The sequence below is a fragment of the Lepidothrix coronata genome, unplaced genomic scaffold (assembly GCF_001604755.1).
Source record: "Lepidothrix coronata isolate B3197 unplaced genomic scaffold, Lepidothrix_coronata-1.0 Scaffold158, whole genome shotgun sequence".
NCBI classification, from domain to species: domain Eukaryota; kingdom Metazoa; phylum Chordata; class Aves; order Passeriformes; family Pipridae; genus Lepidothrix; species Lepidothrix coronata.
This window is the reverse complement of record NW_016690338.1, coordinates 557,659-628,720: the sequence shown is the minus strand read 5'-3', so window position 1 is coordinate 628,720 and position 71,062 is coordinate 557,659. Positions and strand designations below refer to the sequence as shown.

The 71,062-nt window shown below is 40.5% G+C and overlaps 2 protein-coding genes across 8 annotated transcripts in view; both read left to right on the top strand.

Moving 5' to 3' along the window:
* TRIO (trio Rho guanine nucleotide exchange factor) overlaps window positions 1–21,568 on the top strand; it is a 248,016-nt gene extending 226,448 nt beyond the window's left edge. Inside the window, exons 43-57 of one of the 2 annotated variants that reach the window (XR_001877064.1) lie at window positions 132–224; window positions 763–813; window positions 1,034–1,111; window positions 1,987–2,178; window positions 3,087–3,264; window positions 4,069–4,284; window positions 8,959–9,206; window positions 9,989–10,127; window positions 10,471–10,498; window positions 11,351–11,513; window positions 13,525–13,646; window positions 16,084–16,162; window positions 16,775–16,975; window positions 17,408–17,546; window positions 19,097–19,710. Coding sequence is in view for 1 of the 2 variants with exons in the window: in XM_017829066.1 (XP_017684555.1) it covers window positions 132–224; window positions 763–813; window positions 1,034–1,111; window positions 1,987–2,178; window positions 3,087–3,264; window positions 4,069–4,838; window positions 8,959–9,206; window positions 9,989–10,127; window positions 10,471–10,498; window positions 11,351–11,513; window positions 13,525–13,646; window positions 16,084–16,162; window positions 16,775–16,975; window positions 17,408–17,546; window positions 19,097–19,639 (3,024 nt within the window). In the remaining variant the exon portion in view is untranslated. Of the gene's footprint in view, window positions 1–131; window positions 225–762; window positions 814–1,033; window positions 1,112–1,986; window positions 2,179–3,086; window positions 3,265–4,068; window positions 4,839–8,958; window positions 9,207–9,988; window positions 10,128–10,470; window positions 10,499–11,350; window positions 11,514–13,524; window positions 13,647–16,083; window positions 16,163–16,774; window positions 16,976–17,407; window positions 17,547–19,096 lie in introns of both variants that reach the window. The other variant, XM_017829066.1, reaches the window with a different exon arrangement.
* A 6,412-nt stretch (window positions 21,569–27,980) lies between these two features.
* Window positions 27,981–64,194, top strand: FAM105A (family with sequence similarity 105 member A). 6 transcript variants are annotated; one of them, XM_017829145.1, is made up of 8 exons: window positions 27,981–29,155; window positions 54,665–54,824; window positions 54,933–54,964; window positions 55,068–55,159; window positions 57,318–57,467; window positions 58,266–58,394; window positions 60,155–60,427; window positions 61,592–64,194. In XM_017829145.1, exons 2-8 carry the CDS (start codon window positions 54,718–54,720, stop codon window positions 61,769–61,771), a joined length of 963 nt encoding a protein of 320 aa, XP_017684634.1. In that variant the 5' UTR covers window positions 27,981–29,155; window positions 54,665–54,717; the 3' UTR covers window positions 61,772–64,194. The 6 variants fall into 6 exon arrangements, with proteins under 6 accessions (XP_017684634.1, XP_017684631.1, XP_017684636.1 ...); XM_017829142.1 differs by lacking the exon at window positions 27,981–29,155 and adding an exon at window positions 38,371–38,467; XM_017829147.1 differs by lacking the exon at window positions 27,981–29,155 and adding an exon at window positions 39,985–40,003.
* The last annotated feature ends 6,868 nt before the right edge of the window (window positions 64,195–71,062 follow it).

Sequence of the window (71,062 nt, the reverse complement as noted above, 5' to 3'; positions counted from 1 at the left end):
CATTAATACTGATACATCCTTCTATATGTATATATGTCTCTCCATATACTGATATGAATACTGTGTTTTTAACTCAAAAACAAAGTTCTTTATTACTGAACAAACAAAAATGTTTGTTTTACAACTCTCAGGATCTAAAGCAACGCCTTGGCCACAGACTTCAGCTCACGGACTTGCTAATAAAACCTGTGCAGAGAATTATGAAATACCAGCTGTTACTAAAGGTAAAGTGATGTAGAGATGAATGTGTTAACAGATATGTTATAGATGTATTAATAGCTATGTTTTCTTTTTTAATTATTGCTGATATTTTTCCACCCTTCTCCCAAGCAGAACCCAGATTTGTAAGCAATACCAAATGATTATTTTCTGAGAATGTTTAGTTATAAAAATTGCAGTAAATGGCTTGGGCAGAAATTTGCTGCTTCTTTTAAGAGACCAAATGTTTAGATATGGAAATATTTAGAATTTTTACCAGTGTCATATGAATGGGAGAAAGAACTGTCAACTGTTTTCAGATGTAAAAGTGATATGAGTTGTTGGGACTGATCCCAGCGTCTCCATCTACACCTGCAACCATTTTAATGTCACATAAGTGTTTACTGAAGAGCAGCTCTGTGTAACACAGTTCTTGTATGAGCTAAGTCCAAATGGTGAATAAATCTTAAACAAAAACATTAAAAATAAAATTTTTCTGTGTGTTTTCTGCAGTTTGTCATATTCTGACAGAGGATAGTAAATTCAGATTTTTTTCTTTTTCAGGACTTCCTCAAATATTCTAAAAAAGCTAATCTTGACACAACAGAACTAGAGGTACTTGAAACATTTTCTCTTAGTGACATGAATTCTCTTAACTCTGAACTTCTCTTGTTTTGGCAGAGTTACTTTCCTTTTCTGATCTTCCTGAGAATGTGATTTCAAGTGTTTACTTACTGCATTTCTGTTCTAAAGCAACCATATCAAATTAAACAAAATGTTATGCTGCTAACTCATTTGGAAAATAAAGCTTTGACTTTTTATTTGTCTTGAACAGAAAGCTGTAGAGGTCATGTGTATAGTACCAAAACGGTGTAATGACATGATGAATGTTGGCCGCCTGCAAGGATTTGATGTAAGTTGGCTGGAGTTTTGCTTAGAGATTTCGTCAGGTTCTCTAGAAATTAACCATTAATGTTGTGGGGAGAAAATGAGGTAGAGTGCTACCTCGTTATCTGGTTAGCTGGTGCAAAAAGCAGTGAATGAAAAATCAAGTCTTAGCCCTGTCAAGGACTTTTTCCTGGGATACTTCACCTGCCATGTCAGTCACACTAGGTAAGTCCTGCAAAATCTAGAAAGTGCAGGTGTTATTGCAGTTCCCTTGTTGACTAAAAAAGGCTTGCAAAATAGTGAAGTAATCAGTTGTCAGCAGGTGAGCAGCCCTGATTTCAGTAGTGTAGACAAAGGAGGAGTCACTAAGTGACCTCAGTAATGTACATGAGGCAACCGTAATCTTTCTCCTTGTTTTGCTAAGTCTAGAAGAGCTGGAAATTGGCTGTTGAAGCAGTATGTATCATTTCAGACCACAGTCACAAGTTCTGCTTGCAAAGCCCTTTATATTCTGTGATGCAGGTATAAACTTGAATTCTTCCCCTATTCAGCACCCTGGAAGGCACTGGAAGAAAAGTAACTATTAGAGTTACTGAGAATAGAGAAATGAAAGCCTTAGTGTTCCAAGCCTAAAAATGGAGTATGAATTGAAAAGTGTGGGAGTCACTTTTGGGGGGTTTGTTTGGTTGGGTTTTTTTATCTTCATGATGTTTGCTTTTTTGAGAAAGGGCACAAGAATGTCTTGTGTATAGGAGGAGCAATGAATATATAATGGTCAGTGACAGTTGGAAGTTGGGAAATATAGAAGGCTATTTGGCATGAGCATCTGCTCAGAAAGATTGATTGGGGAAAGAAATGAAGAACTGCACTAAATGTGTTTCTGCTTCCCTCTGTATTTAGGGTAAAATTGTAGCCCAGGGTAAGCTCCTGCTCCAGGACACATTCTTGGTTACAGACCAGGATGCGGGACTTCTGCCACGCTGCAAGGAGAGACGGGTCTTCCTCTTCGAGCAGATTGTCATTTTCAGTGAGCTGCTAGATAAAAAGAAAGGTTTCTCCATGCCCGGATTCTTGTTTAAAAACAGTATCAAGGTAACTGTTGTGTGTGAGTCTTTGTGTCCCGTGCACAAACTCTGCTAAGGTAACAGTTTCTCATTCTGTGGGGAGTCCCTAGTGACATCTAGATGTGCAATCACAGAGCACAGTGAGGTGTCAGTTATTTCCTGAAATACCAAATCTATTCTCACTCTGACGATATATGGAAATCTTTGGATCTGATGCTGCCTACATGAAGCATATGAAAACAGGTGTTCTTGCACAAAGCTGGACAAGCGTTCACAAAGAATTTAGTTTTAAGCTCTGTGCTATGTGTACAACACATAGCAAAGTAATTGCAAATAGATTTAATAACTTTTTATATATTCTTTCTGATATTCAAATATGTAGATAATATTTGTAAGTAGTGCGACCTTCTTAGATGTGTCAGCTCTCCCTCAAACAAAAAGCGTTTTCCCTCACTTCAAGCTTGTCAAAAAAACTTGATAATATCAGAGCCCAGCAACTCTCCTCATGAAGTGTTTTGGGTGGACCCTGCTTCCCCTAATTCAGCTTGGTGCTTTGTCTGCTGGCTGAGCCTCCTGTTTATAGCGCTAGCTGAACAGCCTGGTCCAAGGAATTGCTGTATCTGCAGCTGAAGCCTTTGGTGTGGGCCAGTGGTAGAGCTCCCTGGCAGGCTTAGCTTTTTAACTAACATGAAAGGAAAGTGAGGGATGATGAAGAACATTGGGCCATGCTGACCAGCTGGAGATTGTTCAGGCAAGTGTGTCAGTAAACTGTACACGAATCCTCAGTTTACTGTAATCCTTCATTTCATGGTATTACTTTACCGAAGGAAAGAACAGTTATCATTTGAAGATCTGACTCTAAGCTCCTAAGTAAGAGATTTTTAGAGGTATGGTTCACATAAAATCCACAAATAAATTAGCTTTTTTTTCATGAAGGTGAGTTGCCTTTCCCTGGAGGAAAATGTGGACAGCGATCCATGTAAATTTGCACTAACATCAAGGACGGGCGATGTCACGGAAACCTTTATTTTGCATTCTGCCAGTCCAGGAGTCCGCCAGTTATGGATCCATGAAATTAACCAAATTTTGGAAAACCAGCGCAACTTTTTAAATGGTAAATTATTTCCTTTCACTGAAAGTTCATAATTGAATTACTTCATTCTTTCATGTGTTGTTTCTTGGACCAGTAAGTTTTCTTTTTCCTGAGCTAATACAGAACAGTTGGGGGATATGTGCCGCATTTCTGCTTCAGAACAGATGCTAGCATTTATAATAAGAGTGGTAGTCTGAATTTACATGGTGTTCTCTTGGTGAAATTTTCCAAATGTTTTGTAGGAGTGAATCAAGATTGTCACCATCCGTTGAGGTGGAGAGCTTGTGTACCCCTTTTAAGCAAAGCAAGCCTTTAAATGCTAAACCCAAGTGGAATTTTAAGCATCTATTCAGAATATGTTTTGCTTGTGTTATTTTGGTGGCCATTGTTGTCACATCTTATTGTGGCAACATACAGATTCTGCAGGAGAAAAGTAGAAGGTGGTAGTGTCTGTTGTGACACTAGAAGGTTCTTGCTGTGTTTTTATATCTATCAGTTGTTGCCCCAATATAGACTTTTTTTAAAGAGTTACAATAAAGAGAATTTGGAGTCACACTTGTTTTTTTCCCAGCTTGGCTGCTGACTAACAATGTGATCCTAGAGGAAAACATTTCTTCCTATTTTCAGATTCTTAATTGTTAATATAGGCTAATGTAGCAGGTCATGAAGGTGAGATATAGAAAAGTGACTTGACCAGCATTGTTATGGAAATTTATTTGAATAGCACTCCCCTTTTTGCCAGTAAACATGTCTGTTTTAAACTGCTCCTGTTCCCTCTCCTGCCCTCTCTCTCCCCGATCGCCTCCCCTCCCGCCCCCATTGCAGCCTTGACGTCCCCAATCGAGTACCAGAGGAACCACAGCAGTGGTGGAGGCGGCAGCGGGAGCAGCAGTGGTAACAGCAGCGGCCCCAGCAGCTGTAGTGGCATCCCCAGCTCCAGCCGTAGCCGGCCATCCCGGATCCCCCAGCCTGTCAGACACCATTCCCCAGTCCTGGTCTCCTCTGCAGCCTCGGCCCAAGCAGAGGCAGACAAGATGTCAGGTATGTCCATTCACAATCACTCCCTGCCACACTACAACACCTCCTTAGAAACTGGCCTGAGCCAGCCAGACAGGCACCCTCCCAATGCAGAGCCGGATGGTCCTCAGAGAGAAGCTGAACAGATTCCCAAGATGAAAGTTATTGAAAGTCCCAGGAAGACAGCAGGAAATATTTCTGGCTCAGCTGATGGAGCCCAGAAGGACTCACGTGGAAGCTCAGAGGACAGTCGAACAAGAAACAGCATAGGATCACTGACGCTTGGGAAGCCAAGGCCAGGGGCCATCTCACCAATGAACTCTCCTCTCTCCACGACTTTCCCTTCTCCCTTTGGCAAGGAAACTTTTCCACCCAGCAGCCCCCTGCAGAAGGGCTCCTTTTGGAGCTCCATCCCAGCATCCCCTGCCAGCCGCCCTGGCTCCTTCACTTTCCCTGGGGACAATGACTCCCTCCAGCGGCAGGTCCACCGCCACTCTTCACACAGCAAGGACACAGACCGCATGAGCACATGCTCCTCGACCAGCGAGCAGTCAGTTCACTCCACCCAGAGTAATGGGGTAAGAGCGGAGCACCTCTGTCCTGCGAGCTCTTCTAAAACCTTCCCATGCTCCCTTTCTGTGCGTTGCCATCATTCTTCGTACTAACTTCTGGCTCTCCAGTGCTGTACTGCTCTGAAATAATCAACTGTTCAAATATCTTCTGCACATTAAAAAGAACAAGAGTGTCTACCTCTCTGTGTATGTATACATACGAACATAGCTATGTATACAGACACAAAAGCCAACTGCTAACATTAGATGCAATTTCTGCCTCTGCTGAAAACATAAGTCGCTAAGCTGATAACTACTAACTCGCTGTCCTTGCTTTTTTCGTCTCTAATTTGAAGGCACATAATTAACATGCTGAAGCGTGGCAGCCAGAGCACCTTGGGGTATGCATTGCGCCAGCACTTAAACCTGACTTCAAGAGTTTGGCAGATTGCCTTGGGGCTTTTTTCCCTTTCACGCACAAATTCGCCACCATTGTCGTGGAGACATCTACGGTCCCTGGGCTACTTGATTTTTGGTTTTTTATTAATTTATTTTCCCCTCTCTCCTTTCAGCCTTAGTTGTTGTACAAAATTCTCTTTTTAAATCCTGTGTTTGATCAAGGAAGCTTTCTGCAATCCACTCAAAATAGGCCAACAAAACCTAGCTAAAATAATCTTCCTTCTACTACAGTCAAAACAAATACCCGCTCCACTTGCCTTTTTTCCTTTGTTAAGAAGAACTGGTTTAGCGTATCTGGAGATTCAGCCTCTTAGTATGCACTTGGTGTGTTTGTGTGGAAATCTGGGGTATCAACAGAATCTACGTTACCTGTAATAACGTCTAACATCCACCAGGAATGCAACACAGCAATTACAGGGGCATGTGCAAATATAAAGCAAAAATGTGGAGGCTCTTGCCATGGATGTGGTAGGCAGGTTATGGTGCCTTTCTTTTTAAAATCGCATTTGATTTTTCTCTCACTAAGCATTGTGTTCATGAATGTTTGTCTTTCCACTCTCTCACAAATAGTATGCAATACCAATTTTACAAATGACCTAATTTGCTGGACCTTTTTTAAATGCATGCTTATCTTTATAGAACTGTTTAACATACAATGCTTTCTTGACTTCCTAGTTCTTATACTTACTTTTATAATAGCTTCAGAAGAAAAAAATTATGCTTTGCATGTTTTGTATTTTTATCCCAATCTTCCTTCAGCTTTTTTTTTGGTTTAGCTCTGTCTTGTGTTTATTTTCTGTCTAGCAAAATGTGATGTGATGTGATGTAATGTAATATAATATCTGGGGTAATTTGAGTAAGTATTTCTCACTTACTGCATAGTATATGAATCAAGATGGTGGTACTTTTTATATGCAGAGAAGACTTGCCTAATATTAATTCAGGTTGTTCCATTAAAAAAAAGAGAGAGGGAAAGATGGGATAGGACTGAGTTTGCAAAACATTTGGATTTTGGTACTATCTCAGCAAAGACAACATTGGTTGTTTTTATCTCACTGTGAGAGGTAATCATGGAATGCATCCCTTCTGCTTCACAACTGCGTCTTTTAGTTTGGTAATTGAGATGGACCATCAGTCCTCATTTATAACCTCATTTATAGACCAATCAGCAAGATTTCACACCACAGGTTTATTTTGATTTAACCGCTTGTGTGTGTATATTTACATGTGCATATGGTTATGGTTGATTACTTTTGGAAACTTACTTCTACGAAGAAGAAAAAAGAATAGGTTTTGCTAATTGAGGAATATGGGAGGAATTTTTTATATTTTATTTGTAGCTCCTTCTCTAATCCCATAGTTGAGGTCAGTGATGACAAGCAGAAGTTGAAGCAGAAAAACATTAACTGTGCAAGAATAATTATTTCCTTGCAAGGCAGAAGAGAAGGCTACCTTTCTCTGGTGAGAATGAATGCTTGGTATAAACACATTCTCGAGAACATTTGCCACTTAGTAGTTACCAGACACTTGTTTGTTTAACAGATTTAACTGTCCCTGTTGAAAATAAGAAATATTCAGAGTTTAATATGATCCTTCAAGACTTAAATGTTAAAAAGGAATACTACGTTACAGAAAGGCCAGTCTTTCAGTTACACAAATTCTGCTGCATGCTTAGAAGAAGTATGTTCAAGAATAGTGTGTGGGGCAAGGTTTGGTGCTTAGGTTGAGATTGCTTCTTCCCTTCATCTCTCCCTGTAAGCGTAACAAGAGGAGTTAACAAAACCAGCTTTTTTCTGAATAGATTTTTTCTTTCATCTAGGTAAAAGAATGTAGCAAGCTGTAATCTTAATTTAAATGATGACTGAAAATTAAATTACTTTGTTCAGTTTGGCTATGCCCAGTTTGCCTGAATCGTGGAAAGGGCGTGTAAATACGAAAAGGCATGCAGGCAGTCCTCTAAACTAGGAAAAACAAATTCTCCTGCTGGAAATACAGCATCTGAAATTAATGTAAATATCCTTTAGTAGAGGTACAATCCACGATAAGATCTTTCTCTCTGAAGTAGCATTTGCTTCATCATCCTAATAAGGCAAAAAAAAAAAGACTTGGATCACCCAGTTGATTGTAACAGTCCAGCTAGAATAAAATGTACAGTCACTGGAAACCCAAGCCTCAGTGTGCTGAATGTGCTATGAATGAGTAATCTGAAACTGTTCCTTTCCAAATCTCTTGGTTTCTCAGCCAGAGTACTCATAGAGAAGCACAGGCACAGAGAGGTGGAGTGACTTGTTCAAGGCCATTAGCAGATTAGAAGAGAATGCAGTTTTCAGGGCTTCCAGTGTACCACACTGTCCACTGACACCTGCTGCATCTTCTCAACACTGAGGGGAGAAATATTTCACAGTTTTGAGAAAAAAGATTACACTCTTTTAATCCTGCGTGCCAAGCTTTCTACTAGCGCATACACGGTGCTAACATATGGTTATGCTATATAGGCAACAGGAGTCTCCAGCTACACCTGTGTACTAATTTCCTTCTTCAGCTCAGCTACTAATGAGCAATAGTGAGCCCTCACTGGTAGTGAGTGACCTGAAACAATTTGAAATAAAAACAGAGACAAAAGACAGGCGCGCGCACACATACACACTTAATGTCACATCATTAGTAGGCCATCCAGTTTGTTTTTAGTTTGTTTCAAGAAGGAAATAACTTATCGAGGGAGAAGGTTATGTAATCTTGTAACAGATTTCAAACTTCCATTTATTAAACCTCATATACTGAATACATGCAAATGGGCAAAATAAGTCTTAGTTTTAAAAAATAATAATTTCTAGTGAATTTATGGCCAGGGCAAGGATTTTTTTTTTGAAAGTACTATGATTACAACTGATCCACCATAATTAGCTTTCTGCAAATGCTTAGTGAGCATCACGAACAGTAGTTGAAAGTGTATGAGAAACAGCCAACACCACTCAGCTATCAGTCACTAATCAATTAGAAGTGATTCTGATAGTATAGTGGGCCTGTTTTGACCAAGAAATTAATCACTTCTTATTTCAGTAATTTACCTCATCCTCTGCATTTTAAGGAATAAACCTGATCATAGAGATTCAACCAGATATAAGCCTTATGTTTTTGAGACAAACTGTCAAAAGCCTGTTTTGTTCTTTTGTACCTTGTCATGTTTTGTGTGCAGAAGGCTGGTGTCTGAGATCTGACAAATAGTTAGGAAAGACTGTATGTATTTTTTGTTGTCGGAATTTTCAGTGTTTATGAGGTAATGATTATGATTTTTGAAACTGCACTTTTAAGACCATACATACTTGTACTATAGTTTTGTTGCCTGATGAAGATGCGAGGTTCAACGTCTGGGCTTGAAAAGAAGATGAGTTGAGATCTATGTATACACTGATTCTTAGTTAATGGAAATAATCTTGAGTAAAAGTAATGGGAATCAATTTATGCAGCAGTGGTATGTGAAGACATTCAAATATCAAACTAATGCACAAAAAAAATAGACACAGGCAGCTTTAAAAGAGAAGTTGTTGTTCTTTTCTTTGACTACAGTTTAAACTGTGTGGATTATGCAGGTAATGTAGCAGGCCAAGAACAGCTAGTCTTCTTCATGAACTTTAAACTTGATTCTCTTTTTTTCCCCCTTCTCTCTGCTTCTGATTGAAACTTGCAGAGTGAAAGTAGCAGCAGTAGCAATATCTCCACCATGCTGGTGACACACGATTACACGGCAGTGAAGGAGGATGAGATAAATGTCTACCAAGGAGAGGTCGTGCAGATTCTAGCCAGCAACCAACAGAACATGTTTTTGGTGTTCAGAGCCGCCACTGATCAGTGCCCCGCAGCCGAGGGCTGGATTCCCGGCTATGTCTTGGGGCATACCAGTGCAGTCATCATTGACAACCCTGATGGAACCATCAAGTGAGTGCCTGGGTGTGTGTAGAAGGGGAGGAGAAAGAAAAACTTCCAATTTAGGCAAGGCTTTGAACCTTTTAAACCAAAAGTTGATGTGATCGTTGAGAAATAAATGAACAAGAAGCAGAATGAGTACTTAAGAGGTCGCTTAGCAAACTTCAAAATACAAGCTAGTAAGAAAGATCCCCGAAGCACATATTCTTTATTAAAAAGTTTAATAGCCCAGTCGTCTGGGAAAAGAATGCCTGATCTAAGAGCAGCAATGGTTTATTTAATAGAATGAGTTACCAGTCTAGACATCATTGTCTAGGAAAACAGGGAGGGGATGTTTGTTCAAGTGAAACAAGATTTCAGAGTTCCTAGATCTCCACTTTGAGCCACAAAGAAAATGAAAATAACTGGTTGTGCTCAGAAGACCTCTCTCAAATCTGCAATGGAAGAAATTATATCAAAGTTCTTAGCACTGAAATTTTATATAAAGCTCCTGTAGGCTGTATTTGGTATGGATTTCATACTGACCATTGCTCAGTTTGATTGACAGTTTGTATTTTCATATAGAAAGTTTGCTATTTGAGCAATGATTTCAAGAAATACTGAAATACAGACTACATTACTAGCTTGCTGACAGTTTTAGGCAAGGATGGCATCTCTTATGTAATACTTAATTTCATTTCACTATACTGTAATACATAGAAATAACATTTTGACATACTTTTCCAATGACCTTTGAAAATAGTATAGCACATAACATGAAAAAAATTGATAGAAGTTTCACATTCTGTGTCCAGGAAGTCAACGTCTTGGCACACAGCACTCCGATTAAGGAAGAAATCTGAGAAAAAAGATAAAGACGGCAAAAGGGAAGGCAAGCTAGAAAACGGTTACCGCAAATCCCGAGAAGGACTTGCCAACAAGGTTTCTGTAAAGGTAAGTGTTACACAGATGTAGTAGTTTCCGAAAGTTGTTGGGTTTGGATTTCTTTAAAGTAACCTCTGTCAGAATTTCACAGGAAGAAATCAAAGACAACAGTGGTTTTAATGGACCTTTCTGAAAACAGGAAGGTATAATCTTTGAACCTGCAGGCATGATACAACAAAAGGATACTGCAGAAAAAAAAAAGAGTAATGCAGAAATTATTGACTAATGTTTAGATGTTTCATGGATTTGTGGGTACAACTAACTTTGACCTATCACTGTACTTGGTTTTCTACCATTCTTTAAGTTATTATAAGGTTATCAGGACATTAATTCTGTAATTTCTTCTTTTCAGCTTCTCAACCCCAATTACATTTATGATGGTGAGTTGCTTTTATTTTTTAGAAGTTGCAGTCAATATAATTTGATTAAAACGTCATTTGCTTGATACAAGTTATGTTGGGAACTGAGGGCATTGTATCAAAATGTACACAGGCTCTTTTTGGATAAGGTAGAATGAAATAATGTCATATTTCCTTTTAAGATGTAAGGAACTTTTTTTTTTTTTTTTTTTTTTCCACAAATCCAAAACAACATAAAACACAAGGACCGTATGATGTGTTCTGTATGGAGACTGTATGGAAGTTGGGCCTTGCTGAATTTGCAAAGTAAAAAGGCCTGGAGTTGGAACTGCCTTGTTTTTAGGGAATGTTCAGGACCTCTCCAGTACAGAGGCTAATCGGGACAAAGACAGTGGCCCTTTGGGGTCAGAGCCAAACTGGATTTTTGGCATAATACACCGAACCAAACTTTCTGAGTTTCACCCATGGAAAAGGGAAACCACTACAGCACTTCGGTGGATGAAGTGTTCTGTGTTCCCTTTTGCAAACTTAGCTGGATATACAGATAGCCTAGCTGGGCATCCTTAAATATTACCCAGTAGAGTTTCCTCAGCTTGCCATAAACAGGGTGTTTAGTTCACCATGGTAGGCTTCACAGTTATCTGTGGCATAGCAGCAGTTGTGTCTAAGTTCATGTAGAGGAAAATTCACTAGCTCTGCAGAACCTCAGCAAGTGGCCTAACCATGGATCTGCTCCAACGGTAGAGGGATGGATACATCTTGGAAATGTAAAGTACCCTACCATTTTGTCTAATAGAAAAGAAAGAGCACAAGGAATAGAAATTAAATGTATTTACTTCAGTTGACCTAATGCCATTAATTTTCTTTTTCCAGTTCCCCCAGAGTTTATAATTCCATTGAGTGAGGTAACATGTGAGACAGGAGAGACCATCGTGCTTAGGTGTAAAGTCTGTGGTCGCCCCAAGGCTTCAGTTACTTGGAAAGGTCCTGATCATAACACACTGAGCAATGACGGTCATCACAGCATTTCATACAGGTACAGTAATTTGTGCAATGTTCAACAGGAAATGCTGAAACAGTTGTATTTTCTATCTGTCCTGGTGCAGGGCAGCTTTTGGCTATGAGGCATGAAGACAGGATTGCCCTCAGACAGAGAGGGAGATTTCACAGCTGAGATTTTCCTGAAATGTTGTGTAACTTCTGTGTATGGCTGGGGTGTCAAAATGTCATATTTATTTGATTTTTAAAAACAAAATTAATGCGTTATTTCTGATTAACTATTGCAGCAGCTGTTCTTCTGTCATGCTGACCTGGTGCTTGAAGCAGAACAGTATGTTGTGACATGCCGGATGTTGTGACAGTGACAGATCCTGCCAGTCCCTCATTTCCTTTAGTAGCTTTCAGATCACACTACAGTAATTTGCAAAGAAAAGCCTCTGGTTCCTACTGAGGTGGCAATGTCACTCTTTATTTTTGAAACATGGATATTAATATTTTTACCTGGTTTTAGCTTTGCTATGATAGAACTTTACAGAATAACTGGTAACTCAAACACCTGATTAGTAAGAGAAACTGTTATTTTGGAATGGGAAACTGCATGGTAAAAAATATTTTTTCTGAAAAAGCATTCTTTCATTCTTTTAAATACAGAAAATTTCGTTTATTGAGTAACTTCAATGTGAAGAAGTATGTTATGTATGCTCTTAATTCAGAATGAAGAGCTCTTTTATGAAAACTTGATGGCATATTATACTGTTTTCCTGTACTTCCTGCTGCTCCTGCTTTTTGTTTGGTTTTTTGTTTGTTTGTTTTAATGGAGTGACAGAGGCAGTGTGGCAGCTTTGCTACTGCATCCAGAGCTGTTGTGAGATGAGTAAGAGTTAGATTAGCTAGGTTTAATTCACTGTTACTCATTACTCTTACAGAACTATATCCAGTAAATCATGTTGTCAGTGGCTGACAGATTTTTAGAAATAGTTGTGACATATTCTTTGAGCTGGGGAAGGTGGTCATCTTCCTATGTTCCTTAAACTTACCTTCTTTTTTTCTCCTGAAACTGTGTGGTGAAGATCATGGCAAATAGTTTTTAGTTCAGTCGGTAAAATGACTTGTAGTAACTAAGATGAATCCAAAGGAAAGCAATAAGAATGATAGAAAATCTTGAAAATATGCATTATTGTGGAAAAAAATAACACAATGTTAGGGTTGTTTTGAGCCTAGAGGTGTAAAGTGTAGGGAGAACTTGCCAAGTATTCACATTTGTAAGAGACTGTTGCAAATTAAATTACCTGCTGTTCATGTCCATGGCAGATAGTCAAAAGAGTACTAGAAATTAATTGCACAGAGAGAGATCTAAGTAGACATTTAAAGACAAACCATCAAATAAAACGTCTGGTTGAATAGTGAGAAAGATTAAGGAAGAGTCTGCAGAATCTTTCTGCTGTGGTCTTACATAGCTTATTGCTGTTGCTGCCCTGAAGCACAGGGAAAACTTAAGTCCTTTTTAGGTTCCTCGCATCTTCATTCTCCCAGATTCTGAGGTCTCCAAAGTTGTGAAATGTGCCTCTTGTGTTGAAGAGGAAGCTCCCTCTTACAAGGAGTAAATGCTCTGAAAGTACAAATGATAGATCAGCTGATATTTGCTGGGAGTTAGGGATGGAAACAAACCTTTCAGAAAGAACCATGATGGACGTTTGTGTTGATACAGCTTCTCATAACTTGAAGAAGGTAAAGGAAGCTGGAAGAAATAGGGAAAGCTCTTTAATTTTCAAACACAATGGAGCCTGGGGCATGCTGAGACAGAGTGTCAGTGAGGATGTTTTTCTAATAATCTGTAGGACATTCCAAGGTACTTGATGAACACAAAGTGCTCACATCTGGAAGAGACTTCTGATATGGCAAGGACAAGGTTAGTAATGTTCGTCCAGAGGGAGATAAGGGCTGGAGAATAAGAAGTATAAACGGTATCAATCTAACTTTGTCTAGTTTTCATATCCTAAGGTGTGCAAAATTAATGTAAAGTTAACAGATGCCCTTGTGTTTTCCAGTGACTTAGGAGAGGCTTCGCTGAAAATCATTGGCGTCACTGCAGAAGACGATGGTATCTACACGTGTATAGCTGCAAACGATATGGGTTCGGTTTCATCTTCCGCCAGTCTACGAGTTTTAGGTAGGCCTGTCTCTTTGTTTTTTTAAAAAATCTATTTACATTCAAAGTGTCTAGTACCCATAGAACAGTAAAAAGAAAAGCTCAGCCGTTGGGCATCCCTTTGTTAAAGCAATATCATAACAAGCCTTTTTACCTGTGATGTATTGCTTGATTTAGCAGGAATAGATACAGTTTTAGAATGTAACTGATTAGAGGTTCATACATAAATTATGTACTGACACAGTACTGTCAACATGCATTCACTTTGCCAGTATTAGTTCAAACGCATGGATAAAATCATATTTTATCATCAGCATTCTTAGTTTCATCTCAATGAACCTTATTATGCTAACTTGTAATTTCTGAAGTGTACAGATAAGAGTAGCATTACTCTGTATCTTAAATTCTCCTTTATTAGAACTGTACAGCCACAATGTTTAGGAGAACATATAATGAGTTCTTGTCTTTGCATCATTGATCTACAGTTAAGTTGCATGATTTCAGTACCTGAAGTGAGGCAACCTGATTGTGAGGGAACAAAAAAGAGACCTGCAAAGATGAAAAATGCCTTTGTTTTGGAGACAGACAGCAAAGGGGGAAAAAGATTTTTATTTTATGTGTTTGATGACATAATGATAAGTTTTGGTGCATGTTTGTACATTCAGTTATTCTTACGTGTTCAAGATTCTCCGTTTTTAGAAACAGGGAAAGCAAGAGAGACAGAAGGATAGCAGGCTTTCTTACATGCAGGTCATAATATTTGATGCTAACTAGGTCCTTTAGACCATGGAGAGGCCCATATATTTATCCACTGGTGATAATTTATTCATAGATTTTAGCTGCAATGGGTCTGTCTCAAATTGACTCATATAAAAGAAAACAAGATATGAAGTGCTGCTCTCTGTCTTTGTACATCTGTCCTAGCTAATATGGGGACTTTTACGGTTGTCCTGAACCTCTCCAAAATACATTCTTTATTCCCTTTTTTTTCAAAGAATTTTGACATTTTTTGGAATGTTAAACTAGACTGTGAAAACTAAGTCCCTTCCAAATCTCATCTGAAATTTTCGGGGGTTTATATCCAGTGCTGCCACTCCGAGCTCTGCCTATTGGCAGCCACAGTAAGTGCCTTACTGCCAAGACATTGAGGTGGTGATTATTTCCGGCACTTCCTGCCCACTGACCAAGACAGACAGTAGTTAAGCCCTAGGATGAGTGTGCTGCAATATATAAAGGAGTCAGAAAATGAAATTTTTATCTTTATACTAATGTTTCATGAAAAATAGAGTTACTTTTTAAGGTAGCTGTTACACTGCCTGGTCACTGGTTTTTTCCAGTGGCAGGTGTATTGTTGATTACGAGATATAATGTAAGATGCCTTTTCTTTTTACTGTTTCCCTCAAGGGTACTCATTCCTGTACATATAGTATCCACTGTACCTGAATTAATTCCACTATAGAATTTGTTCTGCTGCATTGGCCAGGCTGCTTTGGTGTGTAATCCAGTTTGTCTTGCTGCCACCCTGTGTCATATAGGGATTAACAGGGTGGGGTGATTCTCCTCATAGTATCTCAACCAAGGAAACTTTCTAGTTAGGAGAGTAAAAAGCTCCTGATGGATAAGAATCAGTGTGAAACTGTGCTTTAAGGACCTAGTGTAATGAGTGTCCTTCCAACACCAGTTCAGAAGCCTAAAACTGATTTGACCAGAATCAAGAGTCACGGAAGTCTTGTAGACTAAACTACTGTCTTTCAGACACAGTCTTCGGTCTTATTGACCTTGTCCAAAAGCAAGTGTTTACTTTTCCATCAAAACTAAGCTAGAATTTGGTATGTTGTGGTTACTCTGAAACTAGACTCCAAAGGACAGGCAGCTGTATTTTGCTAGTCCTACTCAGCTCTACCATTACTTTTACGGAGAAGTTCTGGCCCTAGTTTCCTGGGGCCATTCTACCCTTCATTTCCCCTGCCTATAAATGTAAAATTAAAACTCTAAGTCTGTAGCACAAAGTAAGGTTTCAACTTCAAGCTTTGAAAAAAGTATTTTTTAGTCTTTCAGACTTGAACTGACTTGCCATTTGATTGTATTCAGCCCTTGTGCAAAGAGTAAAGAATACTCCTTATCTTCTGTTGCTGTAGCAGTCATTAAAAACTATCAATGAAGTAGTTGATTACAGAAATAATTTTCTTTCTGAGCTGCAAGAGGATGGACAATATGAGGCCTTGAGTTGTTTTTCAGTATGGACACAGCTTCAAAAGAAAGATGATAGGGCCCAGTCTGACTGAGGCAAATTCTTCCTGAAATGTATTCCTTAACAGGATAAGAAATCAAAATTTCTCCTTCTGCAAACATTTGAAACAACATATTGATTACAATGACAACAATTTAGTTTAAGATTTGAGTATAATGAATCTTGGACATACTGTCCCGCTCTTTTCTTTTTTTTTTTTTTCCCTAGGTCCTGGAAGTGATGGGATCATGGTAATCTGGAAAGACAACTTTGATTCCCACTACAGTGAAGTGGCTGAGCTTGGCAGGTGCATTCTGTGTGTCTATGTCAAAATACTGTCTTCTCTTTCAAAAATCAAATTCTCCTTGAAAAATACTTGTTGTATGAGCCTAAAAGGCCAGAATTGCATTGGATTAAATAGAAATGAGGAAGCAAAAGTTTTACCAGCACTAGATGGCACTGCATAAACAGAATGTAGTTAGGCTGAAGTGGTGTCATAGATTCAGGGATTTTTTTTTTTTTAAGTGTGCCTTACAGTGACTGACACTGCTTCTGCAGTGAAGCTCTCCTAAACTTTTTTTATTTAGGTTATGAAAATTACAGACTGAAAAAAGTCTGAAAATGGGCAAAATAAGTCACGTAGAAAATACAGTTGTCCAATTTAGTGGTAACCTTTGAAACTGGATATTACTCTGACTCGAGTTCTCTGCAGTTGTGATAAAACAGATCTTTGTCCGGTTTATACAGACACAATTTGTAGTAGGTGAATGCACTGAAAACTATTATGTCCAGAAATTGCTCTGTAAGGGTAGCTTATTAGAGATCTAAGGTTAGATTCTCTTGCAGTATATCTTTCAAGTAAAAGTATGCCCTTATTGCATCTCTTGGTTAATTCTTTCCTTTCGATGTTGTGTTCCAGGGGCAGATTTTCTGTCGTTAAGAAGTGTGACCAGAAGGGAACCAAGCGAGCAGTAGCCACTAAGTTTGTGAATAAGAAGCTGATGAAGCGAGACCAGGTTACCCATGAACTTGGAGTCATGCAGAATCTCCAGCATCCCCAGCTCATTGGCCTTATCGATACCTTTGAGACCTCCACCAACTACATACTAGTATTAGAAATGTGTGTGAACTCTTAATATTATCTGTAAAATCTTCAGAGTTTCTGGGGCATTTATAGGGGTTTATGAATAAGGAGCTCTAAGATTTCATGGAAGTTTGAAAGCACATAAGTAAAATATTGCAGTTGTCTAATGCTGTTACTAAAATGTTTAGTTTATTACTCAGAAGGAAACAAATTGAGATATTAAATTGATATGTGGATGATTATCTTAGTCTGAAGGTCCAGCAGTTATTTTGTATCAAGTGGCTGCACAAGTAAATTAGGAATGTTGTGATCTGGTAGCTTGATATGAAATCTCCTCTTCATACCATAGTCCTCTGTCTTCTAGGTGCTGCAGGCTACAGTTGTTCCTGTAGTCTATAACCTGTTAGGTTTTTCTTTCGGTTCTGATACATGGATTTATCCAGAATATAACCCTTGTAATTCTAACAGGGCTGACCAGGGTCGCCTTCTAGACTACATCGTGCGATGGGGAAACCTCACAGAAGGGAAGATTAGACTCTACCTGGGAGAGATTCTGGAAGCTGTGCAGTATCTTCATAACTGCAGAATAGCACATTTGGACCTAAAGGTGAGGTGTGAATGGGATTCCTGGCAGTGTGCATCATTCCAGGCATAAAAATCTCCCTCCTCTTGGAAACTCACAGCTGGGAACATAGAACTGCGAATTGCTTTGAGACTGTATGAACGGTATGGCTGGGGCTCCATCTCCAAATTTTTTAGATTACTCTTAGCCAGCAAAGCAGAAACTTTCAGTTCCCTGTGCTCTCTCCTTATAGCTTCCTGGCCCTGTGTGGTACTTTGTGCTGGAAATAATTGCTGACAGGAACAGTTTTGTTTGATTTTTTATTTATTTATTCATTTATTTATTTACTTTCTGATAACTTTGCAGCAGAAATCTGTTTCTTTCTCAAGAAGCATGGAGTTTGTTGTGAAAGAGACTACTTTTCCTCTCTTGCTGCAAATATGTTTCTCATCTTCGCACTTTGAGGGCTGTGATACCTATGTGAATGGTACCTGTTTGGACCTTTGTTCTACCCTTTGAACTTTACTTGAGCCACAAGGATTTGATGCATTTTAGTAGGAAAAGCTATATGACAAGGTCTTAATGTGAATATTAATTAAAAACTTACTCTTTACACTTTTCTTCACCTGTATATGAATAATAAGGGATTTTAGCATTGACAAGTCATCTTTGTAGGCAGAGTCTCTTTAGACAAATGGGGTCATGGTAAGAAAAAGCAAGAAGAGCCTGAATCTTCCCTCCATGTGCTTCTGTTTTCCAAGCAGAACCAGTTTTGGGTCATTATACCATGGAGACCCAAAATTTAAATTTTTTTCTAGTGATACACAGAGTTCACCAGTACTTTTTCTGGTCTCACGGTACATACAGATGAACCAATTGAAAACTAGTCGTTTGTAAGTCACTCTTACTTTGCAGAGATTACAGCTATAGCTGCAGTAGCTTCAGAAATAAAACTGTAGAAATAATTCCTCTTTCAGCTCACCAGTAGTGGGGCAGTTCTCTTGGTCGTGTACATCCAACAGGGTGTGCTGCTGCCATAGTCTCCTAACAGTGCTTGTCTTCCATCTGTACAGCGGCATTCCATTAAAGAATCACCAAGTAAAACTGAATTCTGTTGAAAGCATCATGCAAATTCCAACAAGGTTTTCCAATCTTGAAATGCAAGGGTTTTGTTGTCTCTGTCATAAAACAAATAGATCAGTTGCTTTATTCACCCTTTGTAGTTGCTGTTCTTAAAGCTTAAGTTCCCAAACACAGCTTCCCGTGAAATTTTGCAAAGCTGCTGTCATGGACAGCTGCAGTATAATCTGGCAGACCTATACTTCCTGCAAAAATTATAGTGCCAGCAGCTAAAGCACGTGCATTGCATGCTGTAGTAGGCAAGAACCTGCCTGCTACTTGGTTTGGGGGAAGCCTTGGTAAGACTGCCTCAGAGCTTTGCAGAGCTGGCCTTCAGCAGTAATCCTTGTAGCGTGCAGTTCTTTGCTGTGTTGTAGAGCTGACCACACTGGTTGGGAAGCTGTTATGTTGGAGCATTTAATATATGTTAGACCGACTTGAAAAAAGACATTTTAACTTTTGCTTTTGTTTTCTAGCCTGAAAATATTTTGGTGGACCAGAGTTCCACTAAGCCAACAATAAAACTGGCTGATTTTGGAGACGCAGTCCAGCTCAATACCACGTATTATATCCACCAGTTACTTGGAAACCCAGAGTTTGCAGCTCCTGAAATTATTCTTGGAAATCCTGTTTCCCTCACTTCAGATGTTTGGAGCATTGGAGTGCTCACGTATGTCCTTCTTAGTGGCGTCTCTCCTTTCCTGGATGAAAGTGTAGAGGAAACTTGCCTGAATATTTGCCGCTTAGACTTTAGTTTCCCAGATGACTACTTCAAAGGAGTTAGCCAGAAGGCCAAAGATTTTGTATGCTTCCTACTTCAGGATGACCCAGCTAAGCGTCCTTCGGCTGCACTGGCCCTCCAGGAGCAATGGCTGCAGCTGGGGAATAGCAAAAGTGCTGACAGCATTGATATATCCAGACTGACTTCATTCATTGAGCGGCGAAAACACCAGAATGATGTTCGACCCATCCGTAGCATTAAAAACTTCTTACAGAGCAGGCTCTTGCCAAGAGTTTGACCTTGCTTGAAGTTCTCTCTCATTCTCTTTCACCTGCCAATCAGTCAGACCGGAGATGGACTCCTCCTGCCAATCAATCAGACTGGAGATAGACTCCTTCTGCCAATCAGCTGTTGACTTGAATTTTGAGGAAAGCAAACCCCAAGCCAACCAGCTGCTAGCGAATGTTCGTGTGCAAATGCATTCCACAGAGACCCGCGCAGGGCGGCGTGGGGGACTGGTGATGCAGACTTCACGGGGGTGGAGGACAATAGCACTGTACTCTGCAAAAAGCAGTCACAAGCGATACAGTAACAGTATTTTATTCAGGTTTCTGCAAAAAAAAAAAATAGTTTTTTTAATAAACAAGAGTTGAATTTTGCAAGTGAACTTAGCTACCGTTTTCAAGATTTATTCAAGGAAGAAATGCCTATGTTCAAAGCACTGGTGTTAAACAAAAAATCAAATCATGCCTGGAGAAGACTCACCAAAATGGCTGCCCATTGGTACGGCCTTCATTTATAACATCTGATTTTCACTTGGTCCTAGAGCTTTCCAGTTGCCTCGCCTGTATGTATCTCACGTAGCAGTGCACTGAGATCAGACTCTGCTTTTAAGTGCATCCAACCTCAAAGTTTTTGCATACAAATAGAAGGAAATGTTTTGCTCTGATAAAATGTAGGCCTTACTTGTATATAGACTGTTACCTGCCTTCGATCTGTAATTTTTTTTCCCCCTCCTCTTATCCATTTTTCCCCCTCCTTCCTAAATGGTGGTATACCACTGTGCGGGTCTTCAGTTTGGGTCAGTACTCACTGTCTCCCTAGAAAAGGACTTTGGGTTGGTGCCCAGCTTGCTGACCCAATTGTCAAGCAGTATACAGCAGGATGTAATACTGTAAATGCACTCATTTGGGATTTTGTTTTCTTTCATATCATGTGCAATGTTGTGGCTTTAACATTTTATGCAACTATTTATGAGGACCTCTGTTGTAACTGTAATAAATATATAGAAAAAGCACATACTTAGTACGGCGAGCTTTATGGTTTTGTTTGTGTGATTGGGGGTTCTGGGTGGGCAGGGGCGGGTGTGTTGTACCACACTGTCATTATTAGTTTAAGATGAGGGTTAGCATAGGATTTAGTCAAGACTAGTCAGTTTTAAGTATTGTTTAAAAAAAAAAAAAAAAACAGGAGAGAGAGATTTGTATCCCAAATGTCAAACTGGTTAAGAAGTAGGGTGACACTTGTTAAAATTTATTATTATATTTAAAATGCCAAAGTCTGACTTTCCCCAAATCAGTACTTACTACTTTTTAGAATTTTCAAATCTGTGTTTACTTCTTTCTGTGAAATGAACAAATTAATTTTGTGCTCTTTGGTGAAGAATACATTCAGAAAGTAGTGGTCAGATGAGGAGAACTGGACACGTAATGTAATTGTCTTAGTAACTGTTTTAAAGGTTGAAGTAATATTAACGTGAGCTATTTAAAAAGATAGAGGTGGTTTTCTGTGCATCACTGAGTTCATATGGGTGTGTTGTCATCTATGTTCGTGTGAAACGCCATGTTTAAGGAAACCACGCTGACATCCCACAATAGTTAGATGTATGGGTCTTAAGCCATAACCTAGCTTGGGTTAGTTTTGAGCTTTGTGGCTTCCACTGTATCCTATTTATTCTTTTGTTTGTTTGTTTTTTGGGGTTTTTTTGTAAAGTTGTACAGAAACTTTTTAAAAGAAAACAACTGACTTCGAAACTGGACGTGTATTCGTACCAACCTCATATCATTATGTTTGTGTATTATTTTCCTTTATTGTTTTAGTTAAATTTTTTGCTTTATTTTGCATGTATATTTCTTTGTACAGTTACATGTTTACACAGTATGACATGATGTAAATATTTTATTTTGCCATCAGTTACTTTGAAAAAAATTAAACATATTTGACATAATTGTCTGATCTCTTGCTTTAAAGAGTTTGACAGTTTAGGTTTGGCTATATTTTAATTGGGCTCTGTATTTTAAAAGAAAAAAGTATGTAATTTTATTGCCATAAAATTTATTTTAAATTGCAATGATGTATCTCCCTTCATGCCTTACAAAATAATATTTGCCTTTGCTCTAAGTGTTGAGTGCTTTGTAGCGTCATGAATTCTTTTATATAAAACATGTGTAACTCTCTAAATGTGGAAATTCATTATAGTCTTTATTAGCTAATAAATTTTGACCAGCATAGTTTTCTAACAGATGTTCCCACTTAAAGACCAAAGGATCATATTTCAGTTTAATATTAAGCTGGGGAACAGATTTCCCACATCTTTCAGGCATTCCAAATTCAGTATGAAGAAAAGTTACTTTCAACCATAAAGATTTGGGATTTGCAACTAAACTCATGAAGCAGGAAAGTTCTTCATTGTGTATATTTATCTCCCTCCCTTTTCTGCTATCAGTAACCATTTGTAACTCAAAATGAAGTGAATGGTCAGGGAACAATACAGAGTGTTTATGCTTGTTGCTGCATTGTATACGTGATTTTTTTTTCCTTCTATTATCTGTCAAATGATGAAACAGTCCCTTTATTTCTCACAATTTACTTATTGAGAGAGACATTTTACATTGAGAGAGACAGAGGATATTCAGGAAGGACGTATTGACAAAGATGAGTAACTGGAAGCTTTTTCCGTGACAGAGGAATAGATGGCCACATGCTTTGTGGAAGAGTTTTTATCCTTCAGTTCTCTAAAATGAAGCTACACTGATCAGGGGAAAAGCTACCCAAGTGCTATACAGACAGATAATGCACTTGCAGGTGTTTCAAGTAGCAGAGATAGTTTCTTCCACTTGTACATAAACAGGAGTGTGCTGTTTCTGGCCCTCTCCATGAGCCTCGTTACTTGAGAGAGCCAACATCTTTTGAGAGAGTGCAGTTTTGCACAAAAACCTGCTGTTTGGTGCAAGAACTTCCAGCTGAACAAAGCTTGAATGATGAGCTTGAGATCTTCAACTTCGATATCTCTCCAGATGCTTTGAAGAGATAATGTAAGGGCCCTTTGTTTCACCAGATTGTGCAGCTGGAGCTCCAAATGCTGCTTGGACTCGGTTGGATGCAGTTCTTGTTGACTGTCTTGCACACCACCAACCAGCACTGCAGGCTGATAGAGAGTGGAGACCAAAAGTATGGGTGAGAGCAGTTGGTATGAGGTCATTGTGGGAACATTGACTGCCATTCCCTATGCTTTTCAATATCATAACTGAAAAGGGGGAAATAGCCAGGAAGATTCAAGAGAAGACTGTGTTTAAGTGTTTCTTTTTGATAGCATACCCAAATCACTTCTTATTTAGGAAGAGATTGCCAGACTTCAAAGTCAGTACAAGAGCGAGTAGTTTTCAAGTTGAGTTTGGGAGCGTAGGAGTTCTCAGTTGCATGTTTGAGGAACACAGATTTAACTTGAAGACTATTATGCAACTGCTAAGCAGAAAGCCTGGCTAGATAACATTTCCATGGTCAGAAAAGCAACGTACATTGTCTTCCTAATGGGCAGAGGCCTAACACATACCTATGCTCATGTTGACTGTAAGTCATCCTCATTCTCAAATGGACTATTAATGTGTTGATGAATAGAAGAAAAAAAAAATTGTTTTTTTCTTACTCCAAATCCAAAAGTATGTTCAGGCCAGGGCACAACAGAGATCCTCCACAATGACACAGCAAAAGCATCTGGCTTCTTGAAAAGATTTCAGTAACCATGCGTACCTGATTGGTAGTAAAAGATGCCTGAAAATATAACAGGATGTTCTTTGCATGTAACATACTACATGACATTGCCAGGAAACGTTAAAACCCCAATGCAGAGGGTGTCAGTGTAGAACTAAATAAAGAACCAAGGATGGCTGATTTGAGGTTAAGCCCCATGGTTCCCAAAGATCTTAAGAGAAATGAAGTCTGGAATATACTTAACCACCGGTTGTGGATAGTGAAATCTATGAGTAGCTGGTATTTGGTGAAGTATCTGGACAGCCAATCTTTGCTACAAACAGCAGTGTATTTGTGTGCTAGGGATTAGTGTAGGGAGTGTTATCATGTCTGCTCCAGTCCAGAAGATGAGCTAAGATTTATATACCTTTTCCATATATGTATAGACTCAGTGTGGAGGTGTTACTGATTTCTCTGCTATAGGAATTCAAGTGCACGTGGAGGTAGGTAGAATCAGGTAAAACCAACTTTCTGTGTTTGTTTAAACAAGCTCCAGATATTGTGGTATTTTTGTCAGAACCACTGCTTTATCCCTCAGGCAAACAACTTCTGAATTTCTTTTTTCCTGAAATTAAATCTTGGTGGAGATTATATTGGAGAGTAACAGATAGATTTTGCATCTGTAGAGGTTGTGCTTCCAGTACTTTCTGCACATTCATATCTGCTCGAGCAGTCAAGACAAAAGGCTCTTCCTGTGTGCACTATAATGCCAAAGCATGATGATCTGTTATTGCTGCAAAGCAGCTGTTGCCCACTGTTCTCTCTCCTTCCTGGCAAGCAAAGACACATATCCAGCACCTCAGGCTTCACATGCCTGGTAGTCACCTCAGCATTTCCCAAGTAACTGCACTGAGTGGTCCTCAGTGTGATGCCATAATACTGAGCATCAACACAAGAACAGGATCTCCCATTTAACTCACCTGTCACAGGGACAAGGAGCCTGATGTATAGGAGCAGAAGAATATACTTCTCACGTGATGTCGTTGTCCTCAAAACAGGAACGCTTCTCATCTCCTCCAATTTACTCCCTTTAGCCCTACCCAAAAAGCTTTAGGGGAATGGGGGTGGAGGGGCAGTTGGGAATATTGCGTACAGCAGTATGATCTCCCGCTAGTTAATGTCAGGATAGTTAACACCAAGCCTGCTAATAATAAACTCCCATCAGCCAATCTGTGCCTTCTTTCACCCTGCTTCTTCATAATTTTTCATCTTAATATGTGCATTCTTTACTGCTGGAGGTACTTATTTTCTTTGTTGTTCAAGGAAATGTGTAGGTGAGGTACTTGAGACTGTATGAGTTGCAGCAGATAAAGCTGCAGATCCCATCACTATGCCTGTGGTAATGTATTGGTTCTCATTGCTCAAAATTTCTGGGTTTCTGAAGGAAAGTATCTTCTATCCAAAGGTGACAAATATATTGAACTATAGAAAGGACAAAATCTTAACACCAAAGCAATACTTCAATCTCTGCAGCTGAATTTTCAGCTCCCAAAAGACAAAAGCATTCTCTTCTATCATACTCAATAGTCTTCCTACAAAATTATGGCTTTGCATCTCATGGAAGAAAAGTCCACTGAGGTATATACTTCATGGCCAGGCTTCACGAACAAAGATTTAGGGAGAGCTCTACCCACGTTTGTTACAAGCGCGCTGGTGGCTAAAAAGGCCGATATGGGATAGGCATGTCCGGTTGCATGAGGTATACTTAATACATAATTACTGGTTTAGAATAGCAGTAAATCATTGGTAGCCATAACTTTGTAGGAACAGGTTATGCAATTGAACTCTTTATTGTATCAAGAACCCACTGACTTCTTCCTTTAATATCTCTGAAGCTTTGTTTTAGAAAAGACTATGAGCAGTTCATCTCCTCAACTTTTGTGCCCTACCTTTGCTTTTACAGTCTTCTACCTCCCTTTTCATCGGGTCATCTGTTTACAAGCTAAAGAGTACCGGTCTATATATTCTTCCTAGGGAAGCTGTTTATCATCTTAATTGCCTTTTTCTGAACCTTCCCTAGTTGTATATTTTCTGTGATGGGAGGAGGCAAAGCTCTGGTGGTGCATCTCCCCTCCACCAGAAAAAAAACAAAACCAAAAAAACCCACATACAATATTTATGATACAGGTGCATCATAAGTTACATAGCTGGAACATGCACCTTGTTCTCTATTCCTTTTCTAAAAATTACAAGTGTTTGACTTCTTTTGAGCTGATACTTTGTAGAGTAATAAATCCTGAGATCACATGCCCAAGCTTAGCTGCAATGGTTTGTTTAGAGCCCATGACCATACATGTAAAAGCTGGATCTCCCTTTTAGCACATCCCCCATGAACAATAATTTTGTTGAATTTTTTCAGCCACTTTACTTCCTAGACAACACTGAGGTATTACAATTGCCTTAGGGAGCAGCTGTTCTGGTGGAACTGAGTATGAAGATCTCTTGTATTAAACAAATAGAAGCTCATTACTGCTGCCTGCCTTCTACTATTCCCCCAGCCTAGCTCCTCTGACTTTTTCAAGAACTCCTTTTGTGGGACTTTCTTGCCAGCTGCTTCAACCATCAAACTCATTTCCTCTTGTCCTGAGGGAGGAAACTGTAACCTGCCTTGGACTTCATTAAGCTGAAATTCTGCACTTTCCAATTAAATGTCAAACACTGATTTTAGTGAGGCTAGCACCCTCACTTTACTGAAAGGATTTATTTGGGTCTCAAGCAGGAGACTTTCTTCTCTCCTGAAATCATGCATCAGGAGTATCTCCAAACATTACTTGCAAAAATTTCACATTAAGCTTCCTGAAGATTCAACTGGCAGTAGTCAGCACCAGGAATTCATTTAGCACACCCTGAACTCAGTCTCTGTGATGGTTTGCAATACCAAGGGTTATTCCTAATACTGAGGAAGAGCTGGCAGCAGCTGAAATCTTGCCCTTTTGTACCATTGGGAATCTGTCTAATCACTTCTGGTCAAGTAGCAATTTTCATCACTTATCTTGCCTGTTTTTACACATCTTCCTGTATGTTTGTGAAGACCATGGGATCCCTTGAGATTGATGGTTCTTCAGGATCTCAGACTTTCCCTTCAGTGATGCCAAGATCCACTGAGTATTTGCAGAATGATGTCATTTATTTGCCATCTCTCAAGCCTGAGGGTGAAAGAATACTTCCTTCTTTGGTGATGGAGTACTCTCCTGGGACTTGGAGGGTTCTGGACTCTTTGCTTGCCAGGAAAACTCAAAACTGAGAATCTCTGCTAGTCCTAGTTACTGGAGTTAATGCATCCATTGGTTTATTCTGATATTGTTGCTGTTCTTGGGAGCTTTAGATGCTAGTGGCCATTTCACACACGGAAAAAAGAATGTCATCATATATCATGAAGCATTAAGGGGAGACTTTTAGTATAGGGCATCCTGAAGGTAACTTGATCACCACCAAAATGTGCCTGAATGTCAAAATTACACAGTGTTTGTGGAGTTGAATAGAGGCTTAGACTCATTTTTTCCAAGGATCCTTCACAAAGGCAGGGTGTATATCTGGTGATGATTGCTGTTTTTATCCTGGCTACTGGTTGTGAATGACAACTGGAGATCTTACTTTGCTTTTCAGACCTGCTTGCAGAGAATGTAAAGTGTGCTGTTGTACTTCATCCCACAGCTCAGGTGTGTAATGGTTCTCCAGTCTAAAGTGAGTCTAACCTTTCTTTCTTTTTGGAATAAGTTCTAATTTTTCTAAGGGGACCTGATTTTTCACTTAATATTTAACCATCCATTTCCTTTTCAAGACCTCCATCTGTTTAATAGTCTGTTATTTTTTAAAATGTAAATATGATGTTCTCTATTTGATGAAGTCTGGGTATAGTATAAGTAATTTGATACGTGATACAGTACAAGGTTGCAATATAGGGATCAGCATCTCTACTGCAGAATTTATCTGCTTGCTGTAAGAGCCTCTGTTTTCTCTCATTCTGCTCTCTAGGGAATTTTTAAGTATGAAAATCCTAGCCGAATTCCTATTACAATGGTAATCATGATATGGATGAGGCAATTGTAACTTGAAATCTGAGCTCATAACAGCCTTCACCTTTTAACAAAGTTTTTTTCTTCCAGGAGCATGAGAGAGATTCTGGCCTATTAACTGTTCCTTCTAATATTCTCTTCTTTCAAGTAACTTATTGGGGTTTTTTAAGAGCTTATGCTGGGACAATTCTCCATGTTCTTTCTGCCAGGAGTCAAGAAATTAATGTAATTGTTTTCTTTTCCAACTAGCACATTTCTGTGGCCAAGGGCTTGCTTCATAACTCACTCAAAACTTTAGCTTTTACTTCGTTATGCAGAAAATCAAACCTTTCAAGGGAATCTGCATACATAGTGGTTACCAAAACTAAATGATCTAATGGTGTGATCCTAGGGAAGTACTTTCAATGGTTATCTGGCAATTTCATGACTTGCAGCAAGACTCTAAAAGTAGATCCACAATCTTTGCTGAGAGCATTCTTTGCTGCAACTCAGGTAACAGCAGTGGAAAATGTCCTTGTTCTCATGATTTGCAAAGTCATTGTTGGGGGGGGTTGCATTTGCAGAAAGGCACTACACTGTTCCTTGGTTTCCATGTCTGATGTGTCTGTTCCTGCTCAGTAAAAATCTACAGTACCCATTCAGTTGCTATGTGAATGTGTGTGGCGTTGCCTGGATTTATCACGCAGTGTGGGGCAGGTATGGGAGAAAGGAAAACTCGTCATTCACTTGCACACTTTAAGACATGTTCTCCATCTGTTGTTGTTTCTCCGACTATCTTCCTTCTGCCAGATCATCGTATGTGAGATAAGAAAGGATATAATGTCTACGGTGCTAAAATACATTGGCACACATGGATAACGCTGTGCTGTAAGAAGGGGTGGAAGCTGCAGTGGAGTGCATGCATGCTGCAAATACTGCAAAAAGTATGAATGTGGAAAAATGTATAGATTTCTTCAAGGTATGTTGACTGCACATACAATTCTTGGTGGTTCTTTTTTCTGAATTTCAGGGGTAGCAAACTAGTATCATGCATAAAATCGTATTTGCCCTTCCTTTGCTTTCTCTGTAAGTAGAAATACAGCAGTGATGAAGAGAGACATAGGTGGTTATTTGTATGCACAAAGGAAGCTTCGTTTCCTAGGGTCTGCCTCAGAGTTGAATTATGTGGTAGTTCATGGAAAAGAAGTTAAAGCTTTCCCAAAATATGAGTTACTCATGATAACAGCATGACACAGTAACAGCATACGCTTCTTCTTCCTGATGTCTTGGAGAAGCCAAGGGTGCTATGTCCAATTCAAGACATTCAGCAATTCAAAAAGTACCCAAGAAGGCCAAGATAGATGGAGACTGTGGAGAAATAAGTGAAAGAGAGCAGGCAAACACAGAAAGGAGGTGAGTGCACGTGTCTTACTAAGGTGCCACTGGTAAGTTAACCACCTTAGGATTAGCCATGCACAACGCTGGACTTTAACTGTGTGTCTGATCCTGACCACTGCATCAGAGTCTGGAAACCATGGCATGGTTACCTGCGCATGATCTGCCTCTTGATATGGAACTTTACAACAAATACCTAATTTACTCGATGTCTTTTTCTCCACGCTGATATAGTGCTATTTGCTACCTCTTTGTACTGGCTGTAAGTTTTCTGTTACTAGGTCACAACTGGCTTTAGAGAGTGCATTGCCATCCAGCAGTTCAGCCATGAGCAATACGTTGCAGCCAACTTTCAAAATCTTTGGAGCAGGATGGGAAAAGAGCTGAAGAGGATGGTAAGCCCTGGAAAGGATTGGCTTGGAAACACATTTGAATATGTAAAATAGTGATCAATATGTTTACTATAAAAAGTATTTCCAGTAATTTCTGATAAGCTAATGGGTCTAGTGGAGGAAAGATAAGAGTGTACTGAAAATAGATGGCATCCCTCCAAAATAACTCACTGTGTAAGTCAAAAGCATTCCCCTAGAAGTATCTGCCGCTTGTCTTGGAAGATAATATTCCAAAGAGACTGCAGAGATAAAGTTCAGAGAGAGGAAAATATCTTTATTTGGTATTTAATAAAGATATTATAAGTATCTTTGAGTAAGAATGTTCAGGGATAGTCAGTACATGGCCGATAGGCCTATGATTCCTTTTCATCCTCCAAAGGATTTATGCATGGGTAGGGATGGCATTTGTTTGTGAAAGCAAACATTTGTTTCTGTTTGCATGCTGTGACTTTTCCAGTTGTGCGTGGTTAGGTAAGTAGTGCAAGTACTTGATTAAAGTTGAATCTTCCTCTTGTGTTTGTAATGTTTGGTTTTGACAAATAATCAAGAAACATACTTTTCGCTGTTAGTCAGCTGCAAGGGTTGGAAGGAGTAACATTTTACAAGGCCTAAATACTATCTGTTGGTTTTTAAAAAAATGATGAGGAAACAGTAATGCTCTTTCCCATTAGTTCAGATGTGAACGGTTTCTGTACTCCAGTGCTCCACAGAAACTCGCCATCCGCTTTATGAATCTATTCCCAAATAACTTGAGTATTTTTTTTCTAACAATCTTGCCTTTCTAGTTTATAATTTATATCTAATAGAGTGAAAGCTGCACCTGAAGTTGTAAAGGTTTTTTTTCAGAGCCTTGGTATTACTGTACTGTGTAATGCAGTGTTTTATTTTCCATGGTTAAGCTTGCTTGATGTCAAACATTGACTTTTTGCCCAAGTCAGACAGAGAAATACTAACTTCTGCGATGTTACTTGAGCCTCCCTGTCTGTTGTATTGTAGAGGTGCAAGGGAAAAGCTTTCCAACTGGATAAAAGAGCATTAGATGAAGAATACATCTCTGTGGAAATACTGGAGGTCTTCTATAACAAAGTAGTATAAAGATGAGTTGTCTTAAGTATCAACAGCTGTTGTATTTCTCTTTTATGCTGTGGTGCTGCCTCATTGCAGCTATTTCTTGTCAACAAAGAAGTTTTGGGGTTTTTTTGTTTGGGTTGGTTTGGAGGGGTTTTTGTACATTTCTGAGTTTCTCCAGCCACTGTGTCCTAGTTAGAACAGCTGGGACCAGTTCATCACTGTATGGGTGTAACCCAAAACTGTGTATTCTATAGCCTTCCATGCCACTTCCCAGAAACTGTCATCAATAGACCATTTACACCCTCTGCCCAGAGCAGCCTGACTCCTTAGGCTATGAACTGGGTGTTAAGAGGTCTGCGAGATAGGAGGGTGCCCCCTGTCCTCACACCCATTGTGGAACTCCCCGCCCTGAGGGAAGTACTGGGCATTCCTGCCTGAACTGGAGGATATATAATCTTGGAGTCTTGGAACTTTTTTAACCACTCGTGGGATCCAGAGGAAGACTGTAGACCACTGCTCTCAACCAGACTGCAACCACCACTCTCGACCAGACTGCAACAGCACTCTCACCAACAGGTTTTTCCCCTCTCCTTTTACTTTGGACTCAGGGGGCCCAAAGAACACCACTCTGTTCATGCCCCAAGGTGCTGGGTTATACATTTGGGTTTTGTGGGTTAAAACCAATTGTTGTCTGTATAATCGTACTTATTGTATTATTTTATTAAATTGTTATTCTGACTTATAATCTCTCTTTTTAAGTTGGGTTCATTTCCCCTGCCGGTTTACTTTTAAACCAGCACACACTGGAAGTGAAAATGATGTTATTTCATTGTAGAGAAGTGTTATACTGAAAGATGTTACCTTTAGCAGGGATTGCTGTTCTAATCTTTCTGCTGGAGAACACAATTCCCAGAACTCTGTTTGTACCACACTAGGGAGCTCTGCACGAGCTGTTCTCCCAAGCTGTTTACTTGTATTTCTCCACCTTCTTCCCTTCTGTGCATACTTAAAGCTTTCCTACAGCACTCAGTGAGAGGGAAGGCAAAAGGGCTCTTTGCTAATTATGGAACAGTTAAAAATGTCTTTCCGAGCTGCTCCTGGCAGAGAGGGTGTAGAAACACTTGTATTGGGGGAAAAAATGAAGAGATACAAATGGCAAATCCTGAGAGCTGTGTGAGAATTCATGCTCTTCTGCTGGTTGCTTATCCTTAGATATGGTGGTGAGCATCTGACAGACAGGAGGGGTGTATTAAGCACAGGGACACAGGAATGCACATGCCAGAAGGACAGAGCTTTATGTCCAAAGTGCCCTGTCCTATAAACAAAGAGCTTAGGTGTAGAGCAGTTTTGTTGGGAAGAATCTATACAGATACATATATAAAAGATCAAGCCCTTAAATGAGTTATCTATACAAATTCATTATGTACTAATGTTGTTGCCTTACAGTGTTTTAATGCACACTGTATGTCCTGGCCTTCCTTTGAGGTGACTAAGCAGGCGTTACATCCTAAATCTGTCATTGTGATGGGCATACCTCAGCTTCCTGTTTCCAGCAAGACAGTTGACTCCACACTGTGGAACTCCTATATAAGAAGTCAAAACTGCTTTAGCTCTTTGTGACAGTGGTGCTTGGCAGAGCAAATCTCAAACAGTAGTCAGGCGATGGAGGGAGGATGGTAGCAGAGATGTCTGCTTAGTTGCTCTGTGAAGTCCCATCATTGGTTCTGATGAGGAAAATATGAGGAATGACAGCTGTCTAGCATGTATTTGCCATTCCCTCAGCCACACCTAGTCTGCTTTTTTAAAATGTTTTGATTTGTTCCATAGACAGAACAAATCTAATGTTACAGTTAGGTGCAGGGATCAGGGAGAGGACAGGAAGCTTTCAAAAGCTGTAAGTCCATGTATGGAGATCCAGGGTGTTCAGTTTGCAAAACCTACTACCATCTGCAGCTTTAACGTCAGCATTTGAGGCCTCCTACTAGTTTGACTATACAAATATCCCAGCTTCTGTCAAATTGCTCATTTGCAGCTGACATATTGCCACTTAAAAGTAGTGCCTCAGCTCTGGCTGAGCTCCATGTTGGACTTTATAACATCTCTCTGTATTTGTTTATTCAGCATAAATTATTTTACTACTGGGTGTAGCTCTTTATGAAGCCTGTCTCCTGGAGATATTGCCAGTGGAAGGAAGTATAACTATATGATATTTACCTTACCATGATGCTGTTGTAGTCATACTATTTGACTCATGCTTAGTACAGTTTGTTTTAGAGTAATACTTGAAGGTCAGTGGAGGAAGGACTGTTCCTGCGTTCACTTGGAAAAAAACAAATGAAGCAAAGCACAAAGAGTCATCTCCTTGGGTTTTTTTCACTTGTCATACACAACTGATAGCAGACTGGAGCTATGCATTTCACAGTTATGTTAAAATAATTTAAAAAAAATCCAGTAACATTATGCTTGTATGACCTGTAGAAAAGTGCTCCAACATCTTCTGGAACAACTTACAGTAGATGATTCAATTTTTGAAATGTCCTGAAGGTGAGGTATATTGAACACATGAGACACCTGTTAGCAGAGGAGACCCCAAGAGCAAGGCTCTGCAGTGCCTCTGAACTGGGGATCTATATTTAACAGCAGTGATGGTTGTGCATTCTGTTCCTCATTTGTTTCCTGCTGTGCCCCCAGCATGTCAGATTCCTTCCCTCACAAAAATGGAAGTTTAGATGGTCTCCCTTTCATTTCTCCCCCAAGACAATTTGTCATGCATTTTTGCTCTCAGTGCTAAAATCAGTTTATTAACATATGTAGACACCATTTGAGCTTTTCAAACAAAATCTGTAGCATAAGGATCCAATTATGTGATTGTATAGTTAATGATCCTTTTAAATTTAAAACTCCCTGTAAAATTTTACTGGAAGCTTCAAGAGTCTTCAAACTGTCATCCTGAATTGCCACAAAAAGTAGCATTTTTTTGATGTAATGTAAATCCAGATTGTTCAGAGGATATGATTAAATCTAAAAGTAATTTTGAGGATATAAAGGCAGAATCCAAGGCACAGTTCTCTTAACCTTAGAAGAAAGACTTCTGCTTTGTTCTTCTAGTACTATTCAAAACACACACCTTCCTTGTGTAAAATGGATGCAAGAAGCTGAAATGAGGAACCAGCTCCTGACTCCTCTCACTTTTACTAATCATGCTTGGAGTCCAACCTGCCGGGGATGGATAAGACCTTCTGAACTGTGCTGCACTGTCTGCTTTGTGCATACCCATGGGTGGGCACCTGGGATCTCTGCATGCCTGACAAGCTGAGGGAACCATTTCTGCAGGGGCTTGGGGTCTCCTATAGAGAGAGTTCTCCTATATAGAAATCCTATAGACATCTAAAGCCAGATTTCACTGAGACAATATTTCTGTGGTGGAAGGTGGGTCCAGGGAAATTTGCATGTACATATATATTTGAGAAGAAGCCAAAAGGGAACAGATAGAAAATTTCATTTTTACATTTTCAACAGAGGGGATTTTTTTAAAGAACACGTATGTCATTTATTTGCCAGAAAAGTAGAAATCCTAATACCTGCAGTCTAAATAGCAAAATGTCAAAAGGGCTAAGATACATAAAAAAATTACAGAAAGAGAAATCATTGAATCCTTTGTGAGGAAGGTACTGACATCCCCTGCAAGTAGAATTCTGTCTTTGTTGGCACTAACTGCAAAGGGAGATGAGTGCTGCTTATCATCTCAGCGGGGGCTGTATATTCAGCTGAAGAGTCTCCATCACCATGGTATTTTCAGCACATCTCAGTTTTAATCATCAAGCTTCACTTTAGAGATGGAGAAAGCTTCTTAGTTCCCTCCCCCCTTTTTAACAGGTGGTAAAAGGATTTGTTGAAGATAGCATAAAGTTTTGGCAACTGCAAAAAATAGATGTCCATGCTCTGAATTCTTCTGCCATATCCTAATTAAAAGATAGCGATGTCATCCTTCCTTTTGTGTTGTGAAATATACAGTGAAGTATAGCGTATATTAGCTTTGCAGCAGGTTGTTTATACCTGCTAAATGAAGAAGCACATATATTAATTTCAGCTGTAAGCATTGATAGTGATTCTGTAAGGAGATGTGAGAAAGAAAATGGCAAATAGAACCAGGATGTTTATCGTTGCAATTCAGCATAAGCCATCAGCCACACAAAGTGTCTTTCAGAAAGGAACATCTGTTGCTGTTTCTGTTAATCTAAAGGAGATCTAGATCAATAAGCTGCATTATGAAAGGGGGCATGTGCATGCTCAAGCCCTTGTCTCTCCATGACTTTTCCATCAGCACTTTTGTTCCTCAGTGTACAGGCTACTGCTTTCCTTTAGTAGCCTTGGATTTTATATGTATTTCATTTTCCTGCTTGTTACTAAGTCTCCCTCTTAAGAAAATTTGTTCTTTTCACTGATGGCATTCCATGTTTTGGGTTCAAGTGACTATTTTCTCCGAAAAGAATGAGCTCCTTTCTTCCCCTTAGTGACCCTGTTTTGCTGTTTCAGTACAAAACAAGCCATTGCTGATCGCTGCTGCGGTTCTTAGTGGAGGTGGCAGAAAGCAGCTTGCTCCTCCTACTTCAGAAGAGAAGCCCAGGGAAGGAGGTGCTCTCATCATCACATCTTATTCTCAGTGAGTCACTCATAGCACCTAGGTCTTAAAATGCTAGCTTTGGTTTGCTGCTTGCAGTTTTGGCAGTGAAACATAAATATTTAGTCACTGTTGCAAAGCCAGGGACTGACACTTGACATACACACACACAAAAGGCAAATGCCTGCAAATAGGCTGTGTCTTGTTTCTTCTGGCAGTAACATCTTTCAGCACAAAGGAGAAACAGCTGAACTCTGAGCCCCTGCATGTTGATTTCTAAAGAAATAGTATGGACTCTTATTCCAAGTATGAAGTATCTGATTTAAAAAGAATTGTCAAAAAGTAAAGTCCATCACAGATTTTTGTAACAGGCATTCCTCTTCCCAAGGAAGTTGATTCCCTGTGCCCAAACCCAGGCACTAGGACACAATTCTGCACTAACAATGCACTTCATTCTTCCAAAATCCAGAAAGTAGATTGTACTGATACTGTTCCCCCTACTAGTCTTCTGAAGATAAGAAATAATCAGAAAAAGGTACCCCTGGGGTACCTGCATAGGACAGCAACTCTCCTGGCCCCACCTGTCCAGCTGCAGCAGAAGGTTGTCAGCGATAAGGATAATTGTTCCTAAAAGGGTGATTTTTCTTCCAGGTAACAGATGAGATGGCAGGACAACTTGTTAGAGCAGAACAAAATGTGACTGCATGCATTTTGGAGGTTGGGGATGTTTGTAACCTTAGTCTGCTTCTGATAGAAAGGGAGAAAGCATGAAGAAAGTAAGAAGTTGGCTTTAGAGTTCAATAATGGAAATAAAACTGCCTGCAACTCCAGGACAAACTCAGGTGGCCATCTTGTGCTTACAGCTTTCAGATAGCTGGATGATGTTGTGCCACGTCACATTTGGGTTTCCCAACAACCGCTGAAGACCAAGACCTCTCCTATCATTGGTGAGCATGGAAACAAGCATATTGAGCTGTGATGAAGTCAAGTGCAGACCTCATTTGCTACATCTCACAGAACCACAAGGGAATGCCATGGGTAGGAGAGGCAATCTGATAACACCCACTGCAGAAGTGTGGGGGTGGACAAAGAAAATTTCCTTGTCAGCTTGTGAATGTGATAACAGTGCAAATAGGCAGGCATGCAAACACTAACTACTTAGTAAAACACGGCTATCCTTAGTTTGTGGACTCCGTCAGCCCAGGTGGTCACTGCCTCCAACATGCTAAACTCATCATCTCCATTTTAGGTTGCTCTTTTTCATCTCCCCATGACCTTGAACAGACCTCTTAGCTGTTTCTAATTTAAAAAAAAAAAAAGGCACATGGTTTATGTGGGGAATTTATCCTGTATTTTTTGTAACTTAGTCCAGTTCCAAAGCTCAGCTGAGGCTTTCCGGCAAGGAAGGGGTGCAGAAGGCCCTGATTTGTCCTCTTCTCCCTTTTGGAGCCTTTTTTTGCCTGTCACCTAATCCTGTTGGAGCAAAGACAGCATCACTTTCCAAAACTCCTCCAAGTTCCTAGATTCCTGCCACAAAGAGTCTTCAGATGTGCCAGCATTTTCACTATGCCCTAAAGATGCTCACTGAGCTATGGAAGAAATGCAGATCTTGGGCAAATACTCGTGCCCCAGCACAGCAGGAAAGGGAGGTAATCCATGCTTTTCCTGCTTGGATAAAACCTAAAGAGATATTAAAGAGTTATCCAGGTGAATCAGCTATGCTTGGTTGGGAAATATGATATATGGGTTTAAGCATGTGGAAACTGCAAGAAAAGAGGAAGAGTAGGCAGTGCTAAATGTCCAGAACTGTTTCTGAACAGGGCAAACCAACCTACCAGATAAAAAAAATCTAATAAGAAGAACAATAGAGGAATTAGGGTGATCAAAGGGAATTGAATGCAGAAAAGAAAGTTAATTTTCACTGTATAAACTAAACAATTTGCTTTTTTGACTTTTTTTTTTTTTTTAAACACAACAAACAAAACAACAAAAACCAGTGCTGAGCAAGGAAGGCAAAAGAGGGCATGTCCTGTGTTTCTTTCTTCTGTCCTACTAATTTTCTTTCCAAATCTCCCCTTGGAGATGCACTGGTCCTGTAGCCGGCCCACGGGTTTTCCCCCTTCAGAACTATCTTGTTCTGTGAATGGAAACTGAACACAAAGAGACAAAAAAAGCCCATATATATATGCCTATATACGTATAAACGTGCACATGTTTATATATAAACATATGAACACTGTTTTTCAGTGTTCACTTGCTGCCTTTGGATACTTACTGGCATAGAGCCTGAAGAGCATGAGAGCATTCAAAGGCAGAACATTCTTTATGGTTCCTCTCCTCCTTCCTCCATAGTCAATGGTGAAATAAGAAGTGTCTGCAGGCTTGCAGTCATGGAGCCCAAGGCTTGGACTGGAGCAGAGAGAGCAGATTTCACCTTCAGTTCCTGAGCTGCCAACAAACAGAAGGAATAATATAATATAGGTAACAGTTATCTCCCCAACTCCACCTTTCCAAATTTATTTTTTTTAACAAATGCTCCTGATCCAAGGGTGAAAATGAAAAAATAGCATTTTAAAACTAATTTAACAAAAATACTGTAATAAAAGATGTAGAAAGGGAAACCGACATTCTAGTGAGAGGGAAAATGTGAATCAGTAATTGTACTGTTTTTTTTAAAAATCCGCGTGTAACATGGAGGGAGCAACAGTCAACAGAAGAGGAATCTGGCAGGGCAAATGGCTGCTTCTGCCTCTGAAACAAGAACTTGTGGGTATTTTCAGAATGGGATACTAGTGAACTTGTAAGCTAGGGTATTGGGATGTATCTTCCAACAGTGTAATTAAGAGACAATTAATAGTCTGATACTGTAGAGAAACCACTTGTCTCATTTAATTTAAAACAATGAGGAAGGAAAAGGAAAGAATGTCTCGAAGGACCCTTTGCTTATTCCTATTAAAAATCCTGCATCTGTGAAAGTGATTTAACTGTATCTGTGTAAACTTTGCTTTTACATAGCCCAGTCTATATCTTAATATGGAATGGATGCTTGTGTGGACCACCTGTTTGCACTTCACAGTCAGACTGTTCCTACAGAAAGCACATTAATTGCACGAAAGTAATGTTAAAAGCTTAGCTATCAAATGTGACATTGGAGTTGAAAAGAAGAGGCTGTGACCCTCTGTGGACTACCACTAAGATAGAAAACATGGATGGATGGTACATCACAGTTCGAAAATCGGCCTGCAATCTCCATCCCGCAAACAACTTGGAAGATGCGGAGGGAGGTAGCAATGTGACCTTTAGAAATAGCTGAGTTATGCTCAATTTTTTTTCTTGTGGCTTGGATATGGAGAAGCATAGACAGCCTGTGTGACTTTGAAAACTTTAACGGAAATGAAACAGGAAGCCAGATCCTTTCACGGCTTGTTGATCTGTGAAGACAGGCTGAGTCTGTAGAGACCCATTTTCTAACTGCAGCAGAAGTCAGGGGAGAGAAATCCAGCTGAGGGGATACTCTGGAGAGGAGATGCAGAGGCAACATGACAGAAAGGCAAGTAAGAACAAAGACCAGTTCCCTGAGCAAGAAAAGCAAAGCAGAATTAACCACTCAAAGAGAAGTGTCGGTAAGTTCATATAGCTGTGCTCTAAATTTTAGCTTTTCAACAACCTGGTGATCAGCTAGAGAAAAATTCTGTGCTGCTGATCACAGCTGCATGGGTACTACTTTTACCTATGTGTTGGGCTACCTGACCTTGGTAGTAATAATAAATTACAACAAACAAGGAAATGGTTCTTGACTGTTAAAAATGGCCTTGAAAAACTGAGAGGAGGAAGCTCTCACTAGTTCTGTACTCAGGTTTTCGACTTTTACTGGGTTGGATGCTGTTGCCTTTGTCTCAGCACTCCTTTTGAACTGTTTACATTCTTTGGGCCATGGTTATAATCCTGCTTCTCACCTGCAGATGGGAGCAAGAACATGGCAGTTGCTTTGGCTGCTGATTTGTGGGTTTAAACAGACATGGTTAAGTTGTCCTCACATTTATTTAGCATGGCTTTCAGTATAAGCTTCTGCTGTAATTGCTATGCTGTCTCATGTGGGTACAAGCAGAGGGAGGTAGTCCCAGTCATGGCTGCAGCTTGGAAATGCCATGACCTGCAGAAAAACCCAGAGGTTCGTGTTATATGAGAGTTCATAATGTTCCCCTAAAGGAAGAAAATATCATAAATATCCCTAAGCAGTAGAAGCTTATTTGAGTATCACAAACATGTGCCAAATCCCATGACCAGGAAGTCTAGAGGAAGAGAATTAAACTTAGGCTGCTTCCAGTCTCAGCTCTCTGGAGCTCTCCCTTTGTCCCCATGGAACTGCTGCCTACTCGGAGGCAAAGCAGAGAATGCATTACTTCTGCAGAAACCTATTGAATGAATGCTCTATGCAAGGTCTCCTCTAGCTCCCTACATTGTTCTGTTGGAGAAAGTCCAGAGGAGGGCCATGCAGTTGGTAAGAGGACTGGAGCACCTTCCCTACAAAGACAGGCTGACAAAGTTGGGGCTGTTTAGCCTGGAGAAGAGAAGATTGCATGGAGACCTCATAGCAACCTTCCAGTATCTGAAGGGAGCCTAAGGGGAAGCCGGAGAGGGACTGTTTGTCAGGAACTGTAGCGAAAGGATAAGGAGTAATGCGTACAAACTGAAAGAGGGAAAATGTACTTTAGACATTAGGGAGAAATTCTTTACTGTGAGGGGGGTGAGACACTGGAAAGGCTGCCCAGGGAGCTTGTGGATGCCCCAACCCTGGCAGTGTTCAAAGCCACATTGGATAAGGCCTTGGGTAACCTGGTCTAGTGGGAAGTATCTCTGAGCATGGCAGGAGGATTTGGGACTAGATGATCTTTAAGGTCCCTTCCAGCCCTCAACATTCTATGATTCTGTGAGATATTTTGGAGAAATTGTCACTTTCTGAAGCTTTCTGAACCCTTGTAACAGCATGTTTCCAATTCTTCACAGGCTGTAAAATAAACTGCCTTCCAGTTAGCTGCTATTTCCGTTTCTGCCGTTGATCCTGGCTCGGACCTGCTTGCTCTCTCTAGAATTATCCTAGCTCATTTTCAGCTAACAGGAATGGCATACACAGACCGGTCCAACACAGAGTGCAGGAGGTCTGTGTGTTACCTGACTCAGTCTCACAGTGGTGTCTGCATCTGAGGCCAAGGAGGGAGGCAGGTAGAGGCTGTCCCGTCTCGCTGACTTGCAAGGAGGAGAGACAGCATTCTCCTTGAGAAGCCTGCAAATGGAAAAAGGTAGTAGATAGTTCTTCATAGTGACTTAGAGAAGAGGTCCAGAGAGAGCTTAAGGAGGAAGAAAGGGCACAATGGACAGTCTTAGTTAGAAAATTATCCCAAGAGATTTCAAATAAGTGATCTCTGATTGATTGTTTTGTCCCAGGGCTTATTCCCACACAGAGAGGCAGAGGGGCATAGGCCATTCTCCACTGAAGTGCTGAATAAATGCACTGAGGAGAGAACAGAGAGCTGTGAAGTGGGAACAACTCACCGATACAGGGATTGAGCTGCTGTGTTTGTACTATGCATTTCATCTCTCTTCTCTGATGAGTCAGCAGCCAGACAAACACTACCTTTCAGGCCTGTCTGCACAAAGAAATCACCCATTGAATCCTAAGATCATAACAGGTTAAGAGAGGGCAGAAAGAGGAATGCTAAACCATCCAGTGGCACCAAGACTGGCCTGGCCAAGGCAAGAAAAAGGAAAGGGAAGCTGAAGTATATGATAGCTGCAGACAAGATATATCTCAGAAATAAATCCCAGGTACCTTGGAGTCTTTGCAGGTGGATGCCATGTGAGCTATATCCTGACAGCATCTCTCTTAGCTGCAGCTGCTGAGACACAGCTATGTTAAACCACAAACTGCATGTCCAAATGGAAAGCACCAAGTAGCTGATGCTGCAGAGAAGCACAGAGGTGGCACTTAGGAAAAATTTTTTTTCCAAATGGATTTTTTGATGGAGCAGCACACTGTTCTACACAACTGACAGCTTTGGGCCTCTGAAGTCAACTGTTTAGTTTTGCTAATTTTAGCTGGTCTTTAAGCCTAGATTTTCTTTTACTCGGATAAATGTGTTCGTGGCTTTCTGTAAGCGCACCTAAATGAGCGCTTGGCACACAGATATTTAGCAGCTTTTGCCTATTTTGTTCCTTACCCAATTAACTGAGATGGAGGGAGAAACAACCTGATATTCCTGCCAGCAGTACAAATCTCTTCACTGTTTCATGAAAAGTCTTGATTTTTGATCTTCAACTATTTTAATGTCTTGTGATATTTTATGGAAAAATACCGCAACAAACCCAAACAGAACCCAATAACAAAAGACCATGTAAGTTTGTCTTAGCTCTGTATTGGAGCAAATTGCTTGTAACTCTGTAAAAGCTTTAAGTCTTTGTTTGGACCATTACAATTCCTCTGTTTTTCCTGCAATGCCCCTAGTGATATGGAAGAAAACTATTCTTTAATGTGTAACCAGAAAAGAAAGTACAGCAGTATATGCAAATTTTCTGCATACAGCTGGGAGAAATGATAACTGAAAGACTGTTATAAGGAAATGTACCTGGCAAAGGGGAATTTCTTTTTGGATGAATGCATGTCAACTTGTTAATGAGTGAATTATTGAGGAAATCAACATTTAATGAGAAGGAAAAAACCAAAACCAATCAAAAATTTTGAATTCACTGTGTTTGCATTTCATGGCTAGATTTCAGACAGATGCTGATGACGTTGGTCTCCATTAAGGGAACTGGAATCCCTGGAAGTGTTCCAGGCATTTCCATTCCTGAAAGTGTTCAAGGCCAGGCTGGATGGGGCTTTCAGCAACCTAGTCTAGTGGAAAGTGTCCCTTCCCACGGCCCGGGGAGGTTGGAACTAGATGTTCTTAAAGGTCCCTTCCAACTCAAATCATTCTATGATTCTATGTTGCTATAAAATGTGACACAGTGTAGTGTGACACCTGAGCGCAGACTATACCTAACTGATGGAGGAGCGGCAGAGGCTGCTGAGGAAATGGAGAACTCCGCTCGTTTCTTAAGCTGGAAGACAGGCCGAGAGATGAGTGACAAGGGTTATCGCTCTCCCTCGAAACGGGGTCGGGGCCCGCGGGAGCCCCCGCTTCCCGAGCACGGCTGGGACCGCGGGCGGCAGCGGGACCCGGGCCGGGCCGGGCGGGGAGCGGGGCGGCCCCGCGGGATCCCCGCCCCGGGCGGCGCCGGCGTTGGTTCGTAGCCGGGGTTCGGTGCCCCGGGGAGGCGCAGGCGGAGCGCGGCGGAGCGGGTGAGGCGCTGCGGGGGGCTGGAGCGGGGTCCCGGCGGGTCGCGGCGAGAGTTTGCCTTTATTTGTTGTTTCTTTATTTTTCAATTTTATTTTTCCACTTGACTCTGTCGGGGCCGTTTTCCCGAAGTGGCGATACCCGGAAAGCTGCTCCAAAGGTTCTTCGCGGCGGGACCGCCTCGGCTGTGCTCCCCCGCCCCGCCCCCGCCGTGTCGGGGCCGGGGGCTGCGGGCACCGCCTGGGCAGAGACCGGCCGCGGGTCTGCGGGGGGAAGTGCTGGGTGTGCCAGGTGGGTCTGGGTTTCCTTGGGGAACTGGAGTGTCCTGAGTGCAGAATTAGCGCTGACCTGCGTAGAGATCTGACCTGAGCGCTGACCGGCCAGTTTCACATCGGTGTTCGTCGGGGGTTTGGTTGGGGGGTTAAATTTATTTTTTTTCCTTACTGTGTGCAAGACGGTGTTGCAGGCTGGCTTGTATTCCTATCAGAAAGTGAACTTTTAGAAAAAAGGAGATCATAAGTGTGGACATGATTTAGGAGGACTTGCAGGAAGATGGACACACGCCCCTCCTGACCTACCTGCCAGCTGCAGGTAGTCCTTGGCGTCAGGCATGGCAGAACATGAGCCAGCAGTGGCCAAGAAGGCCAATGGCATCCTGGCTTGTATCAGCAGTAGTGTGGCCAGCAGGACCAGGGCAGTGATCATCCCCCTCTACTCGGCACTGGTGAGGCCACCCCTCGAATCCTGTGTTCAGTTTTGGGCCCCTCACTACAAGAAAGACATTGAGGTGCTGGAACATGTGCAGAGAAGGGCAACAGAGCTGGTGAAGGGTCTGGAGCACAAGTCCCATGAGGAGCGACTGAGGGAGCTGGGATTGTTTAGCCTGGAGAGAACAAGGCTCAGAGGAGACCTTATCGCTCTCTACAACTACGTGAAAGGAGGCCATAGGCAGATGGGGGTCAGTCTCTTATCTCAAGTAACAAGCAGTAGGACAAAAGCTTCAAGTCGCACCAGGAGAGGTTTAGATTGGATATTAGGAAAATTTCTTCACTGAAAGGATGTTCAGACTTTGGAACAGGCTGCACAGGGAATTGATGTAGTCACCATCCCTGGAGGTATTTAAAAGATGTGTAGATGTGGCACTTGGGAATACAGTTTAGTGGTGGACTTGGCAATGCTGGGTTAACAGCTGGACTTAAAGGTCTTTTCCAACTGAAATGATTCTTCAGTTCTGTAATCTCTTATGTCACTGGAAAGTGGTCTTTTAGGTTGAAGATACTGTGCCCTGCCAGATTGCTTTTCAGCTGTACATTATGTGGCATGTGATATATTTCTGCTTTGATGGTTACTGATCCAGCTCTCATTTTGCACTGCCTTTCGTACTAAACCAATTTGTTTTCTTTTTGGAGGAGCTGTACAGATTGTATTCAGCTTATACTTTCATTTTCTGCACTGGAGAAAGAACCAGATTTCTGTGGTATTTAGTAACTGATTTTAAGCTAGCATGCTGCTGACTGCTCCATTGCTAATATGTGCAAGTATTATTCCCAATTCCGTCCTTTGGGCCACTCCAGTTTCTGCAAGTGATGAAAGAAGGAGGCAAAGTGTGTGAAAGAGGAAGAAATGGCAAGCTCAGAACACTTCTTTGTAATCATTGAAGTTTACTCCTTTAAGAATTTAATTTCTTTACTAGTGGGCAAATAATTTAATTAGAAACTGAAGGAGAGTCCATACAGTAAGAGGAAAAGATGCCATTTTGCAACAAGGGCAAAACATGTAAGGGTGTTAGAATTGGGTTTGAAGGGCAAAAGCAGTATGAAATTGCTAGTCAGCATTTAAATCTAAATGCTTTTATGGATAAGTATCTGTATATGGATTTGGAATTCTAGGGGAAAAAATTAATTTTTGTAATTCTGGGATTTTTTGCCATTTTTGGATGTAAGGTTTTTTTTCATTTTGTTTAGCTGTTTGGAACATGTTGCCTGCCTAGATGGAGTTCGTTTCCCATTCAGCATTAAGATTTTCTCTCCACTTTGTTTCTTAGGTACAGCTTCCAGGTTGAATCCTCTCATCCTGTCTACCAAGGATAAGACAACAAGCATTAAAGGGTTTTTCAACAGTGTATGCAATTTTTCTTGAGCTTAATGTCTGAAAATGATTGGCCTTGCATGATTACCCAGGCAAATGAGTTTGAGAGTTCAGAAATACCTCTGCTGCACCTCCTGACTCTGCACGGCCTGAACCATCAGAGTCACGGTGCCATACTGTCCTAGGGGTGATGAGTGTGGTTATAATTTAGTTGTTTTGAAAACACAGGAAATAACTATTGCTCAGGAGTCAAAAGGTTGTATAATTACGCTGCTTTCATTACACTTGCATAACTAATTTGGGTGTGATTAGAATGGCATAAACTTTACCTTAAGGATCTTCTTAATCTTCTCTTGTTTTAGGCTGTGAAATTATTTTTTTTTAAAATTACCATTGGACCACATAGGTTGTATTGTAATGGCATTTTTATTCAGGCAATCTGACTTCTAAAGAAGTTATAATACTCTTTAAAGTCAAAACTAATCTGAGTTGTGTCTGACATCTGACCCTGAATCACTTCAGGATCTGTTTTCTGCTTTGAGGGAATTTTGGAAGGCACAGTGAACACACGGCATCCTTTCTGCACTCCTGGGGTGATACAGCTGGCGTGGTGGCAGCGTGTAGCAGTTACAGGGAACTTTGCCCATGTAGTTGGTTGCTGGGATTCCCAGCATAAAAAACACCAGTTCCTCAGTGCATGGTTGCAGTGCTGTGGATCAGACACAATAATGTTGTACCTTCCAAAAAGACAGAGAAATAGGTATTTTTTAGTGAAAATATCAGCATTTCATGACAGAAAACGGTCAGGAGTTGTATACTTCAGGCACAGCAACATAAAGGCAGTCACTGACAGTTTTAAGAGGGAAGTTTGTCTCTAGGGATCTTATACCAATTCTGAGGTGCTAGAGGGAGTTTAATTTGTATATAACTGAATTTGGTTTGATGGAAAGTCTGGGTTTTTTCCATGAACACTGTGACTCATGGTTGGACTATCTGTTGCCTGATAACAGAAAAGCATGTAAAGGTTGTGCCCCAGCATAAGTGAGGACAAAAAGGAAAAAAGCCCACTTCTTGAGAGGGCTCCAGTGAAGGCATACTTTTTGAAATACTTCAAAACTTCTGCAGGCTACTTCATTAATTTTCTGAGAAATGTTTAAGTCAGCAGCTTTTAGTTTCTTTTTAGCCTTGTTCTGCGCTTTTATCTTCTTCCTATTTTTTCACTGCTGAGGAGTAATACTGTACATTTTTGGTATCCTCAAAATCCAGACTCCAGTGCTTGGGATTTCTCTGTATCCTGTGAGGAGGTGCTGGAAGCTCCTGACAGAGAGGAGATGTCTCTAGCTCCTGTTCCCATGTTACCAGTGGGAACAGATGCCGCTAACACTATGTGTGTGCGGAGGGATGTGGAAAGCAAGGCAACTTGTGCTGCCCATACTTTTCTTTCAACAAACATTTCTCTGAGGAGAAACCTGTAGACTGAGCAGAAGACTCATGTTGTCTTATTTGAGCCATATTGTGTGAAGGTGGAGGGCTAAAAATATGGGATGATGTGGCTGTGTATGCTCAGTCTCTAGTCCCTTCACTAGGTCTACATGTGATCTTCAGCAAGACCCCATCTCAGATTCCTTGTCCATAATATGTTGTTGAGGTTTTCTACCTATTTTGAGCATTTAGCATTTGTGTTTCCAGGGCAGGGTCAACACATTGGGTAAATGATGCTATGAAAGCGGGAAATGTGTACCTTAGCATTAGACTAGTGCCTTGATATGATACAGTGGGCATGAGGCTTTGACTGTCCTGAAGTCTGCTGCATCTGTGCAGCAAAGAAGCATCAAGGCAAAGTGCTTGTCACTACCCTCAGGTGAGCTGCCACCAGGTAAATCATAGAATTATAGAATGGTTTGGGTTGAAAAGGATCTTACAGATCATCCAGTTCCAATGCCCCTGCCATGGACAGGGCCAGACAAGGTTACTCAAAGTCCCATCCAACCTGGCCTTGAACACTTTCAGGGCTATAGGGCATCCACAGCTTCTCTGGGCAGCCTGTTCCAGTATCTCACTACCCTCGCAGTAAAGAATTTCTTCCCAATATCTAATCTAAACCTGCCCTCTTTCAGTCTAAGATCATTCCCCCTTGTCCTGTCATTATATGCCCTTGTATAAAGTCCTTCTCCACCTTTCTTGTAGGCCCCTTTAGGTACTGAAACGTGCTATAAGGTCTCCTAGGAGCCTTCTCTTCCCCAGGCTGAATGACCTCAGGTCTCTTAGCCTGTCTTCATAGGAGAGGTACTTCAGCCCCCTAATAATTTTCACAGCCTCCTCTGTGGACCTTGCACCATTAGGTCCATATCCTTCTTATGGTGGGGGCCCCAGAGCTGGTTGTAGTACTCCAGGTAGGGGCTTGGGAGGGTAAAGTAGAGGGGTAGAATCACCTCCCTTGAAATGTTAGCAAGGTTTTAATTGCTGAGTTTGTGCAAAATCAGTCTTTCTGCAAACTTAAAATATTTGGTTCGGGTCTGCCTGTATGACAAAGAGAAGCCCTACCTGTTTTGCTCTGTGCACAGCACCACACCATGTGTGTGCCCTGTTGTGTTTGTCTGGGAGCAACCTGGGGATATGTTTACTGTCCTTCAATTCTGGTTTCATTTTGTATCACTTCCTGTGCATGAATTTCATCTGTGATGTGCTTGCCAAAGGCTGAGGCCTTAAAAATAGGGGATTTCAAATAAATGTAGAACTTTAGAAATTATTACTGCTAGGTTCCATGATAGACACTATTCAGTACTCAGTATTTAATTTTCTTAGAAGTTAAAGTTGTGCCTCTGCAAAGTGCCAGCCCCTCAAGAAGAGCTCGATATGCAGGGTTACACTTAACCATATTCTACAGGGCTGCATGATTAGTATTTTATGTAGACCTTGCTACATAACTGTACAGTTTTTAGGCAGTTTGTGCAAAGGCAGAGGTGTCAGGGAGCTGTGGTCCCTTGGTCCCTGCAACCGATGTCTAGAGTGCTTGAAACTTCTCTTGCATCCAAATGTCTGTAACAATACCAACTGTGCATTAGCAATAATAATGATGATGATGATAATAATAATAATAGTAATATGTTTTTACAAGCAGAGAGCTTCCACACAGAACATTCTGCATTCTTAAATCACATTTTTGTGAAATGTTTATATTAGCTATGACTTTGGTATTACACTGAGTGATAGTAACTGAAATGTAAGTTCTCCTAATGTGCTCAGTTTTACCTTTCAACATGCATTTTTGGTTAAGATTTTAGGCAAGATGTGCCTGTAATGCACTCCCACCAAAAAGCAGAGGACTCCTGTGTGCTTGAGCTAATTAAATATGCCAGTTTGAAAGTGTTGCCCTTTAAATGATGAAGAGAGGGCAGGGTTTAAACAGTCCAGCTGCTTCCATACAAATTGCATGAGCTCTGCGGAATAAAGCTGAAGTTTTGACTTCCATCAGGTTCGACACTGAGAGGCCGGGGAAAGAGATGCAAGACCAATTTCTGTCATTTGCTTTCAGTGTGATGGCTTTGATATTTTGCTTTATGTGGGCTTGCTTTCTGCTTCTAGTCTGTCTTGGAAGGAGGGCAAGACACAAGTAAAACTCCCAAGCAAACAGGTATCACTGCAGGAATAACCCCTGCACACACCTCCTGAGAAAGCAGAAGCTTTGTGATCTGATGTGCCATCGGGAGATGTGAATTATTTGTGATTATTAAACCATAAATTATGTGTGATTATTAATCAGTGTGAAAAATACACAGCTCTGCGTGGCTTGCACACAGAATCGGGTACACTTTTGGGGAGGGCCATGCTCTGAAGACAGACATAAAATCTGTGTTGGGTGCAGCAGTCAGACTCTGTATGGAGATGGGAATGACGAGCGACATGGATGCAGCTTGGTGAGAGGCAGGCTGGCCTTTTGCTTAGACAGTAAACAAGCTCAGAAGAGTTGGGTTTTTGTTTGTCTTGGGTTATTTGGTCCTGCTGCTTGCCTGGCTATCACTTGGGGTAACTTTTTATCATCAGGTAAAAACTTGAAACTCCTTGTACTGCCCTGCAGTGTGCGCTTGCAGAGTGGACTGGCATTCCTTGTGCTTTCTCCACAGGGCTATAACACTTCAGCAGAGGATACCTCAAGGTGTCAAACTGCTGTTTGAGAATCAGCTGGCTGGTGACCACTAAGGGGCTGGGGAGTCATCCAGGGCTGTTCAGCGGGTGTTGTGTCCCAGAAGCGCTGCCCATCGCAGGCCAATAAGCAGCTTGTTTCGTTGCTCGCATCAAGATCTTTCCCACACCCCTGTCTGTTGGCATTCTCACTTCCTCAATCCAGGTGCTTTTCACCCCTCTGTGTGTGCAGCTGGGGACTCCTCTACTTTGCTACTTGCATCCCTCCTCTGGTGCTGACGTGGTGGCCACTGCCATGGGTTGTGCTGGAGTCACAGAGCCTAGCAGTCCCTTCCTTTGGGGCAACAGGTGGCAGGCTCAAACAAGTCCTGCTTTCTGGAATGGCAATGACCTTGGTGCCTGCACTGCTGGGGGATCAGGCTTGCATCCAGGCAGGGCCAGGGTCACTTCCCACACTGGAAAACCCCAGGGAGGGAGCAGCTGTCAGTGGACCTCTGTATGGAGAGACCAGGAGGGGTGTTGCTTGTGGTATCATCAGCCTCCTGAGCGTCCCTGTGCATCCTTGGAGGTTTGGGTGGTAGGTACAAGTCTTATGCTACCTAGCAAACAAGATTCTAAAAAAGGAGAAGGAAAATAATTGCTATTGCTAAATAAGACTTCCAACTTTTTTCCCCCATAATCAAGGTTCAGTTATCTAGACATATGAACATAAAAAACCCAAGGTGTTTATACCTGCCAGCTAGACTTAAGTGTAAGAAGATGTTCAGGAGGAGGCAAGTATTTTCTTTAATCTACTAGTTTGGATTCAGTACAAGAAAGGAAAAAAAAAAAAAAGAAAAGCATTTTGAGAATTGTGTTTGTGAATAGGTAAACCAGAAGCAAACATGAGCAGCATTAGGGATGACTCAACATGCGACTCTGCAGCAAGCATAATAAGAATCCTTAGAGTGGGATAATAGATTTAGTGCATTTACGTAAGTTCTGTTTGAAGTCTGCAGGCATTAAACTGCAATTCTGAATGAGAACGGATTTTTTCCACATTAAGAAAAACGCAGTAGCAGAGATTTCAGAGACTCCTTCTTTAAAAGGTTATCTTATTTTTTCAAAATTTTTTTTTTTACTCATGTTTTTTGTGGCATTAAATGCTATATTTCTAATCCAGTGTTCTGGACTGTAAGTTCTTAGAAGGCTTCTCTCGTGTTTTTTCTTGCTTAAATGGAAGTGTGGCTGAGCATTATTCATCTGAATGTCCTGGATGAAGCACCCTGTGCCTTAAAAATGAAGCTGAATTATACAGGAAATCAAGAACTGAACTTTCCTTTGTTCTTGTAGGCATTTGTAGAGGGGAAAATGGTATGTGCAGGCTAGGGCATGCATTAATATCTTGATTATATAGCTGAAATTGGTTTTGTAAACGTAACTCTAATAGGGTGTATTTTAGGTAACCACACAGTAGGTGAGAACACAGGATGGTTGTTGCTGCACGGTAGGAACAAGTACGTGTCACAACTGGATAGGTATGTTAACACCAGCAGTTTGGGTCCTGTTGATGATCAGGTCTGAAGAAGGCTGCCAGCCTTGATGTTCTATTTTTTTTCTGAAAGAAGATTAAAGGAACTGAGAGAGTACTTGGGACTCCTACACAGGACAGCTGTGTAAATAAAACCTTTCTTGCAAGTGATGGGCCTCAGTGATACCAAAACTATTCCATTTTCTAGTTAATTACATGATTCTAGTTAAGGTTTGGGGCTGAGATTCTGTTTTGTTATTTTTTTGGAGTGGAAATTGAGATCTGATCAGAAGACATGGTTGAACTTTTGATGAGTCACTGATGATTACCATCTTTGCCTGTAAATTATTCTTTTTTTTCTTATTATACCAAGGAGAGATCCTCATCTCTAGCTGTTTGTTAGAACAGGTGAAGGTTTGCTTAACAAGCTGACGTTGCTTTGCTCTGTAAAGGAAGGGTTTTGCAATGAAATAGTTATTGAATTCAGCAGTACTTCCCACATATCTTGGTATGTGTTTGTTCTGTTCTAAGTATTTTTAAATTCTGTTTGGTGCAGCACTGATAATAAACTGGGAAATCAAAGAATTTGTACTCTATTGGCACCACTCAGAAAGGCACATTTCTCTCTTCTAAGCTGTTATGGGATGTAATCTTTTGTAGGTATTGAATTTGTATAATTTTTTTCTGTGTCTCCCTCTTGGTTCATTCAGTTGAGGTGTCTGTGCATGTGTGTGTGTCATACTGGTGCTTGCTGTGTAAGGGAAAGATTGCTTGTTTTACCTTAAAAGAGGGACTTAGCCTGTTCTATAACATACCTCAGTACTGATAGTGTATATAATCTGGAAAAAAGCAATATGCAACTGTGAAGAGAACTCTGCAGGCACACAGTGAACAAAGGCAGACTTGGACCTCCATGCCAAGCCTTGATCTCTCAGTTGAGGAGTCTCTCTTCCTAGCTCTGGATCCAACAGAAGAGGGAGAAGGAGGGTACAGGTGGGCAACAGAAGGGTTAGAACACAGGGGTCATACATTCTGTCTCTCTCTCTGAATGAGGGGATACCTGTTTTTTGGGAGCTAGGAACATTGTGTTGTGTGATGGGAGTATGAAATTTGGTCACTTTATGGTGACAAGTACTATGTCCTAGTTTCAGTTCCAAAAAGACGGTGAAGAGGAATGTCCTGAAAAGAAATCACACTGTCAGGTTTAAATTTGGGAAGACTGTTGTCTTTCTGATGGCCTTGTTACAGGGATAGAGGAAAAAAGTAAAATAGTCAATGTGCCATCAGACATGCTGGAATATTGGATTGTGCTTCAGTAATGCATACAGTGCAGTCTGCTAGTTCCCAAGATGATCTCTTATATTTTGCATTTCATGAATTATGCATTTTTAAGATGGCAGCCTCCAAAAACGTGAGGGAGTCAAATGTGAAGCAAGTCTTTTAGAGACTGACTTACTTGAGAAAGAAGCAGGTGTTGCAGTTGTCTCTTACTTTCTTTTTTTTCTGGCCTTTTTTGTTGGTTTTGTTCTACTGCGTGTCTCTCCTGCTGACTTTGTGGGTGGTAAAAACTTAAGGTTTGGCATTAGCAGGAAACTTATGTGGCATGAAAAGAAAACACAATGTACTACTTGTATTGTAAGATAAACACTGCTATCAGCTCCTAATCCAGCTCTGTTCAGCCTCTGTTCATCCAAATTTATGCATGGGAGAAGAGTCAGGCCCCCCTGTCTTCATGGTGATGCTCATGGTCAGTCTTCAAAAAAATGTGAGCCCAGGAGCTGGTGGCAGCACCGGCCTCCTGAGGAACAGGATGAATTGTGTCCATATCACAGGGAATGGATTTAAAAATCTGTGAGCCTATTTCACTCCCCCCACCAGTGTGTTATTAATTTAATTGCTCTTCAGTTTCTGAGAGGGCTGGGAGGGGGTGGAAATATCTATTTTAAACTGCTGCTTTCTTTAATTTATGTTCATGATGTATTTTTACCAGCAACACTTCACAATCCAACTGCCATTTCTAAATGTCATTTACTCGAATAAAAAATGTAATTACATTTCTAAGTGTGACATAAGCACCAGAAGTAGTAACTGAATCACAAAGTGCTGTTTGAACAGCAGCTTTCCCATGACAGGAGGGAAAGTTTATGAAGTCCATGGTATGCTGTAATACAAGTGTAGCAAAAATACTCAAAATCACTTGTTTGCTGGTTTCCCCATCTCCCATTAGGCTTTCTATTAGAGTAATAACTATTTATAAATTCCCCGTATTAAATAAAAAGGGGTGAACAATATTTGGTTATCTCATGTTCTCTGACATGGATTTCTTGTTTTGATGGAAATGAGTAAGCCAGTGCTTCCCAGCACTCTTTGAAGGGTAGTTGCTCATGCACCTGTTAACTATATGCATTGAAAAGGGGGCTTGTTGAACTCCAGTACTTTTTTTTAGGATTATTACCATCAAAAGCTTTTTCAAAAGATTGCTTGATTCAGTTTAAAAGCTGATACAAACCTCTCATCTTTCTTTCTGTAAAAGGTGTAAAGGAAGATATTTTGCATTCCTATGAATTTCTTGGTACTCCATAAAGCAAAGTATATCATTTTAACAGATGAACCAGCTCTTGCTTTTTATAGACCCAGTTTGTTCAAAATCAAAATTGGGAGTGAACCATACAGTCATTTTAAGTAACGAAATGAAAGTATCTTCCTTTTGGTACTGTATGTTTAACTTGGTGTTAACAAATTTAATTTTAAATATCATTGTTTTGTATACAACAGTGTAAATCCAGAATACCCACTGATCCATGGGATGAATGTTTGTAAGCCATCAAGTTCCATTCTAGTTGACAGAAGGTTCAGTTATTCAGAGTCCCCTGAGGTTTTTCAATACTGATGTCTTTATTCTAAAAAAGAGAGAGAAAAAATTGTGATGGCTTGATTCTGCTGATACTGTCATCTGTTACTAATTCTCAGCTGTTGCTCTCTATGTAGAAATGTGTGTGCTTATTGACAATGTACTTACTAGTGTCCCTAGTAAGATGTGAGTGTGTGTATATGGGTCTGTGAGCATTAAGTGGGAGTGTCCCAGTGTTTCCATGAGGTTTTCCATTTCCAAACCTTACAACTGATGTTTTGCTGTCTGTTACTTGGCATCAGTAATAAACATTTCCTGGGGCTTCAGGTTTTTGATCTTCTTGGTTGTTCGTGAATGCATTTCCTGCTTTTTACTCCTCAGCGTGTGCAGGGAAAACTCCCGGTCATGCTACATATGCACACTTTGGTGCAACCTATGAGTAGAAGCTAAGAGAAGACCTGTCTCTCATCTTGTATGTTCACAGCACACAGTTTTTGTGTAAATGGGAACTAGCAGCCCAACCCCATCTCGAATTACCTCTTTAAAGTTTATTAACACCTTTTCATTTACAGCTCTTAACCTGCCTTTTATTCACGGGAGAGATGAGGTCTGTGTCTTGCCGCCGGATGACTTGCATACGGCATCCTGTAATAAAACTTCTTCAAACAACAGAATATTTGGAAAAGCTAAATATCAGCAGTGCTCTGTATATATGCAACAGTGCTTGTAAAATGCGTGTGTTGCTGTTTATCTCGTTGCCAAGGTTGGGATTCGTATGTAACTCTTTGACTGGATAGTTGTCAACAGTGCATGGGCTTAACTTTCTTGGAAAACTTAAGCCCCTCTTAAATTTCCTGTTAAAGCCAGGAGGGGCAGAAGTTCAGCTGACATAAAACTATGCTGAATGAGTAATTCCCTCTGTGGACTCTCCGTAGAAGGATCTTTACAGCCCTCTCTGGGGATGCCTTTATAAAAAGTTGAGCTCTCATAAAGTTTTCTACTAAAGACATAATAACAGAGCAGCTGTTGATCATAAACTCTGGGAATTTCCTATACTCAAATTTCATCCAGAGGACGAATTTGTCACTTAGGGAGCAGATGCTGCCTTTGACAACTATTCAGTCCTGAGGCCCTCTCTCAGTTGTAGGTCTTCTTATCAACAACAGACAACCATAACCTTTCCTAACCCTGTCTGTAATGCCAATGGCATGACAGAACCATGTCCTCATTTATGTCTGTAAGAACAGTGAGAGCGCACTCCCTTTGTGATGATCTCCTGAGCTTTCTACCAAATTCCTGTGGAGTTTTAAATTGACCCTAAACTTACTCAAATTGAGGCAGGAACATTCCTTTAATTCCCCAGGCAGTTGTATGATGCTCAGTCAGCTAATATTGCCTTATATGGCGCACTTGTCAACTACAAGTAAGTCCTAGGAACTCCTGGTCTTTAAAGCCATGACTTAAGAGACAAAGTAATGATAGTACAGCTCATCCTGAAGTAAAAAAAAAAATTTTTTTTTTTGTTTCGTTGGTTTTTGGTTTTTTTTTGTTTTATTGAACAGTTGCTTGGATACCAGTCTTCCTGTGACTCCATTGTAACTATATATATAGTTACAATACAGTAACTATATATATAGTTATATCCACTGTGTAGAGGAAAGCTTGGAAATGTGAGCTATGTGCACTCAAACCCCTAGAAACTTGAAAAACTAAGTGTATAACGTATATGTATATGTATTAAGTAAAATATAGTCATCTTTTACATGTCATGTTTTGTATTTCATTTGGAGTGGTATCATACTTGGATGATTTTTCTCTTTGTAAGAAAACAAATCAAAACAAGTATTTCAAAATAGTGATAAGATTTTTTCGTCTCTTTTTATGTCTCTTTTAGGAAGGCATGAGGTGTGGTCCTGGACAACAGCTACCAAGGAATCCTTGTGTTTCATGTGGCAAAAAGTGAAAGTGCAGCTAATGCTAAGCATGTCTTTCCTTGCTGCTGTTTTTTGGTATTGTAGAAGGCTATACAGCTTTTTAGCACAGCTACTGAAATGGTAGGTTTTTATTAAGCAGACTTCCATCTTCCCTGCTGTTGCTTATTTCAGTAAATACTGACCTCTTACACCTTCTAATTGGCACCTGTTTTATCATTTGTATTTCAGGTGGAGCAACTACCTTCAGAGAAAACTCATAAGTAATCTTTTTGTTGTCATACCACATTCATTAATCCCCCTGCAACTCCCCTTTAGATGTAGAACAGCAGAAGGTAACTAATCTATGAATCAATCTCAATTTAGGGAATCTCAGTGTGCTGACAGAAGTTGATCTACTTGGTTATAGTGCGAGAGAATGGAAAGGAGAAACAAAGCAGGCCAAACACATGAGGGAGGTAAGAATTAAATTTTAATCGCTGCATGAGGACGAGGGAGAACTAGTACCTGGGAAAGGAATAGCACTCCCAGTGCAACCAGCTGCAGCAGCTGCCAGAGCCTGCTACACTGGCTTATCAAATGAAAAGCAAAAAGGGCAGCATGAACATGGGTCTAAATAAAGGTTGCAACAGTATGGGCCAAAATGTTGATGAAGTTTTAGTTTTGCATATTCTCTGAATTCTCCCCTCTAGCACCAGCAACACACACAGCGCTCTTAAGGAAAATCATCCCCAGTGCTAAAGCCCAAATAATTTGGTCTTAGGTGCTGTCACTTGGCCAGCCTTTGATTTAAAGTAAAAACTCTCATTCCAGGGAGGAATGAAGCATCAAATCCAGTTCTCTTCAAAGCTCTGAAGGTCCATGTGACAGCAGCCAGTGCTTGGCAGCCTTCCCAGCAGCCGCTAAGGCCCCTTGTCCCCGGCGCCATCAGCTGCAGCTGGAGGCAGGCAGGGCAGGAGCTTGCATGTGACCTGTGCCAGCTTAGGTGGTGCCCAGCAGGCATGGAGCCAGTGTGCTGGTCAGTGGCCATCCCATGCCTCTGCACACCATCCCTCTGCTCCAGCTCTGTGCCGGCATCTTTGCCTGTGGAAGGTGCTGCAAGCAAGACACACACAGCTTAAGTGCACCAGTGTATTTGGCATGTGTGTAGCTGTAGGTCATGGTATTCGAATCACAGAGCAAATGCATACCAAGAAGGACTTAGGGTAAAAAGAAGCTGATAAGGCTAAACAGCAGCATAAGGGAATTATAGAAAAAAGAAGATAGTTTTCAGAAAGCTGGAGTTGTGTTCACTTGATGAACAGAGAAAAGATCCAACTTTGCCACATTAAATGCAAGAACGCAGCAATGCCAGAAGTTCACAGAACAACACAGAAGGCCAAAAACTATTTGGAGGAACAAGTAACAAAAAGATAGCAAAACTTCTAATAAATTTGCAAGCACATACTGGGCAAAAAGGCCTTTCAGAAAATCCATGATCCTTCTAGATGATAAGACTTGAAAAGGAAACTCCTAATATGGAGCAGCCAATGGATGGCTGGTTATATCAGGAAAAAGTTATCACTGTAAAGAGCACATCTTAGGATGAGGTTTTGCGAGATCCTTAACTAGTGTAACATGCTTGCTGTTCCCAAAAGGGCCAATCCCGTGTTTGTCTTGTCTCTCCTTTCTCACCTAGTTCTAGCTAAGCAGTCCTTCTCCCTCTTTTGTGCCAGCTCTCATGTCTTCTCTTGGATGTGGTCCACCCTGATGGTGAGCTGATAGAGCAGGTCATCCAGCAGGAGCCTTCTCAGAGCCCCCCCAGGCTTGCTGAAGCAGCAGGAAGATTTCAGTAGGCTTACTATCACAGCTGATAAAGTAAGAGTTAGGGGAGACAATGCAGCTGAGAAGTGGTGGTGGGATGGGGTGAGGAAGGAACAGAGATGAAAGAGGACCAGGGATTGAGAGCATCCTGCTGCCCCCTTCAGGAAGCAAACTGTAAGAGTGATGCAGCAGCCTGTGGGACTCTTCCTAATTCTCTGCAAGTTTATTGCTCCAAATTGTCTCAACAAGGGCTCAGATAGGAGCCAGAGATAATGCAGAGGAAGTGCAGGGAGTGTGTAGCTGGAACAAGGGCTGCCCGCTTCAGCACAGAGCTGCCAGATCTGCTCAGCCTCAGGTCACCATTGCACAATGGATTCAGGTCAGTGTAAGGAGATGTTTTTGCCAAAAGGAGTTTTCTCCAGATACCTGTTTCTGCCTTTTTGCTGCTGCATCTCATGTGTCAGTGCAAGTTGCGAAGTGGCTGAGGTTAAAGCTGTTATGCCACAGAAATCTTTGCTGATGTGCTGTAATTTGGTTGACCATGTGAATGTTTATGCTAGCAACAGTGCAGAGGCTTGAACAAGTCCCTGGGTTTTTAGAGAGTGCAGAGTCACTCTTAAGGGGCAGTGCCAGTTTAGGGTGTTTGCAAAAACCACAATGGTGTAACACTTTTGTGTATATAAAACTTAAAAAATATACTTTCTTATTTTCCTAGCCCTCTCTTATGAGTAGTTTGGAACTGGACTACAAACAACATGGGTTTTGTCCAAGATTTAAAATTTTTAATTGCTATTTTCTTTTTTCTTTTCCTAGGCTTATGAAGAATTGTTTTGGAGCTGTCATATCAAATACCTGAGACTAGTCAGGAGAGACAACTATAGTGCAGTAAGAGCGGTGCTTTTTCAGATATTCAGCCAAGGCATTCCTTTTCCTTCATGGATGAAGGAAAGAGATATATTGAAGGTAAAATTCATATTCTAAATGAACACAGTTCAGCTATCCTTGCACAGCAGAAGGAAGCTTTGTTCAGTGTGGAAACTGACGTGTTGGCTGTTGAAGTAGAGAATCATTATCAGAATTTAAAGAGAAGGTTTTCAAACCCATTTAACTACTTAACTGAAAAACTGTCCATGATATAAGCATACCTATGTGAACATGATATTAATAATGATATTTTAAAAATATATATATGAATAATGATATTAATAAATTATATTCAAAAACAAAAAGAAGAAGGAAAGATAAGAAAAAGTGGATGGATAAATTTTACTGCCACCCTGACAGATATTACTCCCTTAACACAACAGGATATTTGATTCCTCGTCATCCACATCCATGCAAAGTCCAGTGGCTTACTTGGGAACTGCTGTGTTGCTGGAGCAGCAGAAATCCTGCCCTGGGCTCCAGATAGCAGCAAGGAGGTGGGAGCTATTGCTGCTGCCTGTAGAGATGCGTGTGCAGCCTGGAAGGTGTCTGTAATCTTAAGTACCTCACCGAATTTGGAAATACCCAGCTTTTCCAGAGTGTGGGTTATATATTTTGCTGAGAGCATATTTTCATCTTTTTTTGACTGGCCCTGTTTTAAAAGTTTCTTAAGGACTTGGCAGTCAAATGGATCCTCCTTCATAGCAGTTATGAGGCTGATTTTTTTACAACTAGATGATAGAACCACATCGTAAATTGTATGTAGACAAGTTTATATAACTTTATATTCTACTTCTTGTTATGATTATGATTAGCTTGCCTTTTGTTTTTTCCCAGCTTCCTGAAAAGCTTTTGTATTCTCAAGGTTGTAACTGGATTCAGCAATACAGTTTTGGGCCAGAAAGATACACAGGTCCCAATGCCTTTGGGAAATTGCGCAAATGTATGGAGGCATTAAAGACAAATGTGAGTATTTAGGAAATGGTTGGGAGGAATAAAAGCCCTGAGGAATGGTTTGAGACAGAGTTAGAGAACTGCTTCTGGTTACATATTTCCGTGGCAGTCAGCCTCTCTCCCAGGTTCAGACTGCTGAGTTACTTGGGAAGGCCATCACCTCTCCTGCAGGGGAATCCAGCTTTTGGGGATCCACTAGGCTGAGTACTCAAAAGTCCTCTGCAAGTTAGGGAGGCCATCCTCCCCACAGCTGTTGCTATGTGGCTAGTCCTTGCCATCAAGTGCAGTATTTCATCATTTTGATTAAAAATAAACATTCTGTATGAGATGCTTCTGGATTACCTCCCCAAATGGGAAGGAGCAAACAGATGGTGCATTTTCTTCTCCAATGTATTTCCTTTGCATTTAAAGTGGATTTTCTTAAAGAAAAAAGTTTCAAGGCAACAGAATGAATAAATCCTTATAATTAACAAATTGTTTCAGAGCAGCTCTGTGATGCATTATGCTGTTGCTGGGAATGAGGTCTAGCTCCCAACTTCATTTTATTTTTATAAAGATGGTGTTTGGCCAGTGAGATGGATTTTTGCCTATTTTCACAGGAGGAGTCTCTGCTTTCTTTCCCATTGCCACAGAATTTTCATTGTCATAGAGTCATTTAGGTTGGAAAGGACCTTTAAGATCATTCACTCTTTGCAACTACCTGAAAGGAGGTTGTAGCCAGGTGGGCATTGGTCTCTTCTCCCAGGCAACCAGCAGTAGGACAAGAGGGCATGGTCTTAAGCTGTGCCAGGGGTGGTTTAAGTTGAATATTAGGAAAAATCTTTTTACAGAGAGAGTAATCAGACATTAGAATGGGCTGCCCAGGTAGGTGGTGGATTCATTGTCCCTGGAGGTTTTTTAGATGAGACTGGATGGGGCACTCAGTGCCATGGTCTAGTAACCATGGCGGTGTTGGATCAAGGGTTGGACTTGATGATCGCAGAGGTCTTTTCCAACCCGGTTGATTCTATGATTCTATTATCAAGTCCAACCATTAAGCCAGCGCTAAACCATATCCCCAGGTCCCATATTTCCGCATATTTTAAATATCTCCAGGGAAACTGACTCAATTACTTCCCTGGACAGCCTCTTTCAATGCCTGACAACCCTTTTGATGAAGAATTATTTCATAATATCCAATCTAAACCTTGCCTGGCACAACTTGAGGCCTTTTCCTCTTGTTCTATCACATTAGTTGGGAGAAGAGACTAACCCCTACCTCGCTACAGCCTCCTTTCAGGTAGTTGTAGAGAGTGACAAGGTCTCTCCTTGAGCCTCGTTTTCTCCAGGTTTTCAAGTTGTGACCTCACCAGTGCCGAGTACAGGGGGACGATCACTGATCCTGCTGGCCAAGTTATTCCTGATACAGGCCAGGATGCCATTGGCCTTCTTGGCCACCTAGTCACACTGCTGGCTCATGCTCAGTCAGCTGTTGACTAGCACCCTCAGGTCTTTTTCCACTGAATAACTTCACAGCCACTCTTTCCCAAGCCTGTAGCACTGTCTGGGGTTGCTGTGAGCCACGTGCAGGAACCAGCATTTGGCTTTGTTGAACTTCATACGATTGGCCTTGGTCATCTTGTGGGTTGCTGCCTGCAAATGCTGTTGTGCCTGAGCCATGTTGATTAATAGGTGCTTTATGCTTAGAAAAGGTATCTGTTCCTGTTTTGCAATCTTTTGTGTTAAACAGATTTCTTAATAATTTTATTAATATTCTTCTGTGTGCTTTCCAGTGGGCTGAAATAAGTGCTACTAAAGATCATGAAAAAAGAGGAAACATGTGTAATACGCTCTTTTCTGATGAAAGCAAGGAACACAAACTATATGAGGCCATAAAGTTCATCATGCTCTATGAAGTTGTTGAAGCCTATGAGCAGATAAAGAACAGGGAAGAACCTGTACATAATCTTTTTAGCCTTCTTTTTGCTCGTGATACTTCATCTGACCCTCTGAGTTTCATGATGAATCATCTGAACTCCATAGGTGACTCTATTTGCCTAGACCAGGTAAGGATACAAATGAAATATAAATCACAAAACTTATTCCATCTTTGATGTGATTAGATAATTTATCATCCATGATAGCTGGCCCATTTTCTTCTTTGGGATGCAGGGAAGTGGACTGAGGATAGCCATTTATTTTCTAGGAAAGAAAACATAGTAAGAGTGGACAGTTTTCTTGCTGGGACAAAAATAAATGCTGTGGGCTGTCAGTAAGACATAGTTTAGAAAAATAATACCTTTGATATATAAAATAATTTTAGATTATGCAGTTTTGACCTGTTGTTTTGCTTTTCCTATCTGTTCCACTATGCCAAACCCTGTAGCATCCCTCTGTTTTTTCCCCATTCTTTGGTTCCCATGAGATCTAATGTCTTCTAAAAGTACAGAATTTGAACTCTACTGTTCATATAAATATGAACCTTAACATATAAATATGTTAAGGTTTTTGCTTCCTATTTTATATTTAGTGAGGAGTTAAGTACTGACATCAAAGCTCCATGCTGCCAGTCTGCAAGTAGTTTCCCTTTCCAATGGCTGCAATTACTTTTTATAATCAATTTCAGTTATCAAGTCAACTGTTACATGACACAGTCATCTTTAGGAGCTGTTTGATTATAACTGGACAAGTTCTGCTCTGTCTGTCTTTGCCCAAGGAAATGGACTTTTCCCAAAGCATTTCTCCAGACTAAGCAATCCTTTGCAAGAAGTGTCAATGAAGATGCCAGTTCTCAAGTTTCATATATGTGAAGTACAAGGAAATTTTTTCCCTTTGCTGTTATATTTTCCTTATGTAGCAAGTGATCACAAGGTGGCAGACTTCCCGTTTTTCAAAGTCTATCAGTTTTTTGATAATAGCTAGTCCTTTCTTGCTCCCCGGTACGCTGTGTGAGCTGGCTTTGGGAGCAGGTTATATATCCTATCAGGTGGAGGAGGGATGTTTCCAAAGTGTCAAGCATTAACCAGAATATCCTCTGCATGCAAAAGAGCAGTAGAAGGACTGTTGAGAATACCTTCAAACTTTTAATTTTCTTACTCCTCTTGCAAAAGGGCCCCTTTTATTCCTTGCCTACTGTTTTGAAGCTAAATGACTTGCCCTAACTTGGATTATCATGAGTTTAGTTTCCTACGTCTAGAAATAAATGTCTTACATATGTCTTTCATTTTTAGGTTGAACTGTTTCTTCTTGGATATGTACTTGAAGTAAAGATAAGAGTTTACAGATTGCATAGGTTTAATACTGAGGAATTTCAAGTAAACTATCCAGATGAATACCGAAGGGAATGGAATGAGATTTCTCTCCTGACTGAGGATGACCACTACTATCACATCCCCCTGTTCAGAACGTGAAGAACCAGTGACTTGTTTTTCCTTTGTAAAATATAGTGAGTGACCAGTTCCAGTGAATTAGGTTTCTAATCATTAGCAGTAAAATCTTGAGAATGCTCGTTAATGATTACAGAATGATTTATGGGTTTATTGTGTAAACATTTTGCTTTCCCATTGCAGATCAGTTCACCAGCAGTCAGACATAAAAACCGTAAAACATACTGCTATAGTGTCTGGGGAAAAAAAAATCGCATTTGAGGGTTGTCAGACAAAAAAAAATTGGACTGCCTGACAAAGAAAGCAAAGGTAATGCTGGGTTTTCGATTACTGGCTTAAGGGCTTACTCTGGATGGGTTAAACTCAAGTGCCTAAAGCAATGAGACTGCCTTTCCCTACTGCCTGTCTAGCTAGGGAGGATGAATCACAGAGGAAGCAACTCTTGGGGTCCCACAGTTTATACTCCGAGATATTTAAGTTGTATTGACTTGGGGCTGCCTGGCAGGGGAGGACATAAACTGGGGCCTTTGTGTAGCTGCTTCAAATCTCACTTGGCTTCCCTTGTTGCTGGAGTGCCTCTCTCCAGGGATGGGCAGAGCAAGCAGCTGCAGGCTGTACTTACTTCAGGCATGAGAAATTAAGCTGTCTGCACCCAGCAGTGATATCTGAAGGTGAAGAACTTTAACACAGGGGAAATCAGCAAGAATACTGTGCCAGATGGATGGAAGATCGCTTTATAAGTGAGGAAAGAACGTAGCTTTCTCATAGCTAAAAAGACCACTAGTAATCGGTCACAGGCAACAGAGTTAGACCCAGTAGCTGCGTGTGGTTTTTGTCAGCTTGTAAATCCTTTAAGGGATGATTCCAACATTACCTGCCAAGATTTCCTTTGCAATTCATCTGAGAAAACTCTGCATGGAATACATTCACAAACACTGCATTTTCAGAAAATATTCATTTTCTATGCATTATGTGAATTCAGTAGTGTTGCATACGTTTTATCTTCTGAGTATGTATTAAACTCCTTGGTTAAGATTGCTATCACTTATTTAGATCTCCATGTTTGAAGAATTCTGTCTGGGACAACTAAATGAAATTTACCTTACTACATGGAACATTTTGCTCAGTTTTGTTTTCTAAAAGAATCAATTGTGTTTTGATTATTTCAGAATAAGGGACCTTAATATGAAGAAGTCTTAGATCTCGCAAAATATTTGTGAAAAGCTTACAGTGCCGTAGGCATATGGTTGTATTGAAGAAAACAGGATTAATTAAGAAAAAAACCCTCTCCTTTCTTTATCCTGGAGATACGAGGACAGGCAGGTTTGTTTTTCAGTTCCTTCAGGAGAAAATGCTAACCAGTAATAAAAATGTGAACAGGGCCTGCAGGAGCTAAAGCAGTTGCATGAGGTATTTAAATGTAATGCTTGGAGTCAATGAAGAGTACTCAGTTCCTTTGTGTAAAGGAAAGAAATTTTATCCCTTACACTCCTTTTATTTGTATGTATATGTATATATATTTATAAACACAAACACTTAAGTTCTGTATTGTAGCAGTTTTGTTTCCTGGAAGTGTTTCTGAGTTCAGTTTTGTTCAGTAACTTGTAGCTTTTAATTAAGAAGGTTTGATAGCTGTAATAATTTCATCTCATCAAAACTTGCATAGCGAATACTTTATTTATTAAAAGGAACTCTTTTTCACTGAATGAAATAATTTTATTACTTTAGATTTGGTTCTGCTCTGCATGGGGAAATGTTATAATGCTTGAGTGTAGAATATTGCTGTCTATTTTGCATCAACAGTAACATTTACAGCTATCAATAAATTTGTCTATATTTTATTCTTGTTTTGGTACAAGCAGACATACAAAAAATATGTATTTTTATAGTGAGCTTTTTAATGATTTGCATATTATTTATGAATAGAAATACAAAAACATTACAGCTGAAAGTGATAAATTGTCAAAATGTACATTTTTGTGATCTTGAACATATTAATAGCAGGTGATTAATAAAGATCTAACACAGACAGTGGAATTTACCTCACCAATTTGTATGTCTACGTCTGAACTAGGTCACCTTGGGCTCTCTGCCTTGTCAGTGGCACACAGATAGCCAGAGGAGTGGGTCTCTACCAGGGAGCTGGCAGTGATCAGCATAAATCTCTCTGCCCTAGATATTTGAAGTTAGGTGAGATTTTGTCCCAGTAATCCAGAAAGAACATATTGAAACAGATCTGCTGGCTTATCAGATGTCAGAGGTAGTAGCCAAATCATGACAGGAACAGAAATGGGATGTGAAGAAAGGAGCTACAGGTGAGGATAATCACAAGTCAGAGATAAATGCAGAGAGAGCTCTACACAGGATCTTAAGAAACATCAAGACAGGCTTGGGGCTGCACTGAGTTTTAACCGGTCACTCTGATAATATATTTTACAGATGTATAAAGCAAGAAATACTCATTTTTACATATAATGAAATACATGTATATTATATATGAAATACATGTGTGTGTATATATATACAAAATATATATATAAAAGAAAAATTCATTAAAAAAATCAATCTGAATAAAGTGCATCTGGAACTAACTGGTAGTATGGAAGTGAAAGGTGCTGCAGGATCTGTTCCAATCAGTGGCAGAGACAAATCTGCTATACAAATCCAGAAGCACAGAGTCATTACCAATTTTTTTTAAATGCAGTGCTGTAGGCAGCTAAAGGCAGGATGTGTTTATTATTTACTGGTTTTAGTTTAGCAAGAAGAAGAAAACATAATGAAACCTCCGCATCGGATTTGGATTTTTCCCCAAACTCGAAAATGTGTGTTAAGAATTTAACAGAGCAGCTGAAGAAATTTATATCTTTTATGTGTAATGGAGTAAAAAGTCTTGGGTTTTGAATGGAGTCTTTTTTTAAAAACTGCATCTCAAAAAATGTATGAGCCACATTACGTATTTCATTTTATCTGCAAAAGACATACTGGCAATACTCATTCTTCAGCTCTTAACACTGAAATTGTTTCTTGTCTAGTTTGTGGCTGCTGAGGTGAAGCTAACTAAAAATAGCCCAGTCGTAGTTTTTTTGTTGCTGTTAAGTTCACCTGCTTAGGCTCAGGATATTGAGTTCAATGTCTAGGAAATAGTTTTCAAATGTGGTTTTTAATGTGCTTAAAGCACAGATTTAAGGAATATGTACGATTTCAAAATAGTTCAGTTGTCCAGGAAAATAAACATTTGTCCATTCAAAGCACAGAAAGGACCTGCTGATTTTTATTTTTTTTTTGCTGGTAGTTGGATTTCCCTGTCCCTCTATACTTCACCAGTCTTACAGCTGTTCCACCAGTGACCCTGTTACATTAGTGCCATTACAGCACTAATTTTTTTTTGGAGTCTTCCTTTTTCCAAAAAGCTCCTGATTTTGAGAAAAAAGTAAAGCTAGGGTTTTGGTGCCACAGAAGCCTTGGTCCTTCCCTCTTGGCTTGTGAGGGTTTCGGGGTGCTTGAAGGACTCCCTGGCAGGAGACAAACTCATTTTGGGCCTGGTTTTGTGAGAGGGCAGGGTTTGGGTCTTTGAGGGTCCCTTGAAATTATTTTGGAGAGGAGCCTGGTGTGGTTTCTGGGCTGGAGGGGTGCTGCCTCACTAAGTGACCTTTGTTCATGTTCATAGCATTCCTTGTGGTGTTAGTCCAACCCTGCTCTTGGCCAGCGATGGAGCAGGCAGCCTGCAGAGGCTTTTTTAGAGATTTGTCAGAAGATTTCTGAGGAAACTCACATGCCCCAGAGATAGGAGGTGATGATGTACCCATCAGGGACAGGAGATAAATACAGAAAACTTCTCTTCCTGGGGCTTGACTGATTTTCATCTCTCTTCATGAACCACAGAACTCTGGGTCAGGTCTGTGTCAGCCAGGGCTAGTGAGGGAGGAGGACAGCTGGGGCATTGCTGGGAGCTGTGGCACTGGGTTGTGCATGCTGAACAGTGCTGCTGGGAGGGAAAACTGAAAAACATGAAAGAGATAGAATGGGTCCTGGATGCTTTCATCTTCTGACATATCCCAATTTTGCATAATTCAAAGGTTAATGCCTTGGGAGGGCAATTAACCAAAACGTCTTCCTCTCTAGTGAAGCATTTGGCCATAGTTCAACTCTATTGAAATGGGGAGGCAACTAAGTTGAATGCACTTGTGCAAGTTTGTGTGCAGTAACTGCTGAAGTCTCTAGCACATATAGCAGCTAATAATTCCCTGTGTCTTTGAGTCAAGTTTTCATGTTAGCTGAGTATTTTCCCCATGGTAGTAATTTGCAGGATTGTGATATACTGTGTGTTGAGCAACCTGGTCTAGGGGAAGGTGTCCCTGCCTATGGCAGGGGGGTTGGAACTAGATGATCTTTGAGATCCTTTCCAACCCAAACCATTCCGTGATTCTATAGTCTTAAAAATGTTGAAAATTATCATCCTTTGAGTTTCAGATGACAAATACAGCATTTAGCTATGAAGGATTTTGTGTCTTTTTTATCTATCTAGTAGATGGCTTCCAAGCATCAGAAAATGTACTTTAATAAGCTCTGTTCTCCTGGCAGTTCTTTCATTGTCCCACTTGTCCAGATGACAGTGGTGGGTTCGCCCCAGCCAAGAGTCAGGTACCCATACAGCTGCTCGCTTGCTCAATTCCCACACCAGCAGGACAGGGGCAAAACCAGGAAGAACAGGTGCAAGTAAGCTTTTAGGCTAAGATAAAGATAGGGAAATCACTGTCATGGGCAAAATGAACTCATCTTGGGGAATTTAACTTAATTTATTGTCAATCAGCATAAGTAATTACAGATTTGGGTATTGGGAAACTTAAAAAAAGACAAACGTTAGAACACTTAGGGAAAAAACATCCCTCCTTCTTTCCCAGGCTCAACTTCACTCCAGACTCCTCTCGACACCCTTGTTATCACCACAGGTCACACTCAGTCCCATCAGTGAGGCAATGAGCAGCATGAGGGGGTGTGCAGTCAGGATGTAGTGATTTCTCTCTGCCCTTCCTCGTTTCTGACTCTTCCAATGCTTCAATGTGAGTACTTAACAGGCTGCAGTCTCTCCCTTCTAAGGTATACCTGCTCCAATGGTGGCTTGGGATAAGTAAGTTCTAAAATACTTGGTATGTTACATATTAATTACCAATTTTATAAAAATCTGGTCAGCTTAATATTCTATCTATGCTACCAGAAGGGGAAAAAAAAAAGTAAATCTATGTTTTTGTTGTCTTCCCTCTTTGCTTCTTTAATGTGCTATCACATGAGCCTGTATTTCTACAGGACATGGATTAGAATAGAGCTAAAGGGCCTGGAGGAAGAGGCTCAGAAGGTATGGAATTAAAATCAATCCTGGAGTGATTCTGGACCTCACACAGGAGATACATGGGAGTTCAAGTGATCAGCTAATGGTTAAGAAGAAGATATGGAAGAGACACAGTGAGGAAAAGTAAGCAAATTCATGGAGGAAGACAGCAAGTCCATGAATACTACATAGAAAGTGTACTTGCAGCTTTTCTTGCCCTGTGGCCTGAAACATGATACATGACTAGATGACGCCTACTGTAATTTAAGCTTTTCTCTGCTGCCCTTTCAAAATAGAGGACTTTGCTGGGAGGGGGTCTCTGGAAGTGTAGAGGTGTTTCTTGCGTTTCCTGTGTGGATGGTTTTGGGCTTCCTCTTCATTTGTCTGGCATTTGCAGTGCTTCTGTTGCTGCAGCAGCAGGGATGATACAGCCAAGAAACACTTCAGCCACGTTCTGCTGAAGTTATGAATGGAACATGAGTGGAACTGCATGATTTTGTTTCACAGGTTGTGAAAAGCCCATCTAATCAGGGAGTATGGCTGGTCCAATTGGACCACATCTCTGTCTTCAGGGTCACCAAAGGTATATTCAGGGAAATGTTGAACTCTCTCATTAGCCTTCTCAGCTTAGCTTTGAGCGTGGGAGCTTAAGAATCTTCAGTGACAGGCATCTAGACCTCAATACATTATCTCAGTAAAGGAGAAAAGTGGGAGTCAAACTTTACAGCCTCAGCATACCCAACAAGGTGAATTTCTTCACATCACAACATTTGGTGTGAGCATAACTCAGAAAAGCTGCAGATACAGGTATCTGGAATTGAGATATTCCTTAGAGCTTCCACCAAAGTCACGGGAACACCAGCAAAACTGTGCAGTAACCGCCATGGGATGTTCTATCTGGGTTAGTAGCACAAGGCGTCCGTGGGTGTTGGACAAAAAAATGTGAGCATGTTGGCTGGTTTTTTGTTTGTTTTTTTTTTTTAAGAATCCATGCAAACTACACAAGGTTTTGGTTCTGTTTCGGACAGCTCCAGAAGTGCTGCCTTTCTATTTAAAGGTACACTTTGAATTATTCAAATACTTTACTTATTAAAAGGAACTCCTTTTCACTGAATGAAATAATTTTAGGCAGGAAAAGGCAGGAAAAAAAGGTGTGACAGTTCAAACTGGAGAAATGTTATTACGGATGCATTTGAAAAAGGAATCAAAGACATGTTTCCAGACTGTAAGAGTGGTTTAATTAATGGACTTCACAGCAGCAATAGCCAGAAAAGCTAGTTGTATCATTTTGTCCAGCAAGTGTAACTGATCTAGGGACACAGAGTACTGCACAGAAAAAATATTATACAGTTAAGAGTCAAATTAGAGCTATTTGAGTTCCAGCTGCTGGTAGCCCAGTACTTCAGAAACGCAAGAAGGAAAGGTGAATAAAATAAGATACATAATTTAAATAAAAATAGAACACCATTCATGTGGAAAGCCACCAGCCTATTTATTGGTGGATATTTTATTGCCCTTTTCAAAAAAAAGACGTTAACCTGAACAAAATTCAGCACAATTAAGTGCATAAAATACTGGTTTTGACAAAGGGTTTATTACATAATGAATATCAGTATGGTGACTGTACCTTTGTGAGTCCCGAATGTGAAATATTAATAGAAAAACACATTGATATTAATGGTTTCATGACAGCTATATTTTTGAAGATGGTTAAAAAAAAGGAATTATAGTTATAGATAATTTTAGTGCCCTCGATGCATGTAATTTAGTAACAAAGCAAATGATTCCTCTGAGATGCTGCCAGCAATTAGAAATACCCAGTTTCTTGCCAAGCATTAAAACCTGCAGCCTTTGAGTGAAGTCACTTCTCCTCCTACACTTCTAAATTCCATTAAGACTACAGAGTTGACCCTTTTTTATTTTTTTCCCTCTGCAGTTTTTGAGGAAGCTGAGTGGAAAAGGGAGTAGAGTAACTACCTTCTGGTCTCAATCTATACCAAGGGCATGAACAGGAGGAGAATCACAAGTATTTCTTTAATTTCTGTCTGTGAGACAGAGAATTTCTAGTGCTGCATTTCAGTCCAGGCATATGATCTGCAAGGCCTATTTTTGTATATTTTTCTTACTGATTAACACAAGCTATGTAGAGCTAACACTCAACACTGCCTGTCTCACCTCTCATCCAGGGCTGTTTGATATTTTGGATTTAAACCTGCAGTTTAAACCACAATTTAACTGGTATCCAGTATCTCTTCGCACATGGAAGTTGCATTGAGTCTTAACAGAAGGTTGCTTGATGCCACAAGGTACTGGAAATTGGGATCTTGGCTATCCAGCTTGCTTGACATTCTTAAACAAAGCTAAGCAACTGATGCTTTCATAGAAATAGGATTAATTAGATTACGGAGGTAAATTAGTAGATTAATATTTTACCATTTTTGGCTGTTTAGAACATTGGTACAAAGTAATTTTGAGACTTTTTATTAGAAAATGAGTGGGGAAAAAGAGTTTGGTCCCATATCTCAGTTGCAGCACACATTCCATATATATGTCATCACCTCCTAGGTGACACATGTCCGGATTTAGCAGTGCCTAGTCTCTTCACATACTGGTAAACACGCCACTTGGCTTGCCTGGGTGAGCTCTTCCAGCTGGGATTGGATGAAAAATGTAATCCCAGAACCTGGGGCTACAATGGGAATCCATGACATTCATTTCAGGCCTGTTGAATCAAGAGAGCAAATGCCACTCTAGCTCATTCTACAGACCTGAGCTAAGAAAACATCCTGTGCATGTTAAAGGATTATGACAATTAGTGAATAAAGGGGGTTTCCATCCAGAAATGTCTCCTTTGTCAGACAGGAAAGCACCTAGCTCAGAATTCACCACCTATTCAAACTATTCTCTTCTTCCCATTTCATTCTTAGTGTGTTAAAATTCACTGGTCTTTGAGTTTGAGGTTTAAAGTTTAAGAATAGACATTGTATAATTTTATTCTAGTTCAAAGGAGAGCATATTTTTCAGGAAAGGTATTACATTTAATCTTTAAATCATTCAGTGAGCTAATCCACCAATGTACTTTTAAAAGCATATGCCTTTTTTCAGCTGTCTGGCTACATCTTCCTGTCAGTGAATTCTGATACACCTTTCTCTGTTTCACTAAAACACCAAATAGCAAGTATGGATTTTCCTAACAGAATGTGATCAAATCCACCTTAACCTTTTTCCTGGTTAAACTTAACAGATTCCACGCATTCTAAGATTCATCTTCTATCTTCTAATCTCTCCCTTAATGCAATTAGGAATTCCTCCTTCATGTATTCCAAATATTAGCACAGGGTTTATCAACTTGAATCAGTCTTGCAAGAGCACTGTGTAAAGAGAAAATAATAGAAAAACTTCATTTGTGTCTGGGATTCCTCTGTCTCTACACCCAACAACTGTAACAAGATCTATCTGTTTATTCCCCAAAGTCCCAGTTTTTAGCTGAAATGTAAATGAACATTTTCCATACTCTGAGGCAGAATCTATCCCTAAGTGCAAGGTTGGTCTGAGATGCGGAAGACAGACTTGCCAGCCAGTGTTGACAGGCTGGTAAGATGGCTGGGGAGCACTGAAAACAGACAGTATTTTAGGTCTGGGATACCACAAAGCCTATGGCCAATTCTCTATGCACATGTTCAGCTGCAAACCATTGAGGACTGAGAGAATTTACTGCATCCTAAGGCTGGGACTATGGCTGTTTTTAAGCCTGGCAGCAGTACATATACAGCTTATGTACTTGGTGTGGTTTGTGTCTCCAGATGATGTGTGTTACCACAGGACCTTTCATGTAAATCTGCAGAAGTCTGAACTGGGTAAATTAAAGTCAGCTAAACAGAACCATGTCCTTGGTGTGATAATGCAAATCAGGACCATAAATGTTATTTAGCTTATTCTATAATCTGAGAAAGGGAATCACACTGTAGGTTTGGGTTTGGGTTTTTTTG

Excerpts from the sequence above, each read along its gene's own strand:
- FAM105A (XM_017829142.1), top strand. The coding sequence starts at position 38,371 with ATGCAGAGGCAACATGACAGAAAGGCAAGTAAGAACAAAGACCAGTTC. Across the intron at positions 54,965-55,067 it reads CCTTCAGAGAAAACTCATAA|GGAATCTCAGTGTGCTGACA; the intron begins GTAATCTTTTTG and ends ATCTCAATTTAG. Across the intron at positions 57,468-58,265 it reads AGGAAAGAGATATATTGAAG|CTTCCTGAAAAGCTTTTGTA; the intron begins GTAAAATTCATA and ends GTTTTTTCCCAG.